A 72,089-nucleotide genomic window follows, 5' to 3' on the forward strand; every position below is an offset into this window, starting at 1 on the left:
CAAAAAGGTCTCACTTTCATGTAACTCTAATACAGGCCTGTGAGTAAACTACTAAAACTGGCCTTCCTACAGCATCCTCTAATAACAATCAAGTTTTTCAAAAAACAGTCACCAATTCACCTTACATCCTGGCTAGAACCCACATAGTTTTGGTAGGAAGCTAGGCTTTGGCCATGGGACGCTACAGTAGAAGAGATGTGTTCTGGCTTGATAAAACGGTCCTTTAGGAAAGGAAGCAAATTCTGAGAGGTTCATAATGCCCCTCAGAATGAGCTACCAGCTGTAGTGCCTTATAGTGTACTCAAACTATAGCAACTCTCTCCCATATATTCTGCTAGTGTGAAAACACCCTACTGGCCTCAATAAATAATCTCCCAATAAAAATCATTTTTTCCCCAAAAAGGTCTCACTTTCATGTAACTCTAATGCAGGCCTGTGAGTAAACTACTAATTTGGAGGTATCACACACCCATAACTTAACCCTAACATGCCAGGAGTGCAGAAACAGTGTTTGTGCATATAGCCCGGCTTCCAGATATGAAATATGGATTTGTCTTTCTTTTTTTTTTCTTTTTTTATTCATTTTATATTTCCTTTCAAGAAGAATATTGCCTGTAGTCTGTACCTCTCACTAAGAGAAACCAGATGCTATCAGAATGTTTTGGGAAACCTTCTGGTTAGAACTGGAGCTTAATCAGCTCCAACCTTGGAGAGACTGTGTATCTTTGTATGTGCACAATATTCTGTGTTACAGATCAGTGTTGAGGTTGTGTACAATGGGCATCCTGAGGGTGATGGGTGGACATGTTGTTCTGGGCAAGCTGACGCCTGCTCCAGATCTGGAAGGTCACTACGGGCCTACTTCTGGGGTGGAAGCTTCAACACGTGATGGACACGTGCACGTGCAGCTGACAATGTGTGGAAATTTACCATTATTGTTCATTTTCTCTGAGCCAATCAGAATAATTTCAACTTGCAATAATGACATGGATAGACCTTGAAAAGAGTCTAACTGTTGGGACAATTGTATGTACGGTACGACGAGACAGAGAGAGAGGGAGCGCGGCCTACAAACTCCTGGTGAGACTTAAAGCTGGCTTCTGCTGATGAAACTACAAACTATTCTTCAGTAACATTTTCTTTTAATTAATTGCACTCCTGACTCTTGGTCTTCATTTTTCACTACTGGTCTTGGGTCATCATTAACTGTTAACCCCAAACAAAAGGCACTTGCAGGTAAGCATATTATCAGGAACTTTCAATTGCAGAATAAATTGATCATGTCAAATACACCTGCCAGTATATAAGTATAAACTTTATTCAAAAAGAGAAAATGTTATCCTTTGGGAATCGATTGGTAGTTGAAACTAGTAGTAGCACTACAGAACTAAGAAATTTACAAAATAATACAGCATGCATACGAATATATAGTACACAATCTCTCTCTCTCTCTCTCTCTCTCTCTCTCTCTCTCTCTCTCTCTCTCTCTCTCTCTCTCTCTCTCTCTCTCTCTCTCTCTCTCTCTCTCTCTCTCTCTCTCTCGTTTATTTCTGTGATCAAAGCTGAATTTTCAGCATCATTATTCCAGTCTTCAGTGTCACATGATCCTTCTGAAACTATTCTAATATAATGGTTTATTAATGTTTGAGACAGTTGTGCTGCTGAATATGTTTTTATAACCTGTGATACTTTTACAGGATTCTTTAATGAATAAAAACAGCATTTATTTAAAATAGAAATAGTTTTGAACAATATACACTGCGTTTAAAAGTTTGGGGTCAGTAATTGTGTTAACTTGATAAAAAGTGATATAAAGATTTATATTGTTAGAAGAGATTTCTATTTGGAATAAATGCTGTTATTTTTAACTGTTTATTCATCAATGAATTCTGAAAAAAAGTATCACAGGTTCCAAAAAATATTAACCAGCACAAAACTATATAATTTTAATTTCTTCTGCAACATTGCATCAGTTCCTGATGGATACAGTTTTCTATCATTGTAGGCCCCGTTTCACTCTGAAATGTCACATTGCAGAAGTAAAATTGCAACTGCTGCCGTAAGAGTTCGTTCATATTGACATAGCCTACTGGGAATTTGTGGATCTTGAGCTATTTAGAATTTGTTGAAGTTCAATTGAGCAGCTCTAGATGGCGCTGTAACTCAACTTCCTGAATAATGAAGGACAAACTAAAGCATGGCTTCTGATGCCAACAGGTATGTGGAGCTGTGCAGGGCTCGACATTAAGCATGTCTCCTTCGGACAAGTAGGCTAAATCGGTCATTCACTTGTCCAAGTAAAAATGTGCTTGTCCGGAAAAAGTTAGGTGTGTGTGTGTGTGTGTGTGTGTGGTAAATATAACTTATTCTGAAGCAATATTCCCACAAGTGTTCAATCAGCTTTGACATATTTTAAATCTGCATATCTGTGATAGTTTACCTTTTATAAAGGGCATCCCCCCCATCTTATTAAATATAAGCTATGCTTCAGGTTTCATATTATATTCTTAAATTCGATCTATACATTAAATAAGACACTATAGGGCTGTTACCAACTGAATAATTTACACGGAAAAATTACAACTGCATTAAATGTTATGATATTTGTATTTTTTAATAAACAAAATAAATGTTGAAAAGTGTATGAAACTAAACCACCAGTAGGTGGCAGCAGATGAGTCTTAATGAGTGAGTCATTAGGTCATTAATTCAAACAGTTCATTCAAGAATGAGGCAGTCGCAGTCGCTATGGTCGTTTACAGACAGGTAATTGACTCTTTGATTCAACCGATTCATTCAAACACTGAATCATTAGTAACACGTGAGAGGCGATACGGTTCTGCTGTTTGGAACTTTGTTGCTTAGAATCTTTGGGACTATTTTCACTTCTGAAATTGAACAAAAACACTCAATATTGCATCTAAAATGTAAGTAAATAAATGTTAATTAATGGTTTATGGAGCTGTCATATGAAATCAGTGTCATTTTCAATCGTGATGGTATTCAGGAAAAGCACACATTTGGTTGAGTGATGCTGTTTAACTGTATCATGTTATAAATGGCGCTCATGTGTTGTGTTTTCTCCTCGAGATGCGCGAACGCGTTGCTACCGTCAGTTCATTACATTATATATTATCCATATCCACTATCAATCACCACTTGCATTAAGCAATCAGCATTTTGGTGATTTATTGGCTATTTTTTTTGTTATTGGTATTTTAATCAGTCTGTTGGGCAAGTAAAATTCTCTTTTCACATGTCCCTTCGAGAAATCCACTTGCCCCGGACAAGCGTTAATGTCGTGCCCTGTAAGTTGTACATTATATTACATACTTTCTCTCATGAAATGGAATATTAGTGTACTACTTGTTTTTTTCATGAGACTATGCTGTTTTATTCAGGGAGTAGGCTATAGTTATTATTTAAGGAAAAAACACAGTTGTTTTGCTTTTTAAGTCCAAATTTTTAGACAGTCCACTTTTAGACATTCTACTAGGGCTGTAACGATACACCAAACCCACGATTCGGTTCGTATCACGATTTTTGACCCACGATACGATACAAACCTCGATATGGGGGGACAAAACAGTTTTATTCTGTACAGTATTCTGTAGCCTATTTTGCCGTCAATACCATATATCTGTATGGTCAATAGGCTACTGCCAACGTTTTCTTTGCGATACCAATAGGCAATATATATTTAACATGAAGGCCTCCTGTACATCAATACCAACAGAAGCGCCGCGTCAGACACGCTTCTGGTGTGCAAAGAAAGAGAAAACGCCACGCAGCCGCCCCGCGGATGACACGCAACAGAAACGCCACGCTCACACCACGTTGCCAGCCGGTTGGGGAAGCTTCTTGAAACACTTACGACAAATTGTGTGGGTCTTGTCAACTACACGATTGCCATCCTTGTTCTCCACCGGGTGGCTGAAATGTTGCCATACTGCTGACTTAAAAGTTGGACCTGGACAGGAAGGATAATTCTGGGAGTTGGAAGGGGTGTGTCGCGATTCTGCCTTCTCAGATCGCGATACAGGTTCGTGGACCTGCGTATTGCGATTTCGATTTCATATCGCATATCGTTACAGCCCTACATTCTACTAACTATAAGCAAAGACTTTAGGTCTATATGAAGACTTATGATTACTTATGAATGGGAGACTGCAATGCCCAATATGAGGAATAAGCCCCGCCTTCGCTTTGCCAGTCTAAAACAAATACGTTTTTTGTCATGGTTCGAGCGTTTAGATACAAACTTAATGAGACCTTTGTTGTCAGATTTCATTGGTGATTTGGAATATGAAATTTAATTGTAAGCTTGGCGAAGAGATTGGGAGAATTTGATGTTTCCCCATTCAAAGAGATAGGAGCTGCACTTGGATGCCCGAGGCGTTTCAAAGATGGCCGCCGAGTGAAATGACGGCTGCATCCGAAACCTGGAAAATGCTGCCTTCGGAGGGCACATTTCAAGGCAGGAAGGCATCAAGCCACGTCCGAATCTAATGTTTGCTTCACTTTCTGTCCTGTCTCCTGAGATACCGTCATCTGATCGATTTTTGAAGGCAGCATTTGGCTGTGTCCGAAAACCTAGGCAGCTGACTCGTTGCCTCGCTACCTGATCAGACAATGGCTTGTATGGCACAGGATTGTTGGATATCAAAGGCAGCGAAGGATTCATGCATGCTGCTTTCAAAAAGAGATCAGATAAAGGTATCTTAGTAGACGGGAAGTGAAGCAAACATTAGATTCGGACGTGGCTTGTTGCCTTCCTGCCTTGAAATGTGCCCTCCGAAGGCAGCATTTTCCAGGTTTCGGAACAAGCCATTGTCTCATAAGGCAGCAAGGCAACGAGTCAGCTGTCTGGTGCTGCGTTCCACTCCACTTTAAGACACGCACTTGCAAACTTCCCTAAGCACTTCCCCTTGGGGGAATCCCTGCTGCCATTTTGAAGTGTGTTCCACTTCGTGAAGTGGACAAGGGAAGTTTGTATGGACAGACCCTTGCTCCCTCGATTTTGACCGAGTGAGCGAGTCTACTTCATATGTACACTTCAGGCAGCTTCATATACCACAATGCAACGCGATTGTGACGTCACCACATATCGCGTTTAATTTACCCCACCACAAACAACTATAACTATTTTTAAAAACATTTAGAACAACCCAAACACATCCATATACATATAGAATGCTGCATTAAACAATTTCGTAAAGGTAAAAAATAAATAATATATCAACTCCATAGTGGATTCCAAGTGATCAAGGGCTTAGGGCGTTCCAGTTCAGTCCATTTGCAAAGTTTCCGCCAGTAGTGGGCACTCATACAACGTAGGCATGACGCACATCCGAGTGAACGAGATGGAGGGAAGTTTGCGAGTGAAGGGCATGATAAAAACGAACTGGAACGCAGCATAGGTTTTAAGGTCGCAGCCGACTTGTCTGGAAATATAAGTATCTTTGGAACTGCCATTACTAGAGTATTAACTTAAAGGGTTAGTTCACCCAAAAATGAAAATTATGTGATTAATGAAAGACGTGGTCTGTTTTCAATCCACGATCAGTGACACTGCTGAAGTGTTATATGGTGCGCCCGAGCTTCTTTATAGTCTGAGGGAGATGCACATTGTAAACAAAACAACCTTCGCAAACATGTCTAAGGATTTCGGCACAGAGGAAGACTGTGTGCTTTTTTGCTCAGCCATATTTATTTGAACCAGAATACACGGGCGCACCAGATCACACATTATCAGCGTCACTATGGAGTAGGGCTGTGTATTGCCAAGACTCTGGCGATACAATACGTATCACGATACAGGGGTTACGATACGATATATTGCAATATATTGCGATATTGTAAGAGAAGCAAAATATATTGCGATATTTCTTTTTTTGTTTTTTATAATTTAAAAGAATAAAGAACACAACCATAAGCCTAAAACACGAGACAAAGTATTTTATTTAATTAATACAGTATAATTTTTATCACTAATCATATGCAATGTGCAATCTAAGTTGAGGGAAATGTAAAGTTACTGCAGGATTCTTTGTGTATATGTTTTAAAGGTTCACAGTATAGCAGTGGCTATTTAACAACAGAAAGTGCAGTCCATTTCATGACTGAATGACTGTCTGTTTTATATTTAACACAGTAGCCCCGATCAGACAGAACGTGTTTTTGCAGCGAGAGGCGCCTTTTTTGAATGGATTTCGTTTGACAGAGAGCGTTATGCGCGCTGCTTATGCGCCCTGGGCGCCTCGCGTTTTAGAAGGAGTGCTCCGAGCGCATGAAGTTGAAAAAAAGTCAACTCTGAGCGGAAAAGCGTGCAACATCATCGCGCTTATGTTCTGTTGTCCAAACTAATGAATGAAAAGGCGGGCCTTCCGTTGTCTTGACCGTTACATTGATTTGACTGACAGTACAGGTGATTCGGGGGTTGCCTAGAAACATTAAAGCGCACTGCTCATTTTTGAATGAAAAAACGCCAAACAAAAAAGGGAGTGCAGTGCGCCTCGCGTTTTCGAACCTGAAAAACGCGTTCTGTGTGATCGGACCCTAAAGCTGTTTTCTATAAAGCAGTCTATTGTATAAAGTGCTATTTCAAGTAACGTTACTGAACTGCAGAGCTGGTCATCATATCCGCTATTATCTTTCGTTCTCCTGCCACCGCTGTCAGTTTTGGTGTGTGTTTATTTTGTTACTGAGAGGAAAGTGTGCAGTACATTCTATCGAAACGCTTCTCAGCAGCGCAGGTGACGTCAGGATGTTAAGCGAGCTCTCTGTTTCAATGTGTTTCCCGAGTATTAGATTATAACTTGGCCTATTTTGCAAACAAAATGATTCTTGTCGATTTCCTTAGTGGCTTCTTTTTAGCTGAAGCCAACATGAGTCCACACTTCAGCTCTGTATACTGCAGGAGCGGAATAATTCTATCGTCTTGAGAGCTGGGTTTGCTAATTTTGTAAACACTAGTGATGCGCGCACTTTTACCTTGCACTTCTCCGGCTCCGCGTCAGTTATACGTTCTGAGATAACACTGCCATCTAGCGGTTGGGTGTTATACTGTCTGTGGTTTAAACCGAACACACAGCCACAAATCTTGGATGTAAATAAATAAATATATAAATATCAATACAGCGTTTTTGAGAATCGATACAGTATCGCCAAACATTATATCGCGATATTCTCGTGTATCGATATTTTCTTACACCCCTACTACGGAGTCGCAAACGCGGATTGAAAACAAACCCGGAAGAGAAGACAATGCTGAATAAAGTCATAGTTTTTGTTATTTTTGGACCAAAATGTATTTTGGATGCTTCAAGAGATTCTAATTAACCCACTAATGTCACATATGGACTACTTTGATGATATTTTTATTCCCTTTCTGGTCCTTCTGGAAAGGGAGAGTATATACCGTGCATACATTTTCAATGGAGGTACAGAAAACTCTCGGACTAAGTATAAAATATCTTAAACGGTGTTCTGAAGATGAACGGCGGTGTTACGGGTGTGGAACGACATTAGGGGGAGTCATTTATGGCATAATTTAAAATTTTTGGGTGAACTAACCCCTTTAATTCTGCTGCTAACACTTTATTTTAATGCTCCCCAACAGACAAATTGATTATAGTAACTTTTCAAGTACTTGTCAACTTATTTTACTAACTCTAACTGTCTACTAATAATACTCTAATGAAAGTTAGTTGACATGCAGTCAAAAGTGGACTATTGAAATAAAGTGAAAATTGCATTTGATTATGCTTTCGGTTAATTTTGTCACACTGGAAGTACAAGATCCTTTATTAATATGCAGTAGGTCATCCAAGTATTCCATTCATAGAGAAATTCGCATATGAAATGCATGAGTACATAAATAGTGTAAGTTGTGAGTAGTATTTTACAATATGCAGTTCCAAACGTACCACAAGTCCTTACAAGCCACAAAAAAAGGGAAAGCAACGGTCAAGCACGTTCTCGCTCCCCCTCCTGTCGCCATGCCAAACCGTCTCATTATGGCATGCGAAGAGGACATAGAAAAGCTGTAGAAATCAAACCCAATTAATTCCGCTTGCTTCCCTTATTATTTGCACCATAGAACATGTTCCTCTAATCAGAGAGTTAACTACATCCCAAGTTCCAGATCCCTGCACAGCGTGAGGACCAAAAAAACACACACAATCAATTCCTTATTATCAGACTCTCACCCGAGCGAGGAAAAGAAAGCGAATGAATTTAGCAGTGAAACAGTTGCTCTGAGATGGACAAGCTCTTCTGAACAGTTTATTTTCTGCTCAGGTAGACATATGTTTTTCACAATAGCCGTTTAAAGAATAGTGTGGCTGATAAACACTTCAAAGTTATTTTCCTACTCAGTATTGTTGTCTTGTTTACCAGTACAAATATCTAAACATTATTAAATTAAGATACATGATATAACATCATGGCGGCAAGTTTTGCTTGCATGTTTTCTTATTTATTTGGACTTATTTATCTGGAGATGCTGATAAATAAGTTGTTTCATTTTGGTCACCTGTCACTTGTTGTTAACTACTACTCAATTGCTTTAATTTAACCAGCCAGCGTCCATGTTGAAATCTCGGAACTGACATTGTCAAAATGAGCACCGGTCGGCCTCTTGACCTCTGACCTCCTCTCTGGCCCATTTGTCAGCCGGCACTCGTCACAGGTCATGGGATGCCTTGACAGCCAATTAAACCATGTCACAACATCACATCAGTTATAGTTTATTTGCTAAAAGCAGTTTCATATATTTAGGGGTTCAAGTGTGTAGCGTTGAAACACTACTGCAATTGTTAGAATTTCCAAGGATCAGCATTCTGCCCTAAAAAGTGATCGAGAAGACCAAACCGTAAGTCGTAGAGACTTGAAATTTTGAAGGATGGTAGTACTCACACCGTCTACAACGTCACCAATGCTCGTCCCAATCGGCCTGATGGTGGCGCTACAGCGATCAAAAGTAGGTAAGGACTCATAACTCCTAAACCGTTCGTCACAGGCTCAAGTGTCTTGAAATCTTTGGCCCAAGACAACTCACGTCTTGGATTCGATCAACCTTTTTGGGTATTTGGATAAAAACCTAGTTTTGCAAACTACACTGCAAAAATGTTTTGTTGGTTCAACTTAAAAAAGTAAGTAACCTTGCCTTAATTTTGAGTTTTATTGAAATAAAAAATTTGAGTTGATACAATGAAGGAAATCGGTTTAATAAATAGAAACTCAAAATATTATTGTATCTGAACCACATAAAATGTGTTAAATCATGAAAATAGCACAATTTGGCATGTTTCACTGCGTCATCACAAATAAATCATGCATACAAAATGCTTACAAAATCTTTTAATAATATTTGAATAAAGCTTGTCGATTCTCAAAAAAAAAATGTTCATTGTATTTACTCAAATTTTTTATTTCAATGAACTCTTTTTTTTTTTTTTTGAGTGAAAATTTTAAGGCAAACAGGTAACTTGTTTTTAAAATAATTGTTTACAGTGTATTCGTAGGTTTTTTTGCCCAATCGGAGCTAAACCAGTGCAGCAAGATTCTCTGGAGTCTGATTGTCAATAATTATCAAAAAAGTCCAAATTTAGATTAACGCCTGCAACACGACGGCAAAACGTTCGAAGTGGCTGTGGTCACTTTTACTAAAACGGCTATCCCTTTTCAACGGAATGAGATAATTTCACCAAACTCGGTACATCTGTGTATGGGCTTGGTCAGTGGGTACGTGAAAAGGACATGGCGACTTGCCACTTGGTGGTGCTATACATTTTTTAAAATGGCTATAGCTACGCAACAGTCAGTCCGATTGACTTGAAAAGTGCCTTTGTCCAAGGTGCCACGATTGTCTACGAGGACATTCGCGTATCTCGAAAAACACGTATGAAAAACAAGTTTGAGCAGCTGTCAAACATGGTTAACAGAGGCCGACTGGAACGAAACTCGCTGGGCCCGTTTTACTCATGGCCCAGAGTGACCCTAACCATATTTATCTGCACAGTCACACAGCAAAAACAAATTCACAAAAATGTATGCAGTTGTTTTTTTAACCGCTAGAGGGACAAAAGCATAGTGTACCTTTAATACTTCAAGCCATTTTGCGTCTTTAGTAAATTTATCTTGATTTAAAGGAAGTGTATGTAAGATTGTGGCCAAAACTGGTACTGCAGGTGTCTCCCCCTCCCCCCCTGACTCGAGGTTGCCAGATTGGCTGCAGGATCAGCAGAATGTTTGTAACGGTTGTGGTCACTAGAGCAGATCTGCTGACACACTACTGACTTCGTGATTGGTCGATAGGTGGAGGGCGGAGCTTCAGGCCAAAACACAACATGACAACATCAGTTGAGGGCTGCAACAACAACTTTTAAATGACAATATCCTGGCCGGACTACTGTTGTCAGTGAAGTATTTGAAATGAACATGATTTCTTAATGTCTACTGACGACATAGGGCCATTTTATGATTCAGTGAAATACATTTCTTACATACAGCTCCGTTAAAGAATGTTTAGATAACTGTACTGGAAAACAATTAATAGAAGATAATAAAAAAAATTAATAGAAGATATGTTTTATTTTAATTTTTTTTGGTGTAACTACCATTAGCATGTGCTTACTACATTATTCCCATACTTGCATTTTACTATTATTCTGTCCTTTAAAATAGGATGCTTGAAAGGAAATAGATTAGATGGTGATTCGAAAATGTATTTATTCTAAATGGCATTAATGTTTCAAACTCTGTCATATCATGTGATTTAAAGGGGTGGTTTCGTTTTTTTTTAGGCTTGGTTGTGTTTATGGGGCGCAGTATAACATGTCTTTGTATTTCTTTTTTCAGAAACGCTGTATTTTTCTTCTATTCTTCCTTTATTCCACACCCCTGTCTCCACTGTCCTTTGAACGGCTTGTTTGCTTCCTGCTTCTATGAAGCCCATCCCTCCGAAAAACGCAATGGTCTTAGATTGGTTAAGGCGGGCGTACACGGTGAGATTTTTGCTGTCGTACGAACTCGCAGACGATGTTTTTCTCTCAGGAGAAATCGTGTGGACATCGTGGATGCTCGTATGGTCGTGGCTCGCAGTGTGTGAGAGGAAATGTGAAACGAGCCGAGCATGTTAAGAGCACCTCCCGACCTTATGATCATTTTTAAGCATGTGTAAAAAATTCGGGGAGTCGGCCCAATTTTCACCAGCGTATGGCTGTCCCCTATTGCCAAATCATGCACAACCACGTCACATAGGCTTGATCTATGAGTATTATTAGCTCAGTGGCTGCAACCATATAGCGTACACACACACACACACTCTCACTCTTCCTCTCACGCCCGCGGCACGCCGTCTCTCTCTCTCTGGTTGTTTCGGTTGAAAGGAATGGCTACTGTTCTCAGCTTTTCAACAAATCATTTGCACACATATTTTTTCTTTATTTTTTGTATCTGAAGCTTTCAGCAACATAAGCTCCGGTCTCTGTGTTTAAGGCGAAAGCTTGTGCGATCGCGGCCGGCTCGCGGTGCAAACAGTCGTGACGTGTACCATCTGATTTGATGCGATGATCAAATTAACTGACTCGTAGCGTCTACAATATCTCACGACCTCCCGAGTGTCCGAATTCGCACAGTGAACGCCCGCCTTTAGATGGCCAAATGTAGTTTCCTGTATTTTTATTGGCTGAAGTGCCAAGCACAGGTTGTCCGGAAGCCACGCCCCTTCCCATTATGGGCAGAAGTCTCATCTGCAGAGACTAGCGAGGGTTTATGATGTCACCAACCCAGGAAGAAGCTCGTTGTAGTCCAAACCGGACATTTTTGTAGGCAATAAACTGCCGTAACTATAAAAGACAATATCTCCGTTTGCATTGAACTTTCAGCGCTGTAACTTTGCAGATACTGTTTATGCTCAAGCAGCAACATTACACACTAACTAAAGTTAAAAAAGTGAAATCGCATGCAACCACCCCTTTAAGAGGACTGTGTGTTTTGTGTCAGTGAGGCATGGAAACCAGCAGCGGGACGTGGGGCAATTAGCAGCGGCCGTAGGTGCGGAGAGCCGCCCCCCTCTCTCTGTCCCCTGTGGAGAGCTGATGGACGGCCGGCTCATCTTCTTAACAGGCTGGCTTGGTGCCGTTAACCTGCGAGGGCAGCCGAGGACAGGTCACTACACCCGCATCCTAGTCAGGGCAACTGAACACTCACTAATGAGGGCGAAACTCTTTGTCACCAGTTGAGCTACAATGACTTATGGGTCATTTTTAAGACCAAAGACAACTACTACTCTGCAAATGGTCAAATAATCACTGCTCAAATTATGTCAATAATATGATCTCTTTCACTGCAAAAAATGCTTTTCTTACTTAGTATTTGTGTCTTGTTTCCAGTCCAAACATCTAACAATTCTTAAAACAAGAAGTATTTACTAGACCAGCAAAAATAATTGTCTTGTTTTGGGAAATAATAACAAAGAATTAAGAGAGATTTTGCTTAAAAGAAGATAAATAATCTGCCAATGGGGTAAGAAAAATAATCTTAATTCAAACAGAAAACAAGATTATTTTGCTTACCCCACTGGCACACTGTAAAAAATTATATGTTCAATAAGTTATGACAACACATGTTTTTACATTGTTTTAACTCATCAAAATAAGTTAAGAAATTTTAAACTTCTTTTTACGAGTTATACAAGATGTAACTCATTTTTTAAAGTCAGTTTAACATAATTTAAGTAAGGGATAATGTCCACCCAGCCGGTTGTTATCGCAGAATAAACCCCGACAGAGTGATCAGGACCCCGAGGCGAAGCGGAGCGTCACTCTGAAGGGGTTTATTCTGAGATAACAACCGGCTGGGTGGACATTATCCCGCTTATTACACGGCTACTAGTCTCAAATAAATAATTATTAGACACAAAATATTGTCTCGAGATTAAATATTTTATTAGCTCTTACGCAAAGCTTTCCCGCGAAGAAAAACAGTTCCAACCTGCTTTAAGCCTTTATCTATTGCTGCTAAATGTTGAAAATGAATGCTGAAAGGGTTAGTTCACCCAAAAATGAAACTAAGCCTATGATTTACTCACCCTCAAGTTATCGTAGGTGTATATGACATTCTTCTTTCAGAACAATACAATCGGAGTTATATTTAAAAAGTCCAGGCTAACGTTAATCCAAGCAGTTGTTGTAGTTGTGTTTGAAGTCCATAAAAATGCAGCTGTCCGTCAAATAACGAGCTCCACACGGCTCCGATGGGTTAATAGAGCCTTCTGATTCGAATCGATGCGTTTGTGTATGAAAAAGATCTATATTTAAAACGTTATAAAGGAAACCCGCCTTGAAGTCTTCCATTGCAACCCACGGCTGCTTAAGCCACAAGATGGCGCCAGCGTTAAACACAGAAGTAGCACCGGTCAAGATAACTCGTAGTACCCGTATGAGCGGGTGTTATCTGGAAATAACATACCGCTGGAATGCGCGATTGACCAATCAGAATCAAGTATTTCACAGAGCCGTGTAATAAGTTGAAATAACATCCAAGTCGATTATACTGCAAAAGTTCAAAATTTGCCCTTTTTTTACAGTGCAGATTATTTTGTTTATTTAAGAACAAATCTCACTTAATTTTGAGTTATTTCTTCCCAAAACAAGACAATAATTTTTACTTGTAGTAAATGTTTATTAATGGCTTAATTGACTTGAAACAAGACAAAAATACTAAGTAAGAAAAGCATTTTTTGCAGTTTTGATGGAAAAGTGTGTCCAAACGTATCCAAACTGATAAATTCAGTTTTGAATGAGATTACTGTTTGCATAACTTTTTATGAACTTTAAAAAGTTAACCAGTCCTGCATTTTTGTCATTCATCTTTATTCCAATTGTTAGTGCAAAAAAAGTAAATCCAGAAAAAAAATTCTAAAGACATATTTAATCACGTCCAAATATCCCACCCCGCAAAAATACCATAAGAAACATAATGACAGTTAATATGCATGTCATACACTGATAAAGCTGCAACAATTGTGACAAATTCCACTCGTCTACACACATCTTTAAAGAAAATACTATCTTCTTTGGCTTCAACATAGTTCACAGAAATTTTATTAACGACTTCTTCAATGCACACCTATAACAAACAATATGTCAAACATACTGTGGAATGAATTTATTTTGCATCAAGCTTTTGTTTTGTACCATTTGCATTAACATTTTAGTTCACACAGTGCATAAAAATGTATTTATTTTTCTTTGCATAGTGTCCATAAAGTATTAAAACATGATTCCATCAGTTACTTTTGCTCAGTGACTGTACGTAATCGACTTCTAGGAGTATGAAAAGGAATATGATTAGACGCAGATTGCTTCTCAAAGTTGTTTGATCGATTCACAGGACAGCGTTTGCACATTTAAATGACGTGCATGCAGTTCTGACACCTGGCTGGGACGCGCATTAGTTCAGAGCAGAGGGCGATCGGTTATCTTAAACAATGAAGAGTCCCGGTGGGGGGCCGCTCATTCCGCGTCCTCACACACACCTGCTATGACAGCAACACAATCCGCTAATGAGCTCACTGTTTCTGTGCTGGGAAATCACCGATTAGACAGTGTGTCACACTGTAGAGTGGTTCTTTAAGGTACTTTTTCCCTTCAGTAACACTTATAAATGTGTGAATGTAATTCATTAGGTCAATTGTCTACACCTTTCCTCATTGATTATGTTCAGTTGCTTTTAATCAGCTGGTGCTTTAGTCACTTGTCAAGTGTTTTGCTGTAATGGGTAATTTAACAAATGACAATTGCATTGATTTATCTAATGCAATGAAATGTATTGGTACGTGACAGTCCAGAATACTATCTGCTTCTGCTTTTGCTGTCATTCTTTTTACTCCGTTCTTACTTTCTTTTCAAGCCGTAATCTCTCATTTAAGCAGTGCTTAAAGTGGATAGTTTCACTACAAAGCCATTGACATCTGGACAAATTACAATTCAATGTTTCTTGGCTATGAATGTGAGCTTTGATTTAAATAATGGAGATATTTTCAATTTCATAAAACGTTACATTTTTAAGACATCAATTTATGCAAGTGAAAATAAACTTCCATTTCTTGGATGAGTCTGACAGCTGTCAAGTTCCCAGGTCATATTTCAACCCAAAAACAAAAGAACAAAACTGAAATTATTGGAAATGGTTTAGAAAGCTAATGTGAAGAAGAATTATTTAAACATATTTTTTTGAAATTATTATTAAATATGAATAATACTAATAATATTTAATAGCTTTTAAAATCAACTAATATTGTGTAACTTATTATACTGAATTTAATTTATGTTTTATATATACAAAGCGAAATTAAATATTACTATATTTAATATGTATGTATATATATACACACACACATATATATATATATATATATATATATATATATATATATATATATATATATATATATATATATATATATATACATAAAATGTGTCTATAAATATAGTAATATTTAATTTATACTGTGTGTGTGTGTGTGTTTTAAATTTAGTTTTTATTATTATGAGATGAGAATTTAGGGGGGAAATGCATAATAAAATAGGCCTACATCTAATTATTGTGTGTGTGTGTACACATTATATATAATAATAATAAAACAATTTAATTAAATATAGTAATAATGAGTAATGCATAAATACAGGAATGGTAAGATGAGAATTTAGAGGGAAAATACATAACAAAATAGGCCTACATCTAATTATTGTGTGTGTGAGTGTGTGTATATGTGTACACATTTATATATAATTATTATTATTTTTTTAAAATTAAATATAGTAATAATGAGTAATGCATAAATACAGTAATGATAAGATGAGAATTTAGGGGGAAAATACAACAAAATAGGCCTACATCTAATTACTATATAATATTAAAAACACTATAATTTTTAATAGCATTTAAAATCAATTAATATTGCAGTACTTATCATGCTGAATTAAATTTATGGTTGTTATTTTCTTTAATAATAATTTCTTAAAAGTTTCTCTTTTTTTGGAGTGAAATAAACCCCATAAGTTCTTGGCTCTTTTGACATGTATTGCTTGAAACCACACAGCTAATGAAACGTTAACCTTAGACTCGTTTTATATGATTATATGATCACGTCGAATGGCAGAGAGGGTTTTGGCACTGGTGAACTATATGCTAGTGATTTACAAATGGTCTTCTTCACACCATGGCTTGATAATGCAACTACTCATGTAAAGTTACAATTCAATAAAAGACATTCTGCTCCTAGGTTTCAGTTTTGACCATAATAATTAAGAGTCACTCTTTTTATATCAAAGTCAAGTGATTTCTTCTATTTGATCCCCATGTCTAGATGGTAGAATATGAATTGAACCTCTGAACAGGCATTGAGGTATCAGTTGTCCTGAGCTGCGCTGTCCTGTTTAATTAGCCCTTGTGCCAAACTTTCTATTGTGAGTCCTCGACCCGGCCTGACGATGAGCAGAGAAGCTTGGCACCGACTGAAACACGAAATCCGAAAGAGCTCGACATCTGCAGGTAAGAAGTAAGAAACGTCTTACTGTAGATTCTACAATCGCAAATTGTCCGTTGCCAAAATGATTTCAAATCCAACATGCCAAGCCGATTTGTCCATCGGCGTAACTCCAGGTATGCTATGAAGATATCCTTAAATGCTGAGGTCTTTAAAATCACGTTTCATTTTATTTTCCTGACAAATCAGAGACGATATGAAATGAGTACAAGCTTAAAACAGATCTTCATGTTTCCAGGTCGCTTCAATGGCATTTGGATGAAGCCTAATCCTAATGATCTGGTGCTGGTCATTTCTAAAACAAAAAAATGCATCCAATGAGATCCCAATGAAATACCGTAACATCCACCATTTTCCTGTTACATGGGTTGCCAGGTTTTGTCCATGGACTGAATGTGCTCCTTGGCCTTCATCCTCAAAGCTGCAATGCTAGAGCTGCGGTCTACGTCCTCCATTGGGTATTTATCATTAAATGCTGGAGAGCACTGATAAGGAGGAGGTGGCATTGGTTGCATTCCCTGTACCATGCCGGGAGAAGAGTTCAGAAAGCCAGGGTGACCTGTATAGGTTGGCTGGAGGCCTTGGCTTGGTCCCATGAAGCCCGGGATGCTGTGCATAGGAGTGGCACTGGACAGCGGGGAGGACAACCAGGGGTCCAGGGGTAGAGAGTTAGTCATGGGCCCAACGTTTGGCGCCATAGTCGGTCGGTTGAAGGACAGCATGGGAGAGTCATGGAGCTTCATACTGCCCGTGTCCATTTTTTCTTGTCGCCGCCATTTTGCACGCCGGTTCTGGAACCACACCTATACAACAGGACAAAGTCAAGAACTATTTAGACTTAAGCATCAAACTCTGGCACAGAAACTCATTTTGGCTCGTCTGTTTACAGAAGTCTATGAGGTGAGAGTGGTGAAGTTTTTTTTAAAGGGGACATGTCATGTCAAATCAACTTTTTAGAACTTAAAACTTCCTTGTTAGTCCAAAAATGGCTTTTATTGTAACCGAGCCCAGAGAACGACTCATTGTGATTGTGTCTAATAGACCTTTTTCACACTTCCGCATTTTTAACCGGAAGTTAGTTATGGACGTGCAAAGACACTTCCTCTTACCGTAGTAGTAGCTAGCGGGAAATGCAAAAATGGCTGAGTCAAAAAACAGGAGTTTTTGTTGTGTCCCGGGTTGTTCGTGTTGTACCCAAAAACAACCATACCAGTCTTTTCACTCATTTCCGTCTGATCAAGCAACAAGAAATTTGTGGATTCATGCTGTTAGAAGAGAAGAAGGGCCGAATTTCTCTGTGAGAAAAGGCAGCACTTACGTCTGTAGTAGAGTGCGGATCGGGCCGCATTATTCTGTCCAAGCCCGACCTGCGTCCGACAGAGCAGTAACCGAACCCGACCCGAGCCCGACAGGCATTCAAATATTTATGTCCGAGCCCGACCCGAGCCTGACAGTTAAAATCAATTTTTTCCCCTCATATACTAATGACACGCACGTTTGTTTGTGTGGAAAGCCCGCTTTTATTAAGCAACTGTAGGAAGGCATTCTGAAATGTTTACAGACGAGCGCATCAGCGCGCACGGGCCATCAAACGTTACACAGAGTCCAATCAAATAGCCAACTGAAATTAAATGAACAAAGGTCTGCTAAAAATGGCCCAAGCTAACAGAACAAAACATTAACGTAACACAATTGAAATGCTTATTGAAATGAAAGTCATCTTACCAATTTTCTCAAACTGTATGGTTCCTAAACTGCAACATGGGATCTATTTACATATCCATCAAAGTTTAGGCTAATCTAGGTTTTATGCAGAAAAAGGATTGCATCAACTGTGGATGGCTTCAAGGCTGTCCTGCTGCCAGCAGCGCTGAAGTTGCGCTCACTGGAATGACGAGGATGCCGCGGGCAATATGCACGCACGTGTTGCGCGTTGTTGTCACGGCGACATAAACAAATTTTCGCATGCAGGAAGACAGATGTTAGGGTAATATTTTACATGTATTTTAAATTTAAATGGTTCAATGCCTTATCGCGCTGACGTGACCGAGCCCGACCCGAACCCGAAAGTCATTTCTAAATATCTGTCCGAACCCGGCCCGACCCGTCGGGTACCGTCGGAACCCGTCGGGCTCGGGTCGGGTATCCATCCTCTAGTCTGTAGCAGACACTTTGCCAAGGAGGATTACTCTGGTGGAACAACCATCAGTCGCCTTAAAAGTTGTGTTGTCCCAAGCCTTTTCCTTTGGAACAATTTTACAGTAACTTACCACTCAAAAGGGAGTGTGTATTTTGAAAGGGTGAACAAACGTCAGCTGGTCCCCTCCCCAGGCGGATGACAACGGTGCAGCTGCTAATATGATCACGATTATGTGACACACCCACCCATAAGGTTTAAATAACGCCTAAACATTACAGTTGTGTTATAAATATAAAATGTACACATCATTTGCAAGTTTTCTTGCCATATTGACGCTATTTATTGTTAGTCTTTGCAAAACATGTTTTAAGTGGTTTAAAATGTGATACATCAGCATCCTCTAATGGTATTTTTGGTGTCTGCGAAATTTGTAGCCTTTGTCCAGTTTATTGGTCTTGGTGGAGGAATTTGCGTCAAAAAAGGCTCGGAGAAAACACTCTGCCGGTATACATTTTGCCGAGTATAAGCACAAAGCTGACGAACGCCTACACAGTGACGTATTTCCGTTTTTTGTGAAAAAGGTCTATACACCTACTTCATCACTGTAACTTTGGCCCCGCCCACTGGAGTGTTAGTGAGATGACGAGGAGAGATGAACGGATTAAAATAACATTTCCTTCCAAAGGATCCTAATGCTAGGAATGTGCTTATTTAATTTCAACAATGTGAATGTCTCAGTTGAGCATCATTTATTAATTCCAGAAAACAGGTTATGTGACATACCCGGGTATGTTTTAGAGTAAGTTAGCGGATAACCTCAACTTTCGGTTCCAAAAACAGAGGTAACTTTCAGGGTATGCAATTCAAATATATTTATTTTATAGTCATCCCACACGTAGACCCAGCATTCAATTAAATATCATCAAACAAAAAATGTAATCCTTATTCTCAGTGAATAAAGTTTACTTAATAATAATAATAATATAAAATGTTATTTGTAATGCACTTTATATTATACCAAATCTCAAAGTGCTACAGAATTAAAACAATCATTTATTAAACGAAGACATGCAAAAAAATATTGCATAACCACCGAAGAGTTAGCAGAATGGCGTCTGTTTCCATGGTGAATCATCGATTCGTCGCTCTGTTGAGAATGTCTTGAGTGTTAACCGGGAACATACTCCGAGTTGTCTGAACTTACTCCCGTCTTCCGACTCGATTTAGGAACCAGCATACCTCGGGTAAGCAAGGTTTGAGCAGTGTTGCCACAGTTACTTTGAAAAAGTCATCAGATTACTCCTTTTAAAAGTAACTTAGTTACTTTACAGATTACTTGATTTTAAAAGTAACTAAGTAAGGTTACAAGTTACTTTATTAGTTACATTCACAGTTTCCGACAACACCCCTGCCGCATCAACATAAAAATGACAACCGTTTTTGCCAACACTCACTTTATTGGAAGTGCATTTTTAACAGTAACGTCAACAATGTATCTATTGACATTTTAGATTGAAATTAAAAAAATATTTTCTGAAAAAATACTCTCCCAGAGACGCGAGAAGAAAGCAAAATATATATTTTAAAATTTTTACTAAAATAGTAACACAGTGACTTGGATAAATTACTTTAATCTGATTACTGGTTTGGAAATAGTAACGCGTTAGAGTACTCGTTACTGGAAAAAAGTAGTCAGATTAGAGTAACGAGTTGAGTTACTAAGTAACACGTTACCGTCATCACTGGGTTTGGGTTAATCAACCGAGAGTTAAAGGTATATGTGACGGTAAGTTAACCTTGCTTTCTGGAATACACCCCTGGGGCCTGTACCATGATGGTAGTTTAACAAACTCAGGTTTACAGGATTAGTTTCGAGTTGACAAAACCAAACCATTATATTAAGGCTTTGTTGGTACCATGATGCTGATCATCAGCGTTCTCTGTCAACTCAGGCTTTGATTCTGAGTTCAGGAGTTTAGCTGTGACATCAGCAGTAAACAGCCAATCACACGCTGTGACATCAGTGATGAACAGCCAATCACATGCTGTGACATCAGTGATGAACAGCCAATCACACGCTGTGACATCAGTGATGAACAGCCAATCACACGCTGTGGAACTGAGATTCACTTCTCGCGAGACAAGCAGTGAGATTAATTTCTCTCTTTTGCAGAATATTACATGATTGAAAAATATTAAGAATTAAAAAAAAAAATACACAGCAAGAAGAAAAGCTGTCTATGAAAGAGGACAACTTAAAGAAAAAATAGTATACGTCAATGCAAGTAAAAATTATAAAGTTAGTTTAGTTGATTTAGAGAACATTGAACATTTAAGCTCAGTAAGCTTCTTTTTATTTTTCGTTTTATTTATTGATTTTAAAGCTTATTTATATGACTTTATGTAGGCTATTTATATTAATTTTAACAAAGTGCCTATTAATGATTAACTAAAATGATAAATGTGTAATTGATTAAGGGTATAATAATTCAAAATTATTAGTTAATAATTTATAGTAGTTAAAAGCCAGACGCTTTAGTCTTTAAAAACCATTTGCTATGTAGTGACCTTTAATTTGGAGTAGAAACAGGGGAAGTGACTTTATTGCATCACAGGTGTGTCCCTTTACTCACAGCTGATTGGTCCAGTTTCAGTTTGAGATCTCTTATCCAGAACATAACCTGCCCTGGAGCAGGTTAGCTGTGGAGTGTAAGTTACTATGGTGATGAACACAGCTAAAAGCCAAACCACTTTAATGGTACCTAAAACCCAGGATTGGCAGAAACTACGCTTAAACAAATCTGGCTAGCCAGCTAAACCAGCTTCATGGTACAGGCCCCTGGTCTTTACGTTATGGTTGTTGTTTGTTTGTTTTTTTATGTGTGTGTGGGCAGTTGTCGGTGAGGGGCTGCTGCCTTTTCTTTCAGTTTGTTGGTTTATTTCATAGACCGTATAAAAATAGATTTATTTATTAAAGTTTGTTGAACGTTCGCTGGTTCCCGCCTCCTTTTTATCTAACAAAGAACTGTTACACATTCATTAACCAAGCGTATTTTTTAAATAATTAATTCAAATTAATTTAACACTTTTAAATAGACTGCTGCAATTAATTACAATGTTTTTGAATCATGGGAAAATTCTCAGTTTATCCAGAATCGTGCATATCTATGAAATGCCCTATCATTACAAATAAGTCCATTACAAATAACCCCAATGTCAAAGTTGTAATGAAATTACAATTACCTTGATCACTCCGCGTCTACAGTCTATCTAATACCATTAAATGTCCCAGCTTGTATTGTCCAGAGCTTACCTGAACTCGAACTTCTGGGAGGTTGACTTTCATAGCCAGCTCTTCTCGACTGTACACATCCGGGTAGTGGGACTTCTCAAAGGCGCGTTCGAGCTCGTGCAGCTGATAGGTCGTGAATGTAGTTCTGTTGCGTCTGTGCTTCTTTTTAGGTTGATCCTCATCGAGAGCGTCTGGGGAACGGCTGTCACTCTCCACATTGCTTCGTGGATCTCCCAAATCTGCATCACACTTCTCCGAGGAGAAAAGCTCAGTATCTACACAGCACGGGAACAGATAAACGGACAGCTCTTTATTTTTCAGGTACTTTTGTCATGTCTATTAAAGAATGAATATTGTCTATTAAAGAATGAATATTATCTTTTGCTAATGGATTTTAATGTTTTTATGTGGTTGTTGCTAGGTCATTCTGAGTGGTTGCTAAGGCATTGCTAGGGTTTTCTTCGCGGTTACAACAGTATTTCTAAGAGGTTGTATTAAAGGTACACTATGTAGTATTTTTGCAGTAAAATATCCCAAAACTATTAGGCCAGTGTTATGTTATGTTATGTACAATATCCCAAATGTTTCCAACTATTTTTAAATCGTGATAAAATTGCTATTTTAACTGATAAACCGGGACGTCTGAGGGAGTCGCCTGTCAATGGTGTCATATCTGAGTTATCCTCGGTTTCTGGTTTTATTCTGCAGAAACGCTTTACTCTTAGCAGTGTGAACAAGAGTCACAGCAGCCGCTGAGCGAACACACAGAGTAACGTCAGAACATCATTTTAAACACACTTAGATGTGTCTAATATGATAAACAGAGCTGCGTTACCTCACACTCATGACCGGAGAAGTGGAAATGGTGCCGGCAACTGTGTCCCGTCATAATAAAAGTCCCTTTTCTCGCGGGCCGTGTGTTTGTGTATCAATCGCTCCAGCAGCCTTTCTCAGCTCCTCAGCACTCGCTCCTGCTCTGCTTTACAGTAACGCTAATAACCGCATCCATAAATATGATTTCTGCCCGAGTAATATCCCGATTCTTCCGGCTGAGAGGTGAAGACCACATGTCCCAAGATTCAAGACTCAAATTTGGCATCATCAAACTACGCCTTTGTTTTGAATAGGCGACCTCTAGCGGACGGACAAATTACGTAGTGTAGCTTTAAGTAATTGCTAGTTTTTCTGGTTAGTTGGTATAGAATTTCTTGGATGTTGCTAGGGTGCTCTGGATGGTTGTTTGGGTGTCGCTAAGAAGTTGCTAGGCTTTTCTGGGTGGTTACTGCAGCATTGCTAGGGTGGTTACTAGGGGTGTCCATGGTTAACCGATTAACCATTAAAAATTGCGTAACCGAGTGTGGTGTGACGAGGGACCGCGAGAGCGGGCCGGTGATTAATGTTGACAAGTGCCAGCTGCGTGGCACACCGGTCTCGTCTCGCGGCCATGTGACAGGAGCATAAAAGGAGGAACAAGAGCTGCGGAAGACGAGAGAGGACGAGGCCTGGATTTTATGTTATGTGTTATTTTACGTGTGTTGGGGTTAGTGGGCAGTCGTCTGTGAGGGGCTGCCCGCGGTTTTACTTTCGTTTTGTTTATTTATTTTGAATTAATAAATGTTGTTGAACGTTCGCCGGTTCCCGCCTCCTTCCTTCCATCCACGAACTTCATTACACCGAGTTAAACGCTTTGCTCAGTTAAGTGGCGTCTATGACGTGCTTTGAATTTAGTTGTAATATATTTTTGCACCACTAGAGACCGCCAGAGCGCTCCCAGACATTTGTAATATCCACAAGAAGTCAAGACCAGTTTTCTAACATGAGTTGTTAGGGCATTGATAAAAATAGGCTAGGATGTTTTGGGTGGTTTCTACGGTGTTGCTTGGTTGCCACTTAGGTGTTCTAAGTGGTTGTTAGGGTGCTGCTAAACCATTGCTAGAGTGTTCTATGTGGTTGCTATGGTGTTGCTAAGAAGTTGCTAGAGTGTTTTAGGTGGTTGGTAGTGTGTTGCTAAGAAGTTGCTAGACTAGGTGGTTGCTATGGTGTTGTTAAGAAGTTGCTAGATTGTTTTAGGTGGTGGCTAAGGTGCAGCTAGGTACAGTGATTGCATGGGTGTTAAAGAGGTTTGCTATAGGGCATTGCTAAAAATGTGCTAGTATGTTTTGGTTGGTTTCTTTGGTCTTCCTTGGTGGCTGCAAAGGTGTTCTAGGTGGTTGCTAGGGTGTTGCTATGTAGTTGCTAGAGCAGGGGTGTCCAACCCTGCTCCTGGAGAGCTACCATCCTGCAGATTTCAGTTCCAACACTGCTCCAACACACCTGTCTGTAATTATCTAGCACCCTGAATACCATGATTAGCTGGTTCAGGTGTGTTTGATTCAGGTTGGCGCTAAAATCTGCAGGACGGTAGCTCTCCAGGACCAGGGTTGGACACCCCTGTGCTAGATTGTTCTAGGTGGTTGCTAGGGTGCTGCTAAGAAGTTGCTAGATTGTTTTAGGTGGTGGCTAAGGTGCTGCTAGGTACAGTAATTGCATGGGTGTTAAAGGGGTTTGCTATAGGGCATTGCTAAAAATTTTCTAGTATGTTTTGGTTGGTTTCTTTGGTCTTGGTTGGTGGCTGCGAAGGTGTTCTAGGTGGTTGCTAGGGTGTTGCTAAGTAGTTGCTTGAGTGTTCTAGGGGGTTGCTAAGAAGTTGCTAGACTGTTCTAGTCTCTGATATGGCTCAGGTCCCTTCTTCAGTGTAAGTCTGGGGGATATTTTTTCAAATGTTTTATCTTCCAACAGGTGAAAATTATGTGTCTGATCATGTATTAAGTCACAGCACACCTCTCCTTAACAAAATAAAGCATTCATGTCTGTAGCACAAACGGTATGGATGAGGAACATGTGGGGCCATAACAAGTACCATTAATAATGCAAGAACAAAGGCACTTTTATGTTCTTTAAAAAATGGCCCAGTGATGGAGTCAGATTGCTAGCCTTTCGATTTTATGAATGCCTTGAAAATAACAGATTTGGGTGTTCCATCACTTCTGTCATGGTAAGTAAGTCTTCCCAGTAATCCATGCCCGCAGATGTCACCGGTTAAACCTGTAGACCTCATGTGGCCAAGACTGCTAATCCAACCGTTAAGAGGTTCACTCAATACCCCAGCGTTTTGACCGAGAGCGGCCAACTGGCCTGACAACAGCAGATATTTTTATTTTGCAGAAACGGCTAAGAGCAAACCAAGCCACATGTTGAGGTAGGGCAGATCCAGGTTGAATCTAATTAAGTTCGGCAGGATTAGAATCAGATCAATGATCGCCTGTGGCAGCACAAGTGTCAAACGTTCATGCACAAATTACATACACCTGTTGCAGTGGCGCTATTGGCTTAGAGTTGTTTTGTAACTTTGTTTCAATAGTTGTTATTAAGCCTTTAAAATGTACACAATACCGGATTAAAAAGACAATATAGACTTGAAGATAGTATGCGTCTATCTTCTTGGTGAGGAATTAAACCAGCCATATAGGTGCACAAAGTTTAAGTTGTTTCACAAAACGGCTCTAGACATAATTGTGCCATTAAATGATTTATGTAATAATCTCAAGTTACAGTGATTACTATTACTCAGGCTTAGCACCTCTGCAATGCGATGAACGTGTACTGTGTTATAAATAAATAAACCAGGACAGAGTGATGAGGAATAATGAATGGGTATTATTTAATAAATCAGGTTGCAAAGGCCAGTTGCATAAAATCTTACTTTTCTGATTCAACTCAGACCAATTTGTCTGTGTACTGCATTTAATGTAAGACCTTTTTTATGTAACTGACATTTAAAAAATATGACCAGTCTTGAAGAAAAAAAAAGATTAGATTTAACTTGTAAAACTAGTCGCAGTTTATGCAAGCGACCACAGATGGCAACACTACCAACTACTATTTACAGTGATTGCTATTATTTATCAATGCAAAGCAAAATATTAATTTATAACCAATGTTTATCAACATGTTTGACAATAATCCAAGGGGTCAGAAAATATTCCTCTTAGTGTTTTCTAAATCATGCATCACTAATGCTTGTTTTCAGGATTATAAATCTGAACAAAACTCTAACTACATTTTTGTGTGCACTTTACTTGCTGAGAATAAGAGATTCCTCAAATCATGTGTGCACAGTAGTGTTGTGTCAGTGAGTTCTGCATGGGACAAACACTTATTTTCTTTAGAAAATGTCTTCTTTATACACAAATTCACACAAAAAATGTATAGCAGTAAAGTTAATAGTTTATGTTAATAAACTGGAATGATGTGCTTTGAAATATACAAATTGCCATTTTGCACTGCCATGTTTGTACAGTAGCCCTAATCCAGGTGTGTCAAACTCATTTTAAATAATAAAAAATAATATTTAGCAAAACCAGAAAAACACTGCTTTTTGAAAACTGAATTTTTTTTAACAGCTAAAATACTTTTATTTCAAATGTTTTTGTAATAAATCTTTTTTTCTTTTCTTTTTTTTTCAGACATTTTTCCGATTAAAAAAACTGGCCTTAAACAAAAAAATATGTGTAGCCATCACAATCTAAACCAAGATGATACACACACATTTTTTATTATTGAAAAGATAATTGTATAATTTCAAGATTTACAGCAAAATCAGTTTGACTTTGTGAAATACTGGACACACCTGTCCTGCACAAAACACAAATAGAAGACAAGACTGAATAAAAATGTGAATTCATTCTCTGCCATTAGGCTGCGCTTATGGAAGACCAGTGATATATTGTGTTCTATTAATAATAATATCTGCGCTTATTAATAGGCTGCTACTTTATACTTTGGGCTTGGAAATGCCATCAAAACTTTTCCGAAGATAGTCAGTTCCCTTCAGAAATACTTTCATATAAACCCCAATTCAATATTTATAGTTTTCTTTCATGAACATTGAGCTTATGCTGCTTTCCAGGCAGGTTTTTGAGCCTGTATGTCACGACTTCAAACCACAACTCACGTCTTTGTAGCGTTCCAGGTAAAGTCACGCCAAACTGCCTGAGTGCAAGGAATTGTGGTAGCTAGATGTGAGCAATGTATATGGCGGACCGTACCGGGGCTCATTTAAAATCATTTCAATCGCTAAAGGTGTGTACTCCTGATTTATTTGAGGGAAACAGAGGGGAAAAAAAGGCGCATAAGGCAAGAGAAGCTGTTATATCTTTTATTTTACATTATTTGTAAAATACTGTGTATGACTTCCGTTTACACTGCATCCGTAGGGCTGCCATTATTTGTTTCGCAGGCTATGACGTCAGAACTCGTAACTGGGAGTACGTCAATCTAATGATGTCACGGGTGGGAAGTCCCGGGTTTGACAGCCGTTCCAGTGTAATTTCATTGGTAGAAGGTTGTAAAAACAGAGGTTACAGGGTTGCCTGGAACGCGGTACTAGCCTGGATGCCGAACTTAGCCCCGCCCACAATATTTGAGGTCGGTAAATTCTGTCTGGACTTAGGCCCCGTCCACACGGAGACGCGTTTCGCTGTATACGTATAAATTTTGTACCGTATCAGCGTTTCGTCCACACGGATCCGGCATTTTAGAAGCATGAATCCGATATTTTTCTAAACCGGGTCCCAAAGCGGATAGATCTGAAAACGGTCATCTTCCGTCTTCGTGTGTACAGCGAATCCGTATATTTTCTGAAACGGTGATGTCATCACACTACGTCCAGCATGGTGAAGAGTTTAAGGGATACAACTACGGGCACTGGGCATGCGCACATCAATATTGCGTCATTTAAATACCGTATCTGCATTATTGTACGGGTATGTTTAGGGTTGGGGTAGGTGTAGGCGTTAATAAAACACATCTGTTAAGTAGCAAATGTATTTATTGTTATTTAATTGTGAGATTTTGGCTCACCTCCGACCACTGCTATACCCCTGCTAGCCACAACTCTTCTTCTCCGTTTTTAGTGTATTTCTGTGGCAGAATTACAGCGCCACACACTGTGATGACACATGCTTTTGACACACGCTATCAAAAGTAGCGTAAGCATTCACGTCAGCAAAGAGCGCTTGGGTTGAATTCGTTCTAATCCTAAACAGAGAACTTGTTCTTATATGCATTCACCCTTACTATTTCTCTCAGAAATGATGATTGTGTTGTGATGCTGTGTATCCTTAAAGCGTTAGTTCACCCAAAAATGAAATGTCTGTCATTAACTCCTCACCCTAATGTCGTTCCACACCCATAAGATCTCCGTTCATCTTCACACACAGATTAAGATATTTTATATTTAGTCCGAGAGCGTATGCAAGTGTATGCACGCTATACTGTCCATGACCAGAAAGGGAATAAAAACATCATCACAGTAGTCCATATGAGACATCAGTGGGTTAATTAGAGTCTCTTGAAGCGTCGACAATACATTTGGGTCCAAAAATCACAAAAACTACGACTTTATTCTGCATTGGCTTCTCTTGCTTGTTTCTGTTCAATCCTCAAATAAAGATTCAAACGGTTATGAATCAGTGAATCGATCAACGATACGCTGATTCATACATTTTACCGTGTAGCTACTCTGCTGTCTCCAACGAGATTGTTTTGTCCTGTGTCGGCCACCGTAGCTTCTCTATGTGCTTCGAAGGGAGGGGTGAGCGGTGGGCGGTTGCAATCTGCACCTTTAAGGCTCCTTATAGAACCTTTTCATCAGAGAGCGCACTGTAAAAAAACTAAACAAATTGTCTCTAATTGAAAATAATTTTTTTGTGCCTGATCACATCTAAATGTTTCAGTTGGCTGAATTGAAATTCTGTAAATTGATGCAATTTAATTCACAGAAATTCAATTCGGCCAACAAATTTTTTTTGATGTGATCAGGCACTAGAAAATTTTCAATTGGAGACCTGATTTTTTTTTTACAGTGTGTGATATTTACTTTTTGTTTTTGATTCTGTCATTTAGCGAACCAATAGATTCTCACCGTGATACGCCGACTGCTGTGAGCTGTCCGGAAGACTCTGCAGGTGACTGTAGGGGTCAGAGGTCATGTGTTTCTCCTGTTCATCCAGGTCCACTCCGTCCACTTTATGTGTGTCAACAGGCCCGATCGGGTTGAGTAGAGGATCCTGGTCCTTACTGAAGCCCAAAATCACATCGATGCTGTGAACGCGACCTCCCATGCCTGAGCCGCCTTTACCCAGGTCGTGATAGTTGTCCGTCGAGAGGCAGCCATCATCCACCATGTTCATCGTATCCAGTGACAAATGCATCCAATCTGCCCTCACAGTAAGTCTCCTCGGGGAAACTGTCCAAATTATGTCCAAAAGACAATCCGGTTCCAATTTGTGGTAGAGATTCTTTTAAAGATCTGTTCAAGAACAGCAAGACATTAAAGATGACGAAATAGGTTAACCTTTAGTGCATCGCTCAACAAAATCAGGTGTTAAACCAATGTTTTAAAAGATATCTGTAATTACAAATAGAAGCATAAAAATATATATACAAAAAAGATCTCTTTAATATCTTAGTCTTTTCTTTTAGTCTGTTTCATAGATGTTTCTCTAACAAATTCTCTTCTAAAGTTTCTGAAACTTTCAAACGTGTCTCATATGTTCTCAGATTCACCAAGACAGCAAAATCTGCCGTCGAAAGTCGAAAGTAAAAACTCCAAATGAAAGGAGAATTTGAGGTATACCACTTTAAAAATTATGTTTAATATGTTGTACAGTGTATTGCATATATATTAGTGCTGGGCAAGGATTAAAATGTTTAATCGTGATTAATCGCACGATTTTCTGTGATTAATCGCAATTAATCTCAGTATGTGCAAAATTCAATAATAAATACAAAAGTGCTGCTAAATGAACAAAAGTGTTATAACATATGGTTTGCAACCACTTTAAACAAATAAGGTGCTTTTTACAGCAGTTAAAATTTAGTAACAGTTACAATATTTCTTGTAAATATCAACTTAAACATTAATTTAATCAAATTAAATTAAATTGGTGGTATACATCTATTGATTCTGTAGTAATATTCTCATCAGTGTTCTGTCAGCTTTAACATAGGCTGACTTAAATCTGCATTTTTGTGAGGGCGTTATTTAATTTTATAAAGGCCATTTTTTAAAATCTTGTATCTAAATGTATGCATCATCTTTCATGTTAAATTCTTACATTTGATTAATAAAATCAGTTATAATAGTAAAGACACTATAGGCTGTTACCAATCAAATTAAATAATTTAAACTGCAAAAAATACAGCTGCAATAAATAATGTTAAAAGATTGATGTTCTTATTAAAACATGCAATCATATTTATATATAATACTTCTTTGATAACTTTAGGCAGTATTGTTTTTAATAATTTGTAGTAAATATAAAAATATATGATACCTATACAGCAACGAACAATATATATATATATATATATATATATATATATATATATATATATATATATATATATATATATATATATATATGTATATATATATATATGTATATGTGTGTGTGTGTGTGTGTGTGTGTGTGTGTGTGTGTGTGTGTGTGTGTGTGTGTGTGTGTGTGTGTGTGTGTGTGTGTGTGTGTGTGTATATGTATACTACCAGTCAAAAGTTCAGACACACTTTCCCATTCTCTTTGATACATATGTATACATACATTTTAACATGATACATGCTTGATAAATATATATCAATTCAGTCATCTTTGTTTAGTTTCTGTGAAGTAATGTTACTTTTTTTGTCTTATAAATATTTTGAATCACATTTAAATTCCGATTTTACAAAATAAAAGTAGTTTCAAATAGAAGACTAAACTTCACACACTTTTTTCAATTAACATCTTGATTAATCAGAATCATACAGGCCTTGTCGTCACCTTATTAAAGTTTTAGATATTTTGTAGAATTTAAAAAAAAAGTTTGTGGGCGTAAATGCTGTATTTAATATGAAATATTTAATTTTTACTTCGATTCTATTATGCATATAGACAGGTAAATCAGCGCAATCAACCAAAAGTACTGTATGGAGCATTTTAAAAGGTATATTCTTTAAATATTCACATAGAAGTCAATAATAAAGTCTTATTTTCACCTAATAATGATACATTTGAAAGGTAAATTAAATCTAGGAAAATTTTAATCGGAAAAACGCACCTTTTCCTTCAACTTTACAGCTCATCAGAGTCACGCAAGGTTGTTGCTTCCAAGCATATCCGCAAATGATAGACCACAACTTTTTACCCACAGTGCACCTTGATAGGATGGTGCCGTGAAACGTAAAATAACTCCGAAAAGTCCCAAAAGTGAGCCAAAATTCCGAAGCACTCAGATATATCCCATTCCCAGAGCATATGGAGGTCTTGATCTTTAGGATAAAGCCATGAAAACTGGCCTGACGTGCAGAGAGCCGGTGGCAAGAGGAAAAGACTTAAGAGGTTTAATAATGGGAATCCTTCCCCTTTAAGGATGATTGACGGTTGTTCTCTGCTGGGGTAATTGCACTAAACGCTGGCTGTGGTTTGGCCACAGAGGGAGGCCTGCGCTAATGAACCACCGACAGAATGTCCTTTCAACACTCTTTTGTCTAAATGATAATGGCTACCTACTGAAAGTGTCCTTTAATCCCCAACTTAACAAAGACAACACACTATGTATTAAGATGTGTTTTTCTTGTGCAACCAAATGCCTTCAGTGCTGCACAAAAATGATCAACATAAACATTTTGCTGTCAACCCAAACAGGTCTTTTTTTTAAAAAACAATGCAAGTCATTCTAGTTTTATTATTGCTATGTGCATGTATACATACATACCCCCCCCCCCCCCACACACACACACACACACACACTTAGTCCTGTCAAATCGATTAATCACATTCAAAATAAGTGTTTACGTAATAAATGTGTGTGTATTGTCATTATTATGTATATATTTAAGAAAATGTTATGTTTAAATATATATATATATGTATATATGTATATATATATATATGTGTGTGTGTATATATACAGTATATACAGGTCCTTATCAAAAAATGTGCATATTGTGATAAAGGTTATTATTTTCCATAATGTAATGATAAAAATTAAACTTTCATATATTTTAGATTCATTGCACACCAACTGAAATACTTCAGCTCTTTTATTGTTTTAATACTGATGATTTTGGCACACAGCTCATGAAAACCCAAAATTCCTATCTCAAAAAATTAGCATATTTCATCCGACCAATAAAAGAAAAGTGTTTTTAATACAAAAAAAGTCAACCTTCAAATAATCATGTTCAGTTCTGCACTCAATACTCGGTGGGGAATCCTTTTGCAGAAATGACTGCTTCAGTGCGGCGTGGCGTGGAGGCGATCAGCCTGTGGCGCTGCTGAGGTGTTCTGGAGGACCAGGAGGCTTCGATAGCGGCCTTAAGCTCATCCAGAGTGTTGGGTCTTGAGTCTCTCAACTTTCTCTTCAAAATATCCCACAGATCCTGTATGGGGTTCAGGTCAGGAGAGTTGAGCACAGTAATACCATGGTCAGTAACCCATTTACCAGTGGTTTTGGCACTGTGAGCAGGTGTCAGGTCGTGCTGAAAAACCAAATCCTCATCTCCATAAAGCTTTTCAGCAGATGGAAGCATGAAGTGCTCCAAAATCTCCTGATAGCGAGCTGCATTGACCCTGCCCTTGATAAAACACAGTGGACCAACACCAGCAGCTGACATGGCACCTCAGACCATCACTGACTATGGGTACTCGACACTGGACTTCAGGCATTTGGCATTTCCTTCTCCCCAGTCTTCCTCCAGACTCTGGCACCTTGATTTCCGAAAGACATGCAAAATTTGCTTTCATCCGAAAAAAGTACTTTGGACCGCTGAGCAACAGTCCAGTGCTGCTTCTCTGTAGCCCAAAAGTGGCTTGACCTGGGTATTGCGGCACCTGTTGCCCATTTCCTGCACACACCTGTGCACGACGGCTCTGGATGTTTCTCCTCCAGACTCAGTCCTCTGCTTCCGCAGGTCCCCCAAGGTCTGGAATCGGTCCTTCTCCACAATCTTCCTCAGGGTCCGCTCACCTCTTCTCGCTGTGCAGTGTTTTTTGCCACACTTTTCCTTCCCACAGACTTCCCACGGAGGTGCCTTGATACAGCACTCTGGGAACAGCCTATTCGTTCAGAAATGTCTTTCTGTGTCTTCCCCTCTCGCTTGAGGGTGTCAATGATGGCCTTCTGGACAGCAGTCAGGTCGGCAGTCTTACCCATGATTGCGGTTTTGAGTAATGAACCAGGCTGGGAGTTTTTAAAAGCCTCAGGAATCTTTTGCAGGTGTTTAGAGTTAATTAGTTGATTCAGATGATTAGGTTAATAGCTCGTTTAGAGAACCTTTTCATGATATGCTAATTTTTTGAGACAGGAATTTGGGGTTTTCATGAGCTGTATGCCAAAATCATCAGTATTAAAACAATAAAAGACCTGAAATATTTCAGTTGGTGTGCAATGAATCTAAATTATATGAAAGTTAAATTTTTATCATTACATGATGGAAAATAATGAACTATCACAAAATGATAATTTTTTGAGAAGAACCTGTATGTATGAATAAGTATGTATTTATATACATTATAATTATACACAGTACACACACATATATTACATAAACACAAACTTGTAAATATATTCACACACATTTAGTGCTGACAAATCGATTAATCATGATTTATATATATATATATATATACAAACGTCTTATTCTATATCTATAAATATTTATGGCTTTTATTTATTTTATCATCTAAATGTGGCACAAATAATATAAATATGGGCATCCCGTCAATGGGTGACGTCACGGACACTATGTCCATATTTTTTTCTACAGTCTATGGTCATAACACACTGTGTATCCAATCAGAGTGCCTATGATGACCCTGTTGAAAGCACCAACAGTGGCACGTGAGCATCAGAAGTGGACCTTGGAGCAATGGAAGAAGGTGACCTGGTTCGACGAGTCCTGTTTTTTTTACATCATGTGGACGGTTGTGTGTGTGCACCGCTTACCTGGGGAACACATGGCCCCAGGTCGACTATGGGAAGAAGGCGAGCCGGCGGAGGCAGTGTGATGCTCTGGGCAATGTTCTGCTGGGAAACCTTGGGTCCTCCATCCATGTGGATGTTACTTTGACACGCTCTACCTACCTAAGCATTGCTGAGACCATGTTCAGCCTTTGATGGAAACGGTGTTCTGGTGGCTGTGGCTCTTCCAGCAGGATAACTCACCCTGCCACACACACATGTGGTTTTAATATCGGCCACACTTACTGGACATTACATGCACTTCACTGAGCATTTCAACTTTCTATTGACTCTTATTAATTTATGAAGTCCTCAGTATGAAAACTGATGATCTTGACTTCATAAGTTGGAGCTTATCTGATGATAAATTGAGTGTGTCACAGATTGGCTTTACCTGGTCTTGATTACTGTCAATTGACCCCATGCAGCTCATTAGACTCGGACCTGACCTCATCAAACTATGCCACGCTTGACCTTAAATGGGCAAACAAACCGCTCAGACTCTTTATTAATTGTTTTAAACGTGGCGTTCCCATGTTAGCGGAGGCTTGTGTTCGTTCAGAATGAGAGTCTCGGCTGCAATGGTTTGTTTTAAGCCAGTTGGTCAGGTTAAAACTCGTGAGACTGACTGGCACACAGATCAACCCTCGTCTTAATGAGACTAATACAGAATCTTCCAGAGATTTCCTCCGGCCTTAATGAAATCTAAAGATAAGTTTAAGAAGCCTTGGATGGCCAATTAGGATCTCTGGAATGAGGGAAGGGATAATATGTCTATTTTCCCTTGAATTATTAATACCTTCCTTTCATTATGAATTCATGTTTTTGGATATTTTCAGCAGGCTGGTCCTCTTCATGGTCCAAAATACATTTGACTATATTATATTTTATATTGACTCTGAATGTTTATATGACCATATGATAACAGTAAGTCGTCTCTTGTTTTTATGTTGTCATTCCATATGATTCATTTGTAACACTTTACAGGCTACATTTGTTAACAAGAACTAATAATGTAAAATATTTTTAATTTATTTACATATTTACTAGTAATTAAATCCAAAGGTGTATCTGTTAATATAATTTAATGGACTTGAGCTGATATGAATTAACAGTGAACAGATGTATTTTTATTAACCAACATTAACAAAGATTAATAAATACTGTAACAAATGAATTAGTCTTTCTTATTTAATATTCAATGCATTAACCCCTTAAATGTCACCGCATGTTTATCGCCTTTTTAATATCAGAATATTTTAGTAATTATCATAAATTAGGTATCATTCGAAAGCTCACAAACTCATAATTCATCCTGTGAAAATCGTTTTAATAATTGGACGTTATGTTACCATGGAAACGGTACTCTAAATTCTTTTTTGCAGGCTCCTCCCCTAATGGGCGGTGTCAGGTTTCATATTACAGAATTTTATTTTAATGACTTTATAATCAAAACCTTTTCTAATTTTGACAAAACGCACATCGTCAGAAAGGTCGGAGGCTCAAGGTTCAATATTTGGTGATAGAAGAAATGTATTAATTTGTTACAGGAGGACGCAACAAATCAAAATACAATGGAATGTGTCATCCGGTGGATATTTTTGGTATTACACCTAAACAAAATCTCGTGGGAACTTAAATTTTTGTGATATAAACTTCAAATTTGGAACCCAACTTGGTTAGATATATGGCTCTGATTGTATAGTTATTTTAGAGTGAAATTATTTTATATAAGAAATATTTGGTCATTTGATTTACAGTAAATTCAAACTTCCATAACTTTTTCATAGTTTCATTTTTGAAGTGTTTTCACGCAATAATCCATATTCCAAAGCATTCTTAAATTACAACCATTTAATCACTATTGGGCAATAATGCCTTAAATATTCATACGTTCTTTTGTAGACAAGAAATTGAAGTTTAAAAAGAAATTCCCCAAAAAGAGATTTTTGAGGTACACTCTAAAAAATGCTGGGTTAAAAACAACCCAAGTTGGGTTGAAAATGCACCAACCCAACAATTGGGTTGTTTTAACCCAATGGTTGATTTGTTTTAACCCAGTGGTTGGGTTAAATGTTGCTTAAGACAACCCAATTGCTGGGTAAGAACAACTCAACCATTGGGTTAAAACAACCCAATTGTTGGGTTGGTGCATTTTCAACCCAACTTGGGTTGTTTTTAAAGGATCATTTCCTTGCTGCTTTGTAATTGTGTCTTATATATTTTCCGTTGTTGTTGTTGTTAATGTATTTATGAGCCCTACAGGGTTTTCTTTTGGTGTATATCATTTTTGGGGGGGTTCAATATATGTTGTAAATCCTTTGATTCGGTCATATATATTTATAAATTTGTAGTTTAGCTCTTTCTTTGTTTCCTTGTTGTTTAAAGAGAGGCTTTAAATAAGCCCTTTAGAGTTTTCTGCTTTTACTTTGGTCTTATTGTACACATTTTACGTTTGGGCAAATAAATTAAACTAAACTAAATATTTTCCTCATATTTCGATGGCTTAATTGAGCGTGATTTGTGCATGTGGTTGCACAGGTTTTGTGATGGCGTGCAGGACGATCAGAGATAATGCACACTGACAGCGTCCACCTACTGACCCTGAGCCTGTTGTCAGTTTGACCTCAGCTTAAAAAACTGGAGGCAAAAGACAAGAATGGTTTACTTCCGTCCCAGTGCTCGAGTCTGACTTCATCTGATTGTGTCTGTGAGGCGTCAGAACAAATGTGATTCGTAGAGCCAGATCATTTTCCAGACGAGTCAATTACAGACTTTACACTGATAAGGATTTTCTAGCAAACCCCAATGGGTCTCTTGAAGTGGGATTTTTCTGATAAAAGAGGCTTTTGGGCCATCTGGGCATCAGTGAAAGGCCCCTAATGCCAAGCTACGCAAGCACAACAGGAAGTCGGAGCATTTCTGAAGATGATAAATTCGTTCATTCACTCATTATTGCATTGTTTTTGCATTTGGCAGGTGCTTTTATCCAGAGCGACTAACATTGCATTCGAGGTATAAACTGTTATGATATCAATTCATGCATTCTCATTGTAATATTTATTATATGTGTATGATATTTTTTTGGTTGCATGAACAAACTAATTAATTTTGATATACAGTAATTGGTAAAGTAATTCAATTACTTTTAAAAAAGTAACGAGTAACTGTAACTAATTACTATTTTTCAGTAACTTGCCCAACACTGCTCTTAACTCTGGTCCCTGTTTGCACTGAATATTGCGAGAGTACTTTGATTATGGTTGTACTTATTTTTTGCATTTAATAAGACTAAGAAAAAAACTGTTATCGAGTAATTTAGTTTTTTGTAATGTTTTTATTTCTATTTGTGGAAAGGAGTTGAATTAGGAGGACACACACAGCCTCAATCAGAAGTTCTGGAAGCTCATAATTCATGTACAGTAAGGTCTGAAGAGACTCATGTGAAATCACACAGGAGAGAAGCCAGTCGGTTGTGTTTGTGGCAAAGCCTTTTACACTGCTTGAGTTTGTCTTTCAATGCATTTGATAATTCATACTCAAGTAAAACTGAAATGACATTCAAGATGATTAGTTCAAACATTTCAGAATGCTCCTGCAGACTATTTTCCGGTCATGAATTTCTTGAAAATACTGTGCAGAAATCTCGTCTCGTCTCGTTCTCATGAACCCAATCTCATGCCTCATCTCACCCCTAGTATTCAAACAACGTGACGTGAAAATGATTACTGTGCCAGGCTGAAACTAGCAATAAAACTGAAGTATTTTACTGAAGTATTTATTAAGTCACAGCTTACTTGCTCAGTATTTTGCCTCGTTTTCCAATGCAAAATTTTAATCATTCTTAAATCAAGATGCATTTACTTGAGAAGCAAAAAAAGTATTGTTTTCTGGAAGATCGATCAAAATGAAGTGCTTAAAATCTGCCAATGGGGTCAGAAAAATAATCTTGTTTTCCATTTGAATTAAGATTATATTTCTGACCCCATTGGCAGTTCTATTTGTTCTTGTTTTAAGCATAAACTCAAGTCTTTGTAGAGATTTTTACTGCAATCAAGACAAAAAGAGCTGTCTATTTTTATGACTCTTAGATTGAAGCTCTATGTGTGTATCCATTATACTTCAACCAATATCTTTTTTATTTTCTAACTCGAAGTATATTATGAATAGAGCGTCCTGTTCTCTTATATTTAATATTTAATTATGTCAACGTTAACATCAAAAATCACTGTGGCAAACGCGTCGATAGTTGGCTTAGCTAACCGAGCGAGGAGGCTAATAATTTTATCACGTTAAAATATTAAGGCTGCCCTTCTTTGCTTGTTTCCTCATTATCCTAATTGAGAGCAAATTAGCTAAGAGGTGCAGTGTTGCTATCAAGCTCCTTAGTTTTATCAGAAGACAATTTAAGCCTCGCAGATCCTATTAGTGACAAAGCTACAGATAACGCTTGAAGGAGCTGTGTCAGCTTAACATGCTAGGACAGGAAGGATAGTTAGATAGATAGATAGATAGATAGACAGACAGACAGATAGACAGACAGACAGACAGACAGACAGACAGACAGACAGACAGACAGACAGACAGACAGACAGACAGACAGACATCCAACTCTCACTATTAATGCAAATATTGCATGCATATTATATTGTCTGTTTATTAGTACTTATAAAGCACATAATAATGCTTTATTGTGCATGATCATATTCTACATCCCTTATTACCCAATACCTAAATATAACTACCTTACTAACTATTAACAAGCCGTAATTAGGAGTTTATTGAGGCAAAATTCATAGTTAATAGTTAAAGGCACAATATGTAAGATATTTAGATTAAGATATTATGTGCATGTTTTTACTACGAGTACTACCGAGTACCATGTTTTTACTATGAGTACTATCGAGTACCATGTTTTTACTACGAGTTCTCTCGAGTACCATGTTTTTACTACGAGTACTATCGAGTACCATGTTTTACTGCGAGTACTATCGAGTACCATGTTTTTACAGCGAGTACTATCGAGTACCATGTTTTACTGCGAGTACTATCGAGTACCATTACTATGAGTACTATCGAGTACCATGTTTTACTACGAGTACTATCGAGTACCATGTTTTTACAGCGAGTACTATCGAGTACCATGTTTTACTGCGAGTACTATCGAGTACCATTACTATGAGTACTATCGAGTACCATGTTTTACAACGAGTACTATCGAGTACCATTACTATGAGTACTATCGAGTACCATGTTTTACTGCGAGTACTATCGAGTACCATGTTTTTACTGCGAGTACTATCGAGTACCATGTTTTACTGCGAGTACTATCGAGTACCATGTTTTACTGCGAGTACTATCGAGTACCATGTTTTTACTGCGAGTACTATCGAGTACCCTGTTTTTACTACGAGTATTCTCGAGTACCATGTTTTTACTACGAGTACTCTCGAGTACCATGTTTTTACTACGAGTACTATCGAGTACCATGTTTTACTGCGAGTACTATCGAGTACCATGTTTTTACAGGGAGTACTATAGAGTACCATGTTTTTACTACGAGTACTCTCGAGTACCATGTTTTTACAGCGAGTACTATGGAGTACCATGTTTTACTGCGAGTACTATCGAGTACCAATACTATGAGTACTATCGAGTACCATGTTTTTACTGCGAGTACTACCGAGTACCATGTTTTTACTATGAGTACTCTCGAGTACCATGTTTTTACAGCGAGTACTATCGAGTACCATGTTTTTACTACGAGTACTATCGAGTACCATGTTTTTACTACGAGTACTATCGAGTACCATGTTTTTACTACGAGTACTCTCGAGTACCATGTTTTTACTACGAGTACTATCGAGTACCATGTTTTTACTACGAGTACTATGGAGTACCATGTTTTTACTACGAGTACTATCGAGTACCATGTTTTTACTACGAGTACTATCGAGTACCATGTTTTTACTACGAGTACTATCGAGTACCATGTTTTTACTACGAGTACTCTCGAGTACCATGTTTTTACTACGAGTACTCTCGAGTACCATGTTTTTACTACGAGTACTCTCGAGTACCATGTTTTTACTACGAGTACTCTCGAGTACCATGTTTTTACTGCGATTACTATCGAGTACCATGTTTTTACTGCGAGTACTATCGAGTACCATGTTTTTACTACGAGTACCATGTTTTTACTATGAGTACTATCGAGTACCATGTTTTTACTGCGAGTACTATCGAGTACCATGTTTTTACAATGAGTACTAACGAGTACCATGTTTTTACTACGAGTACTATCGAGTACCATGTTTTTACAGCGAGTACTATCGAGTACCATGTTTTTACAGCGAGTACTATCGAGTACCATGTTTTTACTATGAGTACTATCAAGTACCATGTTTTTACAATGAGTACTATCGAGTACCATGTTTTTACTACGAGTACTATCGAGTACCATGTTTTTACAGCGAGTACTATCGAGTACCATGTTTTTACAATGAGTACTATCGAGTACCATGTTTTTACTTTGAGTACTATCGAGTACCATGTTTTAACTACGAGTACTATCGCGTACCATGTTTTTACTATGAGTACTATCGAGTACCATGTTTTTACTACGAGTACTATCGAGTACCATGTTTTAACTACGAGTACTATCGAGTACCATGTTTTTACTATGAGTACTATCGAGTACCATGTTTTAACTGCGAGTACTATCGAGTACCATGTTTTAACTACGAGTACTATCGAGTACCATGTTTTAACTACGAGTACTATCGAGTACCATGTTTTAACTACGAGTACTATCGAGTACCATGTTTTAACTACGAGTACTATCGAGTACCATGTTTTAACTATGCATCAGAGACAACACGAGACAACACTATTATGTCAAATGGCTAACAGCATAATCAAAAAAAGCTTTCTCCATCATACAATTTATTTCAAAATGAATTGCATGTCATTTAGCAACACAAGTCATCCCGTTTTTATTAATATGATGCTCTAATACCACAACACCCTCAATGTTAAGTAAAACAGCGCTGCGTTACTCCACATACGCAAGGAAAAGAGTGGAAGTTCATTAGCATTAGCATTTTAGCCCTATTTTAATTCCTTTCTATGTAAAGCACTTTGAATTGCCATTGTGTATGAAATGTGCTATATAAATAAACTTGCCTTGCCTTGCCTTGCCTTGCCTTGCTCAAGCGGCCTCACTCAAATTGAATACATTAGCTCATCCATGAATATGATTTCTGACTCCCATGAATGTCGATCATTCACAGCGTCATCAAGCTACACCTTTGTTTTTAATAAGTGACCTCTAGCGGCGAAATGGCACATTGTTCCTTTAATAGTGAGAATTGGACCCTGATCTAAAGCGTGGCATAAACTTCTTGGACAGTGTATTTCTTTCAAGATGTGCATCCAGAGCACAGTGTGTAGGATACTGTATCCCATAATGCAATGTGCTCAGCTTGTCCTTCATTTTCAGTGTCATACATAAATACTAGATATTTGTTCTTTTTTAAGCATAAACTCGCTTCATTTTGATCGATTTTTCAGAAAACAAGACCTAATATCTTGTCATTTTGCTTCTCATGGATGTTTAGATATTTGTACAGGAAAACAATAATGTTACATAATATGTTTCTTTCACATACTTAAAATAAAACAATAGTGCCCAGTATACAGTAAGTGCTTCTTTCCAAACACAGCGGATGTCCGTTTTACACAACACCTGTAGATCTGCTTCAGCGTGACAAGTTTGTTTGCTTTTGTTGACACCAAGGACACGAATGAAAGCACAGGTAACTAATCCTGTTATGGCTGAAAATCAAATTAAACCAAGAGCCAACTCATGCCTTCAACCTTCCATGCATTTAAATTACACACGTGCTTTTGATTATTTATTTATTTTGTGTGTGTGTGTGTGTGGGTATTTCCTGTCAAGTAGCAATGCCTGCCAAATAGATTTTGCGTGTGTAATTTTAGGTTGTTGATGACGTCTAAGCCCAATGAGACACTGACATGCTCTGGTGTTACAGGAGGATTAATCTACCGCTTAGTCTTTATGTGCTAATTAACTCCGGCTACTCCATCCTTCCATACACCCGCTGCTCTTGGAGATTACATCTGTTCCTTCATGAATGAAAGTGACAGTCGGGTCAGATTTTAAATACAGTAGGCTACAGTATTATTATGTTTTATTGTATGCTGTACACTCTATTCGTGTACATATAGGCCTATCCCCGTTAAAGTGTCTGCTAAATGCATACATCCACACTCTAAAAATGCTGGGTTAAAAACAGCTCAAGTTGGGTTGAAAATGGACTAACCCAGCAATTGGGTTGTTTTAACCCGGCGGTTAAGTTGTTTTAATCCTGCAATTGGGTTGTTTTAACCCAGTGGTTGGGTTAAATGTTTGCTTAAGACAACCCAGTTATTGGGTTAAATAACTCAACCGGTTGGTTAAAACAACCCAATTGCTGGGTTAGTCCATTTTCAACCCAACTTGAGCTGTTTTTAACCCAGCATTTTTAGAGTGTGGATGTATGCATTTAGCAGACACTTTAACGGGGATAGGCCTATATGTATAAAATTTTTGTGTGAACAGCAACAAAACTTCTGTATTTGGAAAAGCTATTATAGCCAAAGGTATGGTAACACGAGTAAGAGTATTATAAAAGTTGAATTCAGCATGATTTTAATGTAAGGGACGTTTTTGCCAGGAAAATCAAAATGCCAGGGTTACCCGCGTTCAGACTACAAGCATGTTTAGCTTAAAATTAAAAAGACAAGCAAAAAACAGTAGATAGATATGAATATTTATTAAAGAACCAATTTTAAAAAAACAGTATTCAAAAAATATATTGTTAGCAGATGCTAACTGGCTGGTTAACTACTAGCTGATGCTAATTTGAGGTCATTTTTAAATATAAAGTCCAAATATTTTTATTCAACCACCTAGTTAGATTACATTTGATGGAAAAACAAAGAATGTGATGTTCAGAACATGGTAGCAGTATTTATTTATTTTTAATTAAAACAAGAAAATATAATCATATTTCCCTTAAATAACAAGTACTCGCTAACTAGAGGCCTTGCTCTTCTCATATCATATACAAATGTGATGTTCTGCAAAACAACAAGCTTTAAAACTTTTCCTTACTGTTAAAAATGATGGCTCATAACTTAACGTGAAGGTCACCAGTGTAAGCATCGCAGTGAAACCTTCTACTTCACTGGTCAACGTAGTCCATAGCAAAAACAAAAACGTAGGCCTATCTTGATTTTATCTAGTTATTTGGGGGAAAACAGTAGGGGGGCATTTTACGCCAATTTACCCTTTATTGTTATTGAGAGGAAAGTGCGCACATACACAGGTGCTGGTCATATAATCAGAATATCATCAAAGAGTTGATTTATTTCACTAATTCCATTCAAAAAGTGAAACTTGTATATTATATTCATTCATTACACACAGACTGATATATTTTAAATGTTTATTTCTTTTCATTTTGATGATTATAACTGACAACTAAGGAAAATCCCAAATTCAGTATCTCAGAAAATTGAAATATTACTTAAGACCAATGCAAAGAAATGATTTTTAGAAATCTTGGCCAACTGAAAAGTATGAGCATTTACAGCGCTCAATACTTAGTTGGGTCTCCTTTAGCCTGAATTACTGCAGCAATGTGGCGTGGCGTGGAGTCGATCAGTCTGTGGCACATTGTTGGCTCTGCCATATCACATCTTCACAATACCCCAGAGATTTTCTACGGGGTTAAGGTCAGGCGAGTTTGCTGGCCAGGTACTGGTTGCTTTGGCACTGTGTGCAGGTGCCAAGTGCTGTTGGAAAAGTAAATATGCATCTCCATTAAGTTGGTCAGCAAGAAGCATGAAGTGCTCTAAAACTTCTTTAATCTACTCAGAGGGGTGATGAATTGAGAAATCAGCTTTCCCTTGAGCCTTTGATATATAAAAGGTCCTGGTAATTTAAGAATATCCTGTAAGTTTCAGTGCTGAAAACTTCCTTGTTAGTAAAAGAAAAGCTTTTAAAGACACCAGGCCCAATAAACGATCAATCTCAGAATGAGCCTCATCCAGAAGTCATCGAGTGACGAAACACGTCTCTACAGAATAATAAGCATCGACTCATCTGATTCAGTAGCCCCGCCCATTGACTCATCTAATTCAGTAGCCCCGCCCACCAACTCATCTAATTCAGTAGCCCCGCCCATCGAATCATCAAAACAATCCCTCCCTCATGTGAACTGACAGTGGAGCTGAAGCTCATTAAATATGCTAATCTTATCCAATCCTAGCCGTGGGCGTTTACTACACAAGTCTCCAGTGACAGGCCCATCAAAACCCAGCGTTCAGGAGAGAGCCTCAAAACCAGTGTAGAAAATAGACTATTTCTTATTAGTTATGATGTTTTTGAATGTAAAAACCACACAAACATCATTAGTTGACCTCAGACAACAGTATAAAAAAATAAAAAAGCCAGTTCATGACACCTTTAAATTAAAAACACAGTATTACCGTCACCCTTGTCCAGAAAACACTGTAATACCTTATTCTTCTTGCTTACATGTCGTTTTTGCTGCATGTAGCCTCATGGTTAATGAGCTTTTCACATGAATGATTTGGAGCAGCTGGAGTTTGATACCAAAGCAAGTCTTTGTCTGCAGAAGTACACTGCGAAGTAAGCATCTCTTGTCAAGTCCCAGAACTAAGGCTTTGTCTAGAGGAAGTGTATGAAGCAATGCTAAGTAAGCAGCCCAGTGCCTATGGTTGTCTATTCTTAGGCTGTGTTGTGATTGCAGGTGCAGAGAAGGGATAGAACAGATAATCTGCTGTCCGATGTGAAGAAGAGACTCTTGTTCATCATGCTAACATTTTAAAGGATGAAGAAAAGGTTAAGGTATTCCTGAATTAAACCCTACAATGCTCTTTTAACAGTCAACTGTCTTGTATTCTAATTTAAACTAGTGAATTTAAAGGGATGTTCATCCACAAAGAGGCCTAATTAAGTCATTATTTACTCAACCTCACCACGCATCATTTTAATTTGATGATTTTAGCTATATTAAAAAAAAGCACCATAATTGTTCATACGATTTATAAGTCTCACGTTTGAACGCAGTAAACAATGGCAGATTTTAATTTTTATGTGAAGTTTTTATAATTGCAGACATATGTTTAAATATACATACACCTTGCAGAATCCACAAAATGTTCATAAAAAATTTATCCAAAAAATCTATAGGGGTCATAAAAATGGCATGTTGTTTTGATTTACTACTGGCCTGAATAAGCTGTTTCACAACCATATAGTCTTCAAGAAAAAATATAACTGAATTTATAAGTGCTTGATTCTTAAAGAAGACCTATTATGCTCTTTTACAGAGTCGTGATGCTGTTTTGGCAATACTAGAACAGGTTTTTAATGCTTGAATGTTGATTATTTCCCCATATTGTTCCCAGTCTGTCAGTAACACTGTTTAGTTCCTGTCTCTATGAAGCCCCGCCTTCTGAATCACACAATGTGCTCTGATTGGTCAGCTGGATCAGTGTCTTGTGATTGGTCAAGCACTTCCAGCATGTTTGGGAAATGCTCCGGCCCTTACCATAACCACTACTAACTAACTAACTCAATCAGGCCCCGCCCCTTTATTTTCAAACTTTTTGAATACAATGATCAGTGTATTAATAAAGTGTTCTTATTTTGTCTTTTGGGAAACATCTCTTCAGTTCCTTCTGAAGGGCTGTGCTAAGTAAATCCAATAAGATCTTTTAACAAAAAGAGAAAAATTGATATTTTATCCTTTTTTTAAGTTTACAGTTGTCAGTTAATGTTAACTGATGTGGTTAATTACATTTAACACAGGAAACCTTTTTTGGAAAATGTTACCCAAGATGCGACATTCACACTGTAAAAAAAAAAGGCAAATTTTGAACTTTTGCAGTACAATCGACTTATGAATTATGTTAAATTATGTTAAACTGACTTTAAAAATGAGTTACATCTTGTATAACTAATAAAAACAAGTTTAACATTTCTTAACTTATTTTGATGAGTTAAAACAATGTAATAACATATGTTGTCATAACTTATTGAACATATCATTTTTTACAGTGCATTCGGTATCATTTTTTTTAATGGAAAGATGGCAAATGCTTTATTTTGAATTCATACAACATAATACAATAAAGCATATTAAATGAAACTGACTATGAAATATAAAGAAAAAATAGATATGACACATATACAGTGCGTATATATATATAATATTTTACTTATTAATTTATTTTATCGCAAAGAATTCACAAACAAATTATGGACTTCAACCAATCAATATGTTATGATGAAACTGTTGGGTAAATACTTCGAGATAGAAACCTTTTTTGCATTATTTTCATGAACATTAAGCTTATTCTTATGCATCTTCTCTTTCTTGTAATGTTCACTGATTTGAATGTCTACTTCAGATGAAGAAACGTTATTTTATGATGCCTAATTATCGATCATGAGCTTATTTTTCATTGTTTTTCAGAAAAACAGCAGATGTCCACAGCTTTGTAATGCTTTCATCCAGGTAGGACATGATCCTAATTCAACCAATCAGATTTTAGTATTTAGCACACCACTGAGTTTGAACTACATTCATTTTTGTCACTTTGTTTGGACTGTTTGTTTGATTGTAATATAGGGGAATTTGTCCTATATGGCTAAAGCATGCCTTAACTTCCGTAGCCTATTGCAGCGTCACACCATGTCGCGTATGTGTCCGTTCACAATGCATAATTCATCTCCGATCTTGAAATGAAACAAATGGAAACAAGAACATTTAAACTGTAATCAAACAAGAATATTCTATGACAAAGATTGTTTTAGTAAAATTTGTGAATTTGATTGAGTAGGATACTTATCCGTTTCCTTCCGAGTGTTGTCAAGATTAATCTCTGGTGCCATACAGTTGCCGCAAGAGCCCGCCCACACGCTGTTCTGATTGCCTGTGGTTTTTGATTGATTTGTCGAATCTCGTAGTCGCTTCACGTCTGGTGTGGACAGACAAGTTGCTTGTCGCATCATGTCACATGTAGTTAGGACACATTGTTATGCTGTAAAGGGGATAGCTCGCACAAAAATGAAAATTCAGTCTTTTTCAGTCACCTTTGTGTTAAAGTGGACCTATTATGCCCCTTTTTGCAAGATGTAATATAAGTCTTGGGTGTCCCCAGAATGTGTCTGTGAAGTTTCAGCTCAAATTACCCCACAGATCATGTTTTGAGTGGAAGGAAAACATGCTGTTTTTGTGCATGTATCTTCAAATGCATATGAGCTCTTGATCCCCGCCCCTTTCCAGAAGAGGGTGGAGCCTGTACAGCTCGTGCCTCGGATACTCTGCTAAAAACTCACGTGACATTGCAGTCCTTCATCATCATGAGAGTTTGTGATCTGGATGCGTTTTAAAGCATATCAGTCTAAACTTGTAATATATGGTTTTTCGAGCGCACACACCAAAAGCACGCGCATGGACAGCTGATGTCAGACGGAGCGTCGTGTGAGTATTAAACTAAGTTCTCTTTCACGTCTTATTGCACCTAAACTGTCAAATACACACAAGGATATGTAAAAAACACAAAGTTCACATAAACACAGTCGGTTCTGTCTGTGAACGTAAACAGCAGGAAAAGAAATCGAATGTGTATATTAGATCTGTGTATTACAGTGACAGCAGTGTACAGTACCTACTGCTGTTAATACGACATTTACATTTACATTTATGCATTTAGCAGACGCTTTTATCCAAAGCGACTTACAACTCAGGAGAACAGGAAGCGATCCGTCAAGAAGAGGCAACGAAACACAAAAAGTGCCCTAAATACTAAGATTTGTACACTGCTCAGAGTAGCAAAGACCAGAAAAGGAAAGAAGAAAGGAGAAATAGAGGGGGAATTTTTTTTTTTTTTTTTTTTTTTTTTTTTTTAATGTAAGATTAAGTGCTCATGGAAGAGATGAGTTTTTACCTGTCTTTTGAACGAAGTGAGTGATTCTGTTGTGCGTATGGAGGACGGAAGATCGTTCCACCAACCCGGAACAATGAAAGAAAAAGTTCGAGAGAGGGATTTCATGCCTCTCTGTGATGGTACCACAAGCCTTCGCTCATTAGCTGAGCGAAGGCTTCTGGTGGGTGTGTAGACGCGAAGGAGTGAGTCGAAGTATGCGGGTGCTGCGCTTGTGGAAGATCCATAAGCAAGAGTCAGGGCTTTGAATTTGATCCGGGCAGCGAGTGGTAGCCAATGCAGAGAGATGAATAGAGGTGTGACATGAGCCCTTTTGGGCTCATTGAATACAAGACGTGCTGCAGCGTTCTGGATCATTTGCAACGGTTTGATTGCACAAGATGGAAGTCCAGCCAGAAGCGCGTTGCAATAGTCAAGTCTAGAAATGACCAGGGCTTGGACAAGAAGCTGTGTTGCATGCTCCGTAAGGAACGGTCTGATTTTCCTGATGTTGTGCAATGCAAACCTGCATGACCGAGCCGTCTTCGAGATGTGGTCTTTGAAGGACAGCTGGTCATCAAAGATTACTCCAAGATTTCTGACCGACCCCGAAGGAGTAATCAGAGATGAACCTAGCTGGATGGTAAAATCGTGTTGTATGGTGGGGTTAGCAGGGAAAACAAGCAGCTCAGTCTTTGCTAGATTGAGCTGCAGGTGATGTTTTTTCATCCATGCCGAGATGTCCGCCAGACAGCTTGAGATTCGTGCAGCTACTGTGGGATCATCTGGTTGAAATGAGAGGTAGAGCTGTGTGTCATCAGCATAGCAATGATAAGAGAGACCATGTGCCTGAATGATGGGTCCCAGTGATGTAGTGTAAATGGAAAAGAGGAGAGGTCCAAGCACTGAGCCCTGAGGAACCCCCGTGGTCAATTGATGTGTTTTGGATACCTCTCCTCTCCAGGCAACCTTAAAAGACCTACCTGTGAGATAGGACTCAAACCAGTGGAGTGGAGTCCCTGTGATGCCCAGTGATGAGAGGGTGGACAGAAGAATCTGATGATTCACAGTGTCAAAGGCAGCAGACAGATCAAGGAGGATGAGGACTGATGATTTGGATGCAGCTTTAGCCAGCCGCAGGGCTTCAGTAACTGACAGTAATGCCGTCTCAGTTGAGTGGCCCTTTTTGAAGCCTGACTGGTTTACGTCCAGTTGATTAGTCTGTGAGAGGAAAGATGAGACCTGGTTGAAAACAACTCTTTCAAGTGTTTTCGCAATGAATGGTAGGAGAGAAACAGGTCTGTAGTTCTCTACAAGCGATGTGTCTAATGTGGGTTTTTTAAGCAGTGGGGTTACTTGAGCCTGCTTGAATGTGGTAGGGAAGATGCCGGTGGAAAGAGATGTGTTGATGATGTGTGTGAGTGCTGGTAAGAGTGTAGGGGAGATGGCTTGTAGGAGATGTGAGGGGATGGGATCTAGAGGGCAGGTAGTGGGATGGCTGGAGAGGAGAAGCTTAGATACTTCGTCCTCAGTGAGTGTAGAGAAGGAGGAGAGAAGATGTTTGGTTGTGGATGTGGCTGATTCAAAAGTGTGTGTGTTTGGAGGTGTGAACTGACTGCTGATGAGTGTGGTTTTGTTTGTGAAAAAATTGGCAAGATCGTCTGCAGAAAGAGAGGTGGTGGGAGGTGGTGGAGGGGGACAGAGGAGAGAGGTGAAAGTTCTGAAAAGTGTGCGTGAGTCTGAGGTGCTGTTGATTTTGTTGTGGAAATATGAGGATTTAGCTGTATGGACGTCCTGTGAGAAGGAAATGAGCAGAGATTGGTACTTACTCAGGTCAGATGGGTCGTTTGATTTGCGCCATTTTCTCTCTGCTGCCCTAAGTTTGGTCCGGTGTTCACGAAGAACATCAGATAACCAAGGGTTAGAGGGAGTAGCGCGAGCTGGCCTAGAAGACAGAGGGCAGATAGTATCTAGACAAGTGGTTAAAGTGGAACATAAAGTGTCTGTTGCAGTGTTGACATCCATAGAGGAGAATTGTGTGGGTGATGGAAGAGAGGATGATACAACGGAGGAGAGGTGTGAGGGAGAAAGAGAACGCAGGTTTCGTCTGAAACTAACTGGTAGAGGAGGTGGAAGCATAAGAGTAGTGAGATGTATATTAAATGTGATGAAGTAGTGATCCGAGAAGTGTAAGGGTTTGACCAAAGTGTTTTCTGTAGTGCAGTTGCATATGTAGATGAGGTCAAGTTGGTTGCCAGATTTGTGCGTGTGTGAGGTAGTAAGAAGTTTGAGATCGAATGAGGATAGAAGGGAGTGAAAATCTGTAGCATACGGTTTGTCCAGGTGGATGTTGAAATCACCAAGGATTACAAGTGGGCTGCCATCCTCAGGGAGTGAGGACAGCAGCACATCTAGTTCCTCAACAAAGGTGCCCAATTGACCTGGAGGGCGGTAGATGACTACAAGATGGATTTTAGCAGGAGCTGTAACTGTAATAGCATGGTATTCAAATGAGGTGTTATTACAGAGAGAGGTGTGGGTTGAGTATTTCCAATTGTTTGTGATAAGAAAACCTGTGCCTCCACCTCTGCCAGTGTGGCGAGGGGTGTGTGAGAAGGAGAAATTGTTAGAGAGAGCAGCAGGAGTTGCTGAGTCTTCTGGATGGATCCAGGTCTCAGTCAAGGCCAAGATATTCAGATTGGAATGAGTGGCAAAGGCTGGAATGAAGTCAGCTTTGTTTACAGCTGACTGACAATTCCATAGACCCAGAGAAAAGGAGGGAGGGATATTAGTAGAGGAAGGAATAAGACGCAGATTAGCAGTGTTGCGCTGCCGTCTGCGTCTGATAGTGGAGCGAGGGGTAGAAATAGTGGGTATGTATTGAAAGCACATTGTGAAAAGAGAGAGAAGGAGAAAGAGGATAGGGAAATAAATAAATACTTAAGTGCGTTCTCGGTGTTCGGTCTACGGTGGAGTCGATCGTAGGTCGAGTCGAAAACGAATGTCTTTACACTTGTCGGTCTTCACACGAGGCGGCTGAACACGAGGGCTGAACGCTCCCGCTGACGCTACCGCGACAGCGCTGACACGCTTATTAAATACACACTGATCACTGCTTGAGGGATAGCAGGTGTGGACGCTTTTATAATTATCCCAAAGATTAATCAACGCAACGGTCTGCCAACGACTCAAATCGAAACCAAACTATCACTCACTACCTGTGCTAAAAGCCAACAATTATTATTTAATAACGGCTGGTGATTGCGTACCGCGCGCTTCAAACTGCCCTGGTTAAAGTGCAATTTGTGAGTAGCTCACGGAACAAAGTTATGAATAAAAGGAATAAGTGCAGAAACGAAAATGTATCTTCCTTCTAGTAATTAAAACACCAAGCAATACAGCAAATACAGAGTATTTCGGATAGACTTACTTGCGATTCGAGCTCCTTCTATGACCGGATTCTATAATACGAATCAAACAACTGAAGAAAATCACTCACTGCTCTGGACTGAATAACTTTAGTAGCTTTATTAATACAGTTCTTACTTGAACGCTGCTGTTGAATGCTCTGGCGAGGAGATAAACATGGCAGACTGTGTTCAGCTCAATGAGGGGAGGAGCTGAGCTAACAGGGCGGAGTCTGTCAGCAGTTGTGGGCGTGGTCTAATCATATGTGATGTCACATTGCATAGAAACTGCAAACAGCTTTTATTCTTATGATTATGGTGATTTAAAAAAGAGGAGTGGGTGTATTTCACCACTATACTGCCAGCACAGTTATGTTCAAACACAATATAAAAGTGAATTTTCAAAAATCGTTCACCTTTAATCTAGGGATGCACCGAATCCAGGATTTAGGTTCGGGTTCGGCCGCATATTGGGCTTTTTTACTGGGTTTGGTTTCTGCCGAACCTTAGAATTTTTTTCCACCGAACCGAACCCTAGGCTTGCACTACGCGATACTGGCCGATGATGCCGCGGTTGATTATGGCAACGTGTTTACTAGGTGGACAGTTCGAATACCGTAGGCTGTGAGGAAGTGAAAATGGAACTTGTGAACAGAAAATGTGTTGTTTGGTAGTACTTTCAGTCACAAGAAGGCAATTCAAGTCGAGCTATATGTTCAATTTGCAACGCTGATTTGTCTCGTGGTGGCAAGAACCCTAAACAATAGCCGCTGGATGTCCGGTTCGCGAACGAATCGTTCTTTTTAACCGGATCTTTATAGTGATCCGGTCGAACCAGTTCACCAAATCGGACTGAATCGTTCTAAACGGTTCGCGTCTCAAATCAGCGCTGATCCCACAAGTTACTATAGTTACTCACTTTCTGACATGAGTGACACTCCCTCAGACTAGAAATAAACTAATATCTTGAAGTATAAGTTGTAACTCCAACAGTTCACTGAACTGAGACATGTTTTGCTGTGAGAACCGGTGAGCTGAGGTACTGCATGCGTGATAGCGTCGTCTTGAACCGAACTGTTTCTCTCGGAGTGGGACGGCTGATGCTGTTTCTCTCAGAAAACTCATGCTGATAATATATGAGCACGGGTGAACTGAGGATTTGTGTAAGTTTATGTTATGTCAATGTAAGTTTATTTAATCTGTGTAAAACATCAGTGTTTGCACGACAGTGGCTGTATTGAGGGCTTTTGCAAAACATGAATTAAAAAGCGTATCCAAGATGATGATGATGATGACAATAATAATTATTACCATACTAAGTTTGGATTACAAATAATTTATATGAATGCGTTTGAATGTATTTTCATCCACCGGGATGATAGAAATGACGTCATTACGTAAGGACGTAAAAGAAGCGGTGATCCGTTTTTTTTTTACCGGTTCATTGAAACGAACTGTCTGAAAGAACCGTTTCGCGGAAAAAAAACGAACTTCCAATCCGAGAGAATAAGAGTTGTGCATGAAGGAATCTACAGACAGCAACGCGGCACAGTCATCCTGGCATAATGTTGCCTTTTTAAAAAAATTAAAATTAAATTAAAAATACACTGCTGTGGACGTTGTTTATGTCATTAATGTGTTTACTGTGATAACGGACTGAGGATGGATTCGGTATTCGGTTTCGGATTCGGCAGAATCTTAACCAGTGGATTCGGTATTCGGCCGAACCTCAAAAATCTGGATTCGGTGCATCCCTACTTTAATCATTAAAATAAAGAAACTAAGTAAAAATTCTTCCTCATCCATACTTGTTGATGATGTGTGGTTTTATTGTACGCTTAACCGAACGATCACATCATGACACATTTGTCTTCCGCGGCCTGTTTGACCTCCGTCATCGTGCTCTGAGCTTTAGCTTTGATTGAATCAAAGTCCACGTCCATGTTCTGGAGTTTCCCCAGAAACGAATCGTTTATCTCTTCCTCCTCCTCGTCTTCGTCCACCATCTTTGCCAGCTCCTCTGGGATGTCCAGATCATCTCCGGCCATCTGGACGGTGGCATCGTCTTGTGCGCTCTGTTCACAAACAGATGCAAGTGTGAAAAACAGAGGCCTAGCTTGGATTTTAAATATGGTTCAGTATATAAACAAATTCCACCCCAAAAACAGGTTAAATGTGATCTGGACATGTTATATGCACTGCAAAAAAAATACTTACTTAGTATTGTTGTCTTGTTTCTAAAAATCAAATATTTGCTAGAAAAAGTAAAAATTATTGTATTGTTTTATGAAAAAAATAACTCAAAATTAAGAGAGTTTTTGCTTAAAATAAGATAAATAATCTGCGAATAAAGTAAAATAATGTTGCTTTAAGATTTTTTTCTTACCCCACTGGCAGATTATTTAGCTTATTTTAAGCAAAAACTCTCGTAATTTTGAGTTATTTTTTATGTTATGTTTGGACTAGAAACAGGACAATACTAAGTAAGAAAAGCTTTTTTTTGCATTGGTGAGATGAACACACTGATATGTTACATTATGAATGAAAATACCTGTGGTAGTCTGTATTTGTCACGCAGATGCACGCGTAAGTTTGCTCTCTCTGCTTTTTTTGTAGCAAACTCCTGGTCCCTGGCGATCCTGTCAATGAAACACACGACATGCCGGTTTAGTTCATGTGAGACCACAGGTAACAGTGTGAGGTAATGTACTTTACACGTCCCGAGCTGGATTTTCTGAGGCCTTCGGCATAATCGACAATACAAATCAGGTCGATACTTTACAAACCGCATTGAGGGGTTTTACTGCTTGCTTTAGGACTTTTAGCCCTTTGGTAAATCAGTGTGATCAGTTTCTGGTGTATTCTGCTCTAAATCGATCTTATGAGGGCTTTCCTGGGTGAATCCCACTAGATAGAAATAAGAAATTGTGTTTTGCTGAACATTTTTGCATTGTTTTCATGAATATTAAGCATTTTCTTATGCAACTTCTTCTGTAATGATATATTATTTAAATTGTAAAGTCAAGGTAGTATAGAATCAAGGTAATATTTTTTGCACCGAATTAAAAAAAAGAGAATTTAAAACTTTAAAAGTGAAAGTATGCCTTATACTAATGAGAATTTATAGATTAAATAAACAAAACTATACAATACAATTATGAGAATCCAACAGCAGTCATTTAATAAAAAACACATCAAAAATAATAAATCCATATTTGCATTATATTAATGAGAATTTATATTGATAGAATAAATAAGTAAATATTAGGACAATTATGAGAATCCAATGGCAGTCATTTAATAAAAAACATCAAAAATAATATATCCATATTTGCATTATATTAATGAGAATTTTAATTTATTAAATAAATATTAGGACAATTATGAGAATCCAATGCCAATAATGTAATAAATAAAAAAACATCAAAAGCATCCATAAATGCATTATATTAATACAAATTTTAATTGATTAAATAAATAAATATTACTACAATCATGAGAATCTAATGGTAATTATTTAATAAAAAACATCAAAAATAAAATACCCATATATGCATTATATTGATGAGAATTTAAATGTATTAAATAAATAAATATTAAGACAATTATGAGAATCTAATGCCAATAATGTAATAAAAAACATCGAAAGCATCCATATATGCATTATAGTAATGAACATTTATTGATTTAATAAATAGAGACTATTTACTGGACAATAATGATAATCTATTGGGAATCATTTCATTTTTTTTTAATGCATTATATATATATATATATATGAGAATTTATATTGATTGAATAAATAAAAAAATAAATATTAGGACATTTATGAGAATTTAATGGCAGTCATTTAATAAAAAACATCAAAAGTAAAAAACATCCATATATGTATAAAAAATGGTACAAAAGTAGGCTTAATTACGCTTATTAAAACATTTTTTTTTTATGTTGTTTATTTTATGAATGTGTTTTTATGAGGCTCGCTCCAGCTGAACTGACGTGATTGGCCTGGTATTGAGCTATTATTTACACGCCGTTTAGTGGTTTTACATGAAACCAATCAATCTGACCGTCTCCCTAACCCTCGCAATCGTATTACTCTGACCCTCAGAGATTAGCGCTGCTTCATACGTATATACAGACTGTTCCTGACAGAAATAATAGCCCAGTTACTCGCTGACCCAACGGCAGCAGGATGGAGCCTAAGAAGGTTACAGGGGTTTAGGGTGAAATATGGAGCAGGTGGCTCTGAATCTGGAGTCGAGCAAGGTAAACGCTGTAATGCTTATTAAACCACACACAGGAAAGCAGACGTGTTGTCATGCAAACAGACTCTAGCACTTTTATGATCATGTTCTGATACAACTGACTGTTGTTGTGGTTGGACCACACTAAAGACCGCGACCTTTGACCCAATAAGGCCTCTCCTGACCCAGTTCTGCACTTAAAGCCATCGGGAGTTATATAAAGAGATAAGATATAGTGCAAAGCAACATTACGGCAATGTGTGTAGTCTTTTTTCCGAGACGTCACAGCTTTCACACTGAGCGGTTTCTCTTTTCACTGTTGATCTTCAGACATCCGGCTCAAGTCTTACAGGCAGAGTTTTTATTATTCAGCATTAAACAGATTCATGCTATATTAATATCACATCCTCGCATTTACTGTCATGCATCTCTGACATCAGTCGACCTCAGATCAGTGATGACGGCAATAACGGACTGATCCCACACAGGAAATGGGCATTAGGATAAGACAACAACTACAGACTAAGACGATTTCTTCATGTTTATAAACATCACTGTGTGATGAATGGGATTGAAACCTACATTATGATTGTTTTTTTAACCTTTGGATGTCTTAGAAATCTACTGTGTCACACACACACACACGAACACACACACACACACACACACACACACACACACACACACACACACACACACACACACACACACACACATACACACACACACACACACACACACACACACACACACACACACACACACACACACACACACAGTGTAATGTAATTTAAGTTGACATTACTTAAACATCCAAGTTGACTGAACTTAATTTTTTTTCCTTTTTTCTTATTAATATGATATTATTTATTGTTACTTATATAATTACTACAATAACTGTGTTCTCACCAAAATACCACAGTTACTATAATTTATTATTTTGTAATAATAAAAAAAAAGAATTCATTATTTTTAATATTTCATTATTTAGGTTTTTACATTTACACAAACAGTACTATGGCAACTGTGTGTTCCTGCCAAAATAACACATTGTTATTTATTCTTAATTATTTTTACAATGATAATTTATTAATTTTTCATTATTAATTTTTATATTCATTACATTTTTAGTAATACAAAATACTACGATAACTGCCCCCCCCCAAAAAGTTAATATACTTAATTATTTTTACAATTATTCAATAATTTTGATTCAAACCGTATTTTCTATCTCCTTACACTGCCCCTAAACCTACCCATCACAGGAAATATTCTGCATTTTTACTTTCTCAAAAAAACATCATTTAGTATGTTTTTAAGGCCATTTGAATTATGAGGACATTTGATATGTCCTCATAAACCACATTTATAGTGTAATAACAGTGTAATACCCATGTAGTTATACAAATTTGTGTCCTCATAAACCACATTTATAGTGTAATAACAGTGTAATACCCATGTAGTTATACAAATTTGTGTCCTCATAAACCACATAAACAGACTCACACACACACACACACACACACACACACACACACACACACACACACACACACACACACACACACACACACACACACACACACACACACACACAGAGACAGACACATGCACACAGAAACTCACACCTACACACCAGTGTCTCACACTCACACACACACACACACACACACACACAGGTGTCTCTAACACACACACAGACACTAACATACACACACACATGCACGCACACATATACACACACTGGTGTCTCGCACGCGCGCACACAGACACTCACATTCACACACACACACACACACACACACATAGACAGACACATGCAAACAGAAACTCACACCCACATACCAGTGTCTCACACTCTCTCTCTCTCACACACACACACAAACACACACACACAGGTGTCTCTAACACACAAACAGACACTCACATACACAGACACGCACACACACACACTGGTGTCTCTCTCACACACACATACACACTGGTGTCTCACACACAGACACTCATATACACATACACAGACACATAAACCACAGACATACCGGTGTCTTACACATATACACTGACACGCGCACACACACACACAAACACGCGCACAGAAACTCCACACTCCGGTGTTTCACACGAACACACACACACACACATATTTAGATCTGGGCATGAAAGGTTGCAGTGATGAGCATTGTATCCGATCACAGGCGTGTTGAGTCTGTGAAACGCTTCATCATGACTAACAGTGCAAACACAATGTAGATCAGAGATGTGTTGATTATTTCGGGAGTTTTGGCGAGTCCGGATCTCAGTTTTTGGACTAAAAAGTTCCGTTTTTGATTTCTCTGTTCATGACCCCTTTAACTAATGTGAGCAGAGGTTAGTTAAAATGTTGAGTGGGTAAAGTTTAGTTCAGCTTGAGATCCTTTCCTTTTAAACTGGTTATATTTCTGAAGCCTTTTATGTTTTATGAGCTGTAGGATTATTATATTAAACCGCACAGAGCCGAAGCACAACCAAAACAATGTTCTTCCACAAAATGCACACAGTATTGTTTCTATACTAATAAATAGCCAAAAGTTACAGAGTGGACAGTTAAATCATTGTAACCAACCAAAATAGAAACCAAACAACAACAAAATTTGATAATTGATTAGGACATTGTGTGGTCAAGGTATTCCTAAACTCGCAGTTTATTGACATCATTTAAATAAATCGGGAAATGTTCATGTCACAAATGATCCTTGTGTCTTCTCTCTCTCTCTCTCTCTCTCTCTCCATCTGTATCTTGAATGCATTGAACGCATGATTTGAAGATATACTCACTTCTCCTCGATGAGCTGCTTCTGATACTCCTCAAACTCTTCCCTGCTCATTCCTTTAGACGCCGCCGTCTCTTTTCCGTCCGCCTTCTCCTCCGGTTCATCCTTTCCTCCGGTCATGTTCTTCAGTTTGTCTCCCAACATCTGCTGCATGAGGAATGCCATGTTCTCCGGTTTTAGGCCTGAAGAGTAGATTAACTATCCAATATTCACTAATTTGTGGTGTTAGTTCATGTATTTGACCCAGAGCTTTCCAGAAGTAACCTTTGCAGTTCAGCAACGCCGGCGTTGAAGCTAATTATGGCTTATTTTTTGGAGCAACAATAACAAAATGAAGACAATAGAGGTGTAGTTTGCGATTTGGCACCTGTTGTTGTGATGGAGGTGAGGGTGAGGGTGAGGGTGTGATGAAAACGGCTCAAGGGCTTAGCTTATTATAAAAGCCCATCAAAACCTGTGCTGGCCTCTCCTTGGGCCAAGGACAGCACAGATAATACTGCTCATCTGAATGGGCTCTTATTTCATTTATATTGTTAAAAAAAAAAAAAAGATTATTGGAGTATGCATTACATGGAAATACCATTTCAGTTTTTCCACTTACAAATTTCACATTTAATTCAATGCTGATTTCTTATTCATACTGAAATTTATTACTGAGTAAATCTTTACACCAAATTTTGCGAGTGTTGCTTCTTTTATTAAAAGAAAAGATGTAGAGTATTATCTAAAGGTCTGTGACCACTAGTGAAAAGTGCCTTTTAATACAATTTTTTAATTGCAAATACTGTTCGGGTGAAAAGTTTAAACTTGGATGAGTGTTTGACTGTTAAATAAAACTATTCAAAATCATTTGAGTTTATTTAAATAAATAAATAATATATATATATATATATATATATATATATATATATATATATATATATATATATATATATATATATATATATATATATATATTAAATATATTAAAAATATATTAAATATAAGACTTTGATTAAAGAATATAGGTATTTTTACATTATAATATTGTTGCTTACTAAAACTATTAAATGATTTTAGCTAATTGAAATAAATCTAAAATAAAATATAAATAATACATGAAAAATATAGGCTAGTTAATTATTTTTACAATTATAACATTTTTGCTATCTAAAAGAAACTATTTTCTTTACATTAATTGTAATTCAATTAATTAATGAAATATAAATATTAGATTAAATATATTAAATTAGATTAAATATTAATTTAGTTCATTGTTTTTATAATTATAAAATTAAAAAACTATAAAAAATTGCTTTCATTAATAACAAATTAATATAAATAGGCCTTTATGAAATAATAACACACAATAATATATGCAAAAATAGTATTATACAAAATAATAATTATTTTGATCATTTTTACAATTATAAAATTGTTGCAAACTAATAATAAAACTATTAAAATCGTTTTCATTAATACATTATTAGATTTATATCTTAATCTTAAAATTAATTTATCTAAATTAGCTGAATTAAAGTAGATTGAAGTTGACGTACTAAAAATATTAACTGATATAAATATAAATTACAGTTAAATAAAAATATATATAAAAAATATTACACAACAAAATGAAATGCAAAGCAACATTAAAATTAAACATTAAATACTGTAATAATATACAGCTCTGGAAAAAATGAAGAGACCACTTAACATGGATTTCTCAATGTTAAGTGGTCTCTTCATTTTTTCCATAAATAGGTGAATTTTTTCCATAAATAGGTGAAATAGTGAATGTTGTGTCTCTTTTGCTTTATTGACAGCAGAACTGGAGCTATATGAACAAAACCTGATGATCATGTTCTCCACACTGTAAAAAAAAATGTTTTTGTTGGTTTAACTTAAAAAAGTAAGTTTGAGTTCATTGAGTTTCATTTTGAGTTTATTGAAATTAAAAATTTGAGTTGATACAATGAAGGAAATTTGTTCAATAAATAGAAACTCAAAATATTATTGTATCTGAACCACATAAAAAAATTGATAAATCATTAAAATAGCACTAGTTGGCATGTTTCACTGCATCATCACAAATAAAACGCACACAATTACCCAATATGCTTACTAAATATTGTAATAATGTTTTAATAAAGGTTGTCGAATCTCAAGACATGTTCATTGTATTAACTCAAAATTTTAATTTCAGTGAACTCAAAATTTGAAGGCAACCCAGGTAACTTTTTTTTTTTTTTTTTTTTTTGGAAATGAAGTTTTTTTATTGGTTTCCTTTTATATATATAACATACCAGTACAAGGTTAAACAAATAAATACATTGTGTACAAAACAACACGGATAAAAGTAATTATAATAAATAATAATAGAAATGACATTTAAATGCACAACAGGGTAAGCAAGTCACACTTCAAAGGGAGATTGATATTAGATCCATGCCTTATGAAGTAATAATCTGAATACAATTCTCCCACATATCAACATCCATATGATTTCCATTCACTTTAGCTAACATTTTTTCATATGAAACATTCTCTATCATAGATTCAATCCACATTTTAAGTGAAGGACATTGAATATCTTTCCAAAATCTAAGTATCAGTCGTACTGCCGTGACTACCCCTACAGTAACCAGGGAAAACTCTTTATTTTTAATCTGAGGAATCTCAGATTTATCTCCTAAAAGACAAACCCTTGATGAAAATGGAAGTTCCACTCCTAAACATCTTCCAAGATATTTCAACACAATTTCCCAAAAAGGTTGAATCTTTGAACATTGCCAAAGAGCATGCATATATGTACCAGTTTCTTGTTTACATTTCCAGCATTTATTATCACTCAGACAACCCATTCTGAAAAGTCGCACTGGTGTATAATAATATCTATGTAATACCTTATACTGGATAAATTTGCCTCTTGCTTCCTTTATATATCTTCCACTGTAGGACAAAATTCTGTTCCAAGTGTCCTTATCTATGTCACTATTAATGTCTCTTTGCCAAATTAATCTCAAGTTTTCACAGTTCTTATCACCGCTCCTCAAAATAAGTTGATAAAATTTAGATGACTTTTGAAGGGGTCTTGGTAATTCACAAAATGTTTCTAAAACATTCTTTTCTTGTCCCATAGAAATCTTTGCCAACAAACAGTTTCTAATCTGTAAATATTTCCAGAAATGATCCCGGCCTTCTAAGTGAAATTTTTCTTTTAAATTAGTATAAGATAAAAGCTTATCATTACTAAATAAATCCCTTAGAGTGCGTATTCCATTTCTAAACCATTGTCCCCAGAACAGGGACTTTTTCCCTACCTTAATATAGGGATTATTCCATACTGATGAGTAATGCTGACACATGTGAGAAATCTTACATTTTCTATGGATAATTTTCCAAACCTCTTTAGAATGAAGCAATACAGGGTTGGTCATATTATGCTGTAAATTCCCCTCTGGGTTTTGCGAAAAGGCCTCTATTGGTCGAAAAGGGTAAGTAAGTTGTCGTTCTATTAATACCCAATCTAAATCTAAAACATCTTCCTCCCAGTGTCTAGTGAGCTTAGACATTTCAAATGCTAATTTGTAAAGCTCTACATTCGGTAATGCTAGCCCCCCTCTATCTCTAGGTAAACATAATTTATTAATGCCAATCCTGGGTCTTTTACCATCCCACAAAAAATTCTTAATCATAGCATTATATCGCTTATATATCTGGTGAGGCATAGTAACGGGGACCATCCCAGATATGTAATTAAACTGTGGTGCTATCGTCATCTTTATTATATTAATTTTTCCCCACAAAGTTAACATAATTTTCTTCCAATTATCTAGTTTTGTTTGTATTTTCTGCAACAAAGGTACCATATTTAAATTCAATATATTCTCTAAATTAGGGCTTAGGTGGATACCTAAATATCTAATCCCTTTTTGCATCCATTTAAACTTAAACGCACTGACTGAGGAAGAGAAGCACACTGCTGATACAGGCATAGCCTCTGACTTATGCCAGTTGATTTTATATCCTGAAAATTTAGAATAAGATTCAATCGTATTAAGGAGTACTGGTAAGGAGCAACCAGGGTCTTTAACTACTAGCAATATGTCATCTGCATATAACAGTAATTTATGTTCTCTTTCCCCTGCAAATACACCTTTAATTCTCGGTTCCTCTCTTATCATTGAAGCAAGTGGTTCCAAAACTAATGTAAAAAGTAGTGGACTAAGAGGACAGCCTTGGCGGGTAGATCTTGATAGATTAAAAAAGGATGATGTTATTCCATTTGTTATTACAGCCGCTTTAGGATTGGAGTAAAGAATTTTAACCCACTTCACAAAACCTGGACCAAAACCATATTTTCCTAAGGCCTCAAAAAGAAAACCCCACTCCACCCTATCGAAGGCCTTTTCTGCATCAAGCGATATTGCAGCGATGGGATCTAGATTAGAATGATTCATCCACATGAGATGTAATAGCCTTCTCATATTGTCAGATGAGGATCTATTTTTAATAAAGCCCACCTGATCTCTGTGTATAATTTTAGGTAAAATACTTTCTAATCGTGAGGCTAATAATTTTGTTAATACTTTACAATCTACATTTAATAAACTTATGGGACGGTAGTTAGCAGGGTCCAACCTATCTCTATCCGGTTTTGGTATGAGTGATATTAAGGCTTCATTAAAACTGTCAGGCAACATATCATTCTCAAGAACCTCTGCATATACCTCAGTTAATATTGGGGTCAACTCATCAGCAAACTTCTTATAATACTCTGCTGGGAATCCGTCAGAGCCTGGTGATTTTCCTGGTTTTAAAGACATTATAACAGTTCTGACCTCCTCTTGTGTTATTGGTCCATCAATTGAGGCTTGTTCTTCAGGGGTTAAAGTGGGCAATGTAACATTAGCTAGAAAGTCTTTTAACTCCTCCTGACTATAAATGGATTCTGATGTGTACAGTTTTGAATAGTACTGGTTGAACACCCTATTAATTTCTTTGTTGGAGGTGAGCACCTTATTTCTCTCCTTAATTGCTGGTATGACATGACATGCATCATGTTGCTTTATCTGTCTAGCAAGGAGTTTCCCAGCTTTTTCCCCACTCTCATAATACTTGGTCTTCAATCTAAATAATGCATATTCTGCTTTTTTATTAAAGAATTCATGAAGATCAAATTTTAATTGACAAAGCCGTTTAAATTTCAAATCTGTAAAATGTTGCACCAAATCCTTCTCTAGATCACTGATTTGTTTTTCTAAGAGTTTTACTTTTCCTACACTTTCTTTTTTTTTCTACTTGCATAAGCAATACATTTTCCCCTGATAAATGCTTTACAGGCATCCCATACTGTTGCTAATCTCTGAGTTGACCCAATATTAAGTTCAAAAAACATCTTTATATCATCCTGCAATGAATCTACAAAGACCTTATCCTCCAGCATAAAGGTATTTAGTCTCCACCGCCCCCGTTTCTTAAAATCTACATTCACTTCTAATTTTAATTCAACATGTGCATGATCTGTCAGACCTATTACTCCTATTATACAATCAGCAACAGAGTCAATTAGAGAATTGGAGATCAGAAAATAATCAATTCTTGAAAAGGTCTTGTGACAATTTGAGAAGAATGTGTATTCCCGTTCTCGTGGGTTAACCAGTCTCCAAATATCTGTTAATCCGTTGTCATCTTTAAGAGTATGAATGGCAGCCCTATCTCTGGGGGTTGATCTGATGTTGTTTTGACTTCTATCCAGGATGCCATCCATAGTTTGATTAAAGTCACCTCCAATTATAATATGTCCCTCAAGATTGGCTAATATTTTGTTTACCTCATGAAAGAATTCTGGCTGTTCCTTATTTGGTGCATATACGTTACAGAATACTACTTTAACATCATTGATCTTTGCTTCGATACAGAGTATACGACCATCCTTGTCTTTGTGTTGATTCATCAATAGAAAGTGTATTTTCTTCCTCACTAGTATGGCTACTCCACTCCTACTGCTTGACACAGAATTATGAAACACATGTCCGACCCAGTCATGTCTAAGTTTCAAAGCTTCCCTTTCATCTTTAAAATGAGTTTCCTGTAAAAAGGCAACATCTGTTTTCCTGATCTTAAGATATGCAAGTATTTTTTTCCTTTTAACAGGTGACCCACAGCCATTTATATTCCAAGATATTATATTTATACATTGTTTATCCATCACACGCTGTGTAAAACTGTGCACCTGTTGTGCTGCGATGCAACTTACTTATCAAGTTCCAAAAATAAATAACAAATGAACCTTTAACATGTAAACTGGTATTATACCTACAATCCTTTCTGATAGAAAACCAATTAATTAACTTCCAACATTTTTGTGAACAATGAAACCTTGAAAAACAAACAAAAAACAAAACAAATAAGAGAGAAAAAACGAAACTCAAAACACCACCCTTAAGAGGCAGTGAGCCCACTTCTGGGTCACACAATTGGTCCGTGATGCTCGCAGTCAGAGCACACTCGCTGACTCGGGAAGACAGACCCCAAAGCTTTTCCCGACCCACCATTTTAACCACGTATCATAATACCTCGACTTACATATTTCAGTCACTTATAGTTTACTCATCACCTCCTTGTAGTTGGATGTGCTCCTTTATATATCTTTCTGCCTCCATGTCAGGTAACTTTTTTTCTAAATAATTTTTTACAGTGCAGTGGGATTTAAGATCCGAAGAGCATCTGACCGTCTGTACACAGATCACATCACTCACACTCATTTACACACATTTAATTAGTGCACTTAAATGTCTTTAAACCATATCTTTTCTGTGTCTTTCAAAATTATACAACTTAGTTTATTTCCAGGTTTTAAATGGTGAAAAAAAATCCCAGATTTTCACTGTGCTCTCAAACATTTAGACTAAGACATGGAGGTGAGATCTTTATAATCTCAGATGTACAGAAGCATCTTCAGATTAAAACCTCCGTCTGTTGGCCTGTTCTTAAATTAGACCATCTCTCCTGAGCTCAAGACCAATATGGTGTTTCTAAACTGCATGTCCACAACCTTCTCCATTCATTTGTTTATTTAGGATTTACTATTTGTGGGAATGCAGTTTTTTTTAAAGGTGCACAAAGTTAAACTTCATTAAAAATAATAAAATCAAAGTTCTGTTTTATTCTACATTAGGTTGATCCATGTTGAGATCACATGACCAGCAGGATCCCGCTGACTTTATCTTAACTGTAACCCTCTTTATGTTAAGGAATAAATGAATAATGAGTTATAAATGCATGTGAATAGAGTATTTCTATAATCAGCCAGTGAAAATGACTAGTGCACCTTAGTGTATAGTGCATAAGTCCATAGTGTAAAAGTACGTAGTGGATAAGTGCATATTGCATAAGTCCATGCATAATAGTGTACATAAAAAGTAGTGGATAAGTGCATGTAATAAACAGTGGGTACAGAAAGTATTGAGACCCCCTTCAATTTTTCACTCTGTTAGATTGCAGCCATTTGCTAAAATCATTTAAGTAAACATTTTTTCTCATTAATTTATACAAAGCACCCCATATAGACAGAAAAACTGAATTGTAGACATTTTTGCAGATTACGGAAAAAAACGGAAATATCACATGGTCCTAAGTATTCAGACCCTTTGCTGTGACGCTCATATATTTAACTCAGGTGCTGTCCATTTCTTCTGATCATCCTTGAGATGGTTCTACACCTCCATTTGAGTCCAGCTGTGTTTGATTATATTGATTGGACCTGATTAGGAAAGCCTCACACCTGTCTATATCAGACCTTACAGCTCACAGTGCATGTCAGAGCAAATGAGAATCATGAGGTCAAGGGAACTGCCTGAAGAGCTCAGAGACAGCATTGAGGCAGGGCACAGGTCTGGACAAGGTTACAAAAAATTCTGCTGCACTTAAGGTTTCTAAGAGCACAGTGGCCTCCATAATCCTTAAATGGAAGACGTTTGCGAAGACCAGAACCCTTCCTAGAGCTGGCCGTCCGGCCAAACTGAGCTATCGGTGGAGAAGAGCCTTGGTGAGAGAGGTGAAGAAGAACCCAAAGATCACTGAGGCTGAGCTCCAGAGATGCAGTTGAGAGATGGGAGAAAGTTGTAGAAAGTCAACCATCACTGCAGCCCTCCACCAGTCGGGGCTTTATGGCGGAGTTGCCCGACGGAAGCCTGTCTTCAGTGCAAGACACATGAAAGTCTGCATGTAGTTTGCTAAAAAACACCTGAAGGACTCCAAGATGTTGAGACATAAGATTATCTCGTCTGGTGAGACCAGGATAGAACTTTCTGGCCTTAATTCTAAGTGGTATGTGTGGAGAAAAATATCACCGGTCCAATACAGTCTCAACAGGGAAGCATGGTGGTGGCAGCATCATGCTGTCGGGGTGTTATTCAGCTGCAGGGACAGGACAACCGGTTGCAATCAAGGGAAAGATGAATTCGGCCAAGTACAGGGATATCCTGGACGAAAACCTTCTCCATGAGTGCTCAAGACCTCATACTGGGCCGAAGGTTCACCTTCCAACAAGACAATGACCCTAAGCACAGCTAAAATAACGAAGGAGTGGCTTGACAACAACTCTGTGACTGTTCTTCAATGGCCCAGTCAGAGCCCTGGCTTAAACCCGGTTGAGCATCTCTGGAGAGACCTGAAAATGGCTGTCCACCAACGTTTACCATCCAACCTGACAGAACTGGAGAGGATCTGCTGGAGGAATGGTAGAGGATCCCTAAATCCAGGAGTGAAAAACTTGTTGTGTCGTCCACAAGAAGACTCATGGCTGTATTAGATCAAAAGGTGCTTCTACTAAACACATAGCAAAGGGTCTGAATACTTAGGACCATGTTTTTCTTTTTTAATAAATCTGCAAAAATGTCAACAATTCTGTGTTTTTCTGTCAATGTGGGGGTGTTGTGTGTACATTAATAAGAAAATTAATGAACTTAAATGATTTTAGCAAATGGCTGCAACAGAGTGAAGCATTTAAGGGGGTCTGAATACTTTCCGTACCCACTGTGTATTATGTACTTCACTATATATATTTATGCACTATGGACTTATCCACTACGTACTTATGCCCTATGCAGTTTTACACTATACTTTTACACTATTTACTTTTACACTACGTATTTAAACACTATGTACTCAAAGGTGTAATCATTGATGGATAGTAACTGATTACATGTAATCTGAATATTGTAAAAGAATGAGATAATGAAGCATTACTATTTATTTTATAATTGTTTATATTTATTAATTATTAATAAAGGTTAATGCTGCAGTCTCATGTTAAAGGTAAAAGTCCTTTACTATTTTTACACCAATTCTTTTCTCTTGAATCAGAGGAGAAGATGAAGTAGTTCCGGCTCTGCTGAACCTCGTGAGGGTTATTTGAGCTCCAGCTCCACCTGGTGGTGAGTGCAGTGAAGTAGCCTACAGTCTCAACAGCCCAACTTCATATTGATCATTCTCAAGAAAACATGATGTTACATCCATTTAAAATATTTTACAACTGTATTATTCTGGTACAACTATACACTCTTAGAAAAAAGGGTTCACTGGGGTTCTTTACTCAACTCCAAAGAACCGGTTCTGCTAAAAATGTTCTATAATGACAAGAAATAACCCTTTTTGTTACAAAGATTCTTTAGCATATTATTAATTCATATATTACATTATTCTGCAACATTTTGAAGTTGTAATTAAATGATTGTTTATTAAACTGTTGTAGTAACTTAAAGGGATAGTTCACTTTGAAATTAAATGTTAATATGTTTTAGCTTACCTCATGGGCATCTGAGATGTAGGAGTATTTGTTTCCCCAGTAGTTTCCATTTTGATCATTTTAGGTCAAACCGTTCTTGTCTGTGCCTCACATAATGCAGGTCTATGGTCACCACCTCGAAGAGCATACACAGAGAAGTCCAAATGAAACAATCCCCCATCGGAAGTACACACTGATGGCCTAAGACACGAAACGAGCGGTTTGTGTGAGAAAACCAACAGTATTTATATCGTTTTTACCTCTTGTACACCACTACGTCCGACTGATCCGAGGGTGCGCGTGCGTGTTTCCTGTGGTGTACAAGAGGTAAAAACGGTATGAATACTGATGGGGGATTGTTTAATTTGGACTTCTCTGTGTCTGCTCTTCGAGGTGGTGACCATAGACCTGCATTATGTGAGGCACAGACAAGAACGGTTTGACCTAAAATGATCAAAATTGAAATTACTGGGGAAACAAATACTCCTACATCTCAGATGCCCATGAGGTAAGCTAAAACATATCAACATTTAATTTCAAAGTGAACTATCCCTTTAATATGACATTTTAATCATGATGATTTTTGGAAGAGCCCAAAATGGCACTCTTCGTGTGATATTGATTAAAGGTCCCGTTCTTCGCGATTCCATCTTTCAAACTTTAGTTAGTGTGTAATGTTGCTGTTAGAGCATAAATAATACCTGTAAAATGATAAAGCTCAAAGTTCAATGCCAAGCGAGATATTTTATTTAACAGAGGTTCCCTTTCAAAGCCGACAGTGAACGGCCGGTTTGGACTACACCGCTGCACTTCCTGCTGTAATGATGCAACTAAAACCGTTTGTTGACTAAAGCTCCGCCCACAAGAAAACGCAAAATAGGGGGCGTGGTCTTGGCGGGACCTTTCCGAGCAAAGTGCGCTAAGCTGCTGTCCAATCACAACACGGGAAGCGCTGGCCCAATCAGAACTCGTTACGTGTTTCTGAAGGAGGGACTTCATAGAACAAGGAAATCATCAGGCCGTTTTTAGGACGGAGGAAACAGCGCTGTACAGATAAGGCAATTGTGTGAAAAATACTGTGTTTTTACACGCGAAACATGAACTCATGTTATATTGCACACTGTAAACACAATCAAAGCTTCGAAAACACACAAAGAACGGGACCTTTAACTACATAAAATGAGATAAATATATAGATTTTCTAACCCCCATATCTAAAATTTTGTGATCATTCACATGCATTTATAAATGCATTTTAATACACTGAATAATGCAGTGAAATGTTTGTCAATAATATGAAATATTTAATCCGGAAAGGACAAAACAAATGATAATGATGAATGAACTCCTAAAAGGTTCCATGTAGAGCCTTTTCCTGGTTACACAGAACCCTAAAGTGTTCTTTTGATTGAATCCTTAAAAAGGGTTATTTATAGAAACTTTTAGGGGTTCCAAATATGTAACGCCAATAGAACCTTTTAAAGTTCCATATAGAACCTTTTCTTCTAAGAGTGTGCAAATCAAATACATCGAACGACGAGAGGCTAAAACCCAAACGACAGCAGTGAGTGCTAACTTCCACATGGCTGCCCGTCCTGAAATGATTGAGTGGATATTAATGGAGGTCTGTGAGGTTTCAGGTCAGTGTTTGTCCTGACTGGAAAACCTCAGGCTCCGTCTCTGACAGACAGCATCTCTCTGGATTCACTCTCGTCCATTATGAAGTCGTCTCAGGGATTGACAAAACCATTTGAGGATGATTTTAAAAAGAGTTTATGATGTTTATGGCTGTACACATCCGGCAGTCAGCGCAGAGGAGCACGTCAAACCGCTTTGAGCACTTTTAAAATCTGGGTGGATGTTTTTTATGGCCTTGCAAAGCCTAACCCTAAACCACTGCATTATTTTATCTTCAATAATAACCATACGTATTATTGTAGTATATTATAATTAATCATTTTTATTTTTATATTACATTTTATTCATAACATTATAATAATTATATACTTTCTGATCCTAATAATTATCGTTATTGTTATTTTTATTTTTATTAAGTGTAATTGTAATTATATTATAATTATTATATTAATAATACTAGTTATTTTTATTTTTATTAATAATATTAAATATTTATTATTGTAATTATATTACTAATATGAACAGTATTATTTTAATTATAATATTATAGTAATTATTATATCAATTTAATTTAATAAAATGTAAAGTAATTTAGAGATTTTAAGTAATAATAATTACCATTAGTTATTTTAATATTTGCTCTTTTAACTATAGTAGCCTAAGTATTATTATATATATATATTTTTATGTTTTTGTTGTTATCAATAATAATAATAATAATAATAATAATAATAATAATAATAATACATTTGAATAATAACAATAAATATTTTTTTTTTGTGTTATTTAAAATCATAATATAATGATTATATTAATATTAATTATTATATACTTAATCATTTTATTGTTATTATTTTAATTATATTTTTATTCATAATATTATTATTATTGTTAACAATAATTATTATTATTCATATTAATTCATTATTATTGTAATTCGGTTATTTTTAACATTATTATTTTTTATTATAATGCTATATTAATTACTTTATTAATTTAATAACACAAATAATTTTTGTTTATTATTATTATTATTATTATTATTATTATTATTATTATTATATTAATATTAACAATATTTACTATTTTTATTATTACAAAACATTCAAAAAGATTTGGGGGTCTGATATTAAAATGTATTCAATAATGTATTCAATAACATAATGGGGAAAATGTTCATTTAATTTTAATTATTATTATCATTAGAGTTATTTAAATATTTGCCCTTTTTAATTATAATATTGAATTATTATATTAAAAATAATAATTATTGTTTGTTATCAATAACAATTATTATGAGTTGTTATTCATAATAATAATAATATGTTAATAATAATGATGATATATTATTATGTTTCATTCCAAAAATGTGGGGGTAAATATTCAAATTTATGCAATATCAAATTGGAAAAATTAAATATTGTGCCATTTATTGTGAGAGTGAATTTGCCTGTGTTAATTGATATTCAATTTACCAATAAAATGAAAATAACTGATGCCGTCGATTTTTTTTTTAATGCATTTTTGTTTCCTTTTATGTTATGTAAAAGAAACATTGCATGACTAATTTCTGGCCTATATAGACTGCAAATGTCACATTACATGTGCTCAGCACGTACAGAGCCTGCGAGTCATGGTGATACACCAGCCTCCTGAGTGCTAAACAGATGACATCATCAAACAGAACCCGAGCCAATCAGAGAGCAGCAGGAAATGTCTCCACCAATCGCAGAGCTCCAGGAGACAGAGGGATGAGCCTCTGTTCACAGTCGCAGTCCAGAGCGCTGAGCAGCTGTGAGAGAGAGAGAGAGAGAGAGAGAGAGAGAGAGAGAGAGAGAGAGAGAGAGAGAGAGAGAGAGAGAGAGAGAGAGAGAGAGAGAGAGAGAGAGAGGGGAACGACAGGAGGGAGGAATTTACAGAGGAGAGATTGTGTCAGACAGGGATGCTGTTGCTAGGGAACAGAGAGGAGACATCCATCTTTTGCAGCTTGTTCCACATAGAGCAAGAGCACAGGGAAAGAATCTCAATTCACAACGGAGGGAAATAAATGCTTTTCCAGGGAACGATACAAAACGACAGAAAGCAGGGGCGGAGACTCCAGGTGATATTACGTAATCCGGACCGAGAATATGTGGCGGTCTTCCTTCTGCCATTC

At 37.4% G+C, this 72,089-nt stretch overlaps 3 protein-coding genes and 1 long non-coding RNA gene across 4 annotated transcripts in view; 1 reads left to right on the forward strand and 3 right to left on the reverse strand.

Annotated features, from left to right (window-relative positions):
• Positions 1-16,809: 16,809 nt before the first annotated feature.
• rx2 (retinal homeobox gene 2) lies at positions 16,810-29,243 on the reverse strand. The gene is made up of 3 exons (XM_067453348.1): positions 28,955-29,243; positions 22,012-22,265; positions 16,810-17,361 (listed from the first exon to the last, which is right to left on the reverse strand). The coding sequence occupies exons 1-3, from the start codon at positions 29,241-29,243 to the stop codon at positions 16,918-16,920; spliced, it is 987 nt and encodes a 328-aa protein (XP_067309449.1). The 3' UTR covers positions 16,810-16,917.
• An 18,595-nt stretch (positions 29,244-47,838) lies between these two features.
• Positions 47,839-50,205, reverse strand: LOC137089776 (uncharacterized). The gene is made up of 3 exons (XR_010907786.1): positions 49,890-50,205; positions 49,044-49,281; positions 47,839-48,845 (listed from the first exon to the last, which is right to left on the reverse strand). It is a non-coding gene; the product is annotated as an uncharacterized lncRNA (long non-coding RNA).
• Positions 50,206-51,655: 1,450 nt separating this feature from the next.
• On the reverse strand, positions 51,656-59,031 carry cplx4c (complexin 4c). Its single transcript, XM_067453347.1, has 3 exons — positions 58,532-59,031; positions 54,019-54,106; positions 51,656-53,542 (listed from the first exon to the last, which is right to left on the reverse strand). The coding sequence occupies exons 1-3, from the start codon at positions 58,690-58,692 to the stop codon at positions 53,318-53,320; spliced, it is 474 nt and encodes a 157-aa protein (XP_067309448.1). The 5' UTR covers positions 58,693-59,031; the 3' UTR covers positions 51,656-53,317.
• A 12,776-nt stretch (positions 59,032-71,807) lies between these two features.
• Positions 71,808-72,089, forward strand: part of atcayb (ATCAY kinesin light chain interacting caytaxin b) — a 28,165-nt gene continuing 27,883 nt past the window's right edge. Inside the window, exon 1 of the mRNA XM_067452845.1 lies at positions 71,808-72,089. This exon is cut by the window's right edge and continues 307 nt beyond it. The gene's annotated coding sequence lies outside the window, so the exon portion shown is untranslated.

Source organism: Pseudorasbora parva, chromosome 9 (assembly GCF_024679245.1).
Source record: "Pseudorasbora parva isolate DD20220531a chromosome 9, ASM2467924v1, whole genome shotgun sequence".
Taxonomy (NCBI): Eukaryota; Metazoa; Chordata; class Actinopteri; order Cypriniformes; family Gobionidae; genus Pseudorasbora; species Pseudorasbora parva.

Excerpts from the sequence above, each read along its gene's own strand:
- rx2 (XM_067453348.1), bottom strand. The coding sequence starts at position 29,243 with ATGCATTTGTCACTGGATACGATGAACATGGTGGATGATGGCTGCCTC. Across the intron at positions 22,266-28,954 it reads ACAGCAGTCGGCGTATCACG|ATACTGAGCTTTTCTCCTCG; the intron begins GTGAGAATCTAT and ends CGTGCTGTGTAG. Across the intron at positions 17,362-22,011 it reads TCCCAGAAGTTCGAGTTCAG|GTGTGGTTCCAGAACCGGCG; the intron begins GTAAGCTCTGGA and ends CCTGTTGTATAG.
- cplx4c (XM_067453347.1), bottom strand. The coding sequence starts at position 58,692 with ATGGCATTCCTCATGCAGCAGATGTTGGGAGACAAACTGAAGAACATG. Across the intron at positions 54,107-58,531 it reads AAGCAGCTCATCGAGGAGAA|GATCGCCAGGGACCAGGAGT; the intron begins GTGAGTATATCT and ends TTTCATTGACAG. Across the intron at positions 53,543-54,018 it reads ACAAATACAGACTACCACAG|AGCGCACAAGACGATGCCAC; the intron begins GTATTTTCATTC and ends GTTTGTGAACAG.